The following is a 70163-nucleotide window of genomic DNA, read 5'->3' as shown; positions in this document are numbered from 1 at the left end:
GTTTGGTGGCAGGAAAATCATGGTCTGGGGTTCCATCCAGTATGGGGGTGTGTGAAACATTTGCAGGGTGGAAGGCAATATCAATAGCCTGAAATATCAAGAAGTGTTAGCTACCTCCTACATTCCCAACCAGAAAAGGGGTCAAATTCTGCAGCAGGACGGTGCTCCATGGTATACTTCCATCTCTACATCAAAGTTCCTCAAGGCCAAGAAGATCAAGGTGCTCCAGGACCGGCCAGCCCAGTCAGCAGACATGAACATCATTGAGCATGTCTGGGGTAGAATGAAAGAGGAAGCATGGGAGACCAAACCAAAGAGTCTTGATGAACTCTGGGAGGCATGGAAGACTGCTTTCTTTGCTATTCCTGATGATAATCATTGTCAAACCGCATGGATGCTGTCCTTCAAGCTCATGGAAGTCATACAAGATATTAAATATGGATCTCACAGTAGCACTACTTAATTCACTGATGTTATGCAACATGTTTTGGTTTTTGAAGTAAATTATTTGTTAAATTTTGTCATTACTCTCTGAAGGCGACAAAACTTTTGTCTTGCCTGAATGTGACCTTTGTTCCTTAAATGATCAATCTTTCTTCAGTGAAGCAATTTTATTTTAGTATATTGAACATAATTTGGGAGGGTTTTAGCTTTCATGAGACATTTCTAAAACCGATGGATTCATTAACAGTGAGGTTATACGCTTTAGTTTCTACAAAATGGATAAGCGACAAGACTTTAGTCAGGGACTGTACAGTCTCTGAAATGAAAATATTAAATATCTGCTTATTTTTAATTTCACTTTTCTTTGCTTGCATTTTTTTTTAAATATATCTTTTTGCTTCAAATATTTTGTTTGCAAAAAAAAAAACATTTTTTGCATGCGTTGTGTCATCTCTCTTTTTTCCTATCTTTGATTTTGCTGCCATAAGTTTCAGTTTAGCATGACAAAGCTGCCATCAAACAGCAGCTGATTGGTCCAGATCCTGACCAATCAGGTGTCTCTGTTTCATCTTGACGCTGCTTGGAGGCAGACATGGACTTTGGGTCGGTTCTGTTCGATCAGGGTTCTGCAGTCTTCAACCATTCTGGCTCGTTTCTCTGAGAGTAAAACCCAGAAGGAGCAGCAAAGCAGCTGAAATAAAAGCAAACAGGGTTTATTATTTATTCATGTCAGTGTAGCGACCGACGTGTTTAAAATGTCTGCAGCAGAAAAAACGTCTGAGCTCCGACTCCGTCCAGCTGGAAGTTTCACTTTATGACTGTAGCTGGTCTCCCAGGGTTCAGAGTCAGAGATGTGACTGAAATCATGGCGCTCAGACACACGTCTGTTCACTCCACAGGTCTCTTTATTAGAAGTGTTGCACAGAGGAACACAGGCCTACAGTCCCACTACCGTAAATACACAAACACAGAACACAGCACGGGCTGCTACATTATGACTAAGATTTGGATCTATTGTTTTATTTTCATCAATAAATGTTGAAATATATGAATTTTCAGAGCATCCTAAGCTAAATGTTGCTGTTAGCACGCATTAGCCTAATCTTTACCCTTCTTCCAGGTCCGTTCAAGCACCAATAAAGCTCTGGCCAACATATTTATGTTATGGAATAAACTCCCAGCTCATATAAGAGAGGCCGACTCAGTTTCTACATTCAAAGCTAGACTGAAAACATTCCTCTTTGGACAGGCTTATTGTCAGACTAGTTAGTATTCAGAGATTATTTAACTTAATGTTAGTTTGTTTAAATTAAACTTAATAATAACTATTTCTTTTAAAAGGCTGCTAGAAGTTGAAGCTGGGGTAACTATGGTGCTCTGGGGTTCTGTCCTCTTTCCTTTTTTACTTCTACCCTTCCTCTCCTCTATTCTTGATCATTATTCATCATTTAGTTCTCCATGCCTCTGTTTGGTGCAGTGATTCATGTATTGTCCCTCTTTTCCTCTCCCCTCCTGGGGAGTGGGAGTGCTTCCAGACTCCAGTTGGTTCATCCGTGCTCCAGTTCCTGACCGTTTACCTCGCCTTTGCTCCTGCTCCTACACCTGGCTGTGGTTCCTGTCTCCGGCTCGACTCGCGCCTTTGACTGTCCCCCCAACCACGGCTGGATGAAGCTCGTCTGCTGGACTTTTATATATGTAGTTGTAGATTTAGATAAGTTAATTCTTCTCTAAGAATTCTGGTAAATCGCCTGTCCGTCCTGGGGGAGGATCCCTCCTTCATGTGGGCACCCCTGAGGTTTCTTCGTTTTTTCCGGAATCCGGTTTTTTTGGGAGTTTTTCCTTACCGAGAAGGGGGGTCTAAGGGCAGGGATGCCAGTATAGCTTAGTCAGTTTGTTAGTTCATTTTAGTATTTTCCTATTGAACTCTTTGTATTCGTGATCCTTTTGATTTTATGTTTTACTTCGAAGCCCATCGAGACGACTGTTGTTGTGATTTTGGGCTATACAAATAAAATTGAATTGAATTGAAAAAATTGAAAATTGAATTTAGAAACTTGTGAGCAAACAGACACTTGCTAATAATCCTAGCAATAATGAAGCTAAAAGGACTCAGACTGACTCAGACTTTGGGTCTAGATGACCCCACTCCTAATGTTAAAGTGCCTAGGATAGCACAAGGGTTCCTTCTGCATTAAGGCCTATTCCAGTGAAAATGCTTTTTTAACAGAGGACTCAGGCATTTTGCTCATCACGGAGGGCGTCGCCTGGTCTGAGCGTTCCTGCCTTTAGCCCCCGGTATTTCTCATCAAGCCCCAAATGTTTGTTGCCCCAGAACCGTCCTACAGCCTTAATGATGACGGCAGATTTGTATTTTACCAGCTTTAGTGAATGCATCACATGTAGAGCGGTCTGACCAATCAGAGAGCAGTTGACTAGAGAGGGAAAATTCTCCATGTTTGATTCGCTGAGGGCCAGAAAGAAAAATTAGAGGGACAATTTTTCCTTTGTGGTGCTGCAACTCAATAAAATAGATTGGTGTCCACCCACCCATCCCTCCCTCCATGACCTCTCTCTCCTGATTGCTGAGGCCTCACCAGCCGTGGCTGCAGGTCTTTGAACCGTCCTGACCGTCTCTAGTTGAGGTGGACGGATGTGTCTTCTCACATGTCTGAGCGTTTCACCTTTGGTCTCAGTGAGCCCCGTCCCACTGAGAAGAATGTTGGTTGAGTCTATCTGTGGTCTGAACTGCTGCTTCAAAGCCTCCCTGTTTTACAGACCAAAGGTTTGGACTGGACACCTCCCCGTTCAAATTAATGGGAAGGTGTGGTCTGTACTGCAGATGAGGGTAAAAACCAAGGTTTCCAGGTAAATTCAGCTTTGGTTTTCCTCTCTAAATCATTCATGCGTCCTTCACTGGGACTTGTTCTGATGTTGGTGCAGAAGGTTTTAAATGCATTCATTCCTTTTCTTGCACGTTTTCACCTAACAAAGGTCAGCAGACACAAACCTTTAGAAACATTTTTATTGGAAGTCAGTAAAAAGCATTGAAGTAATCAAATACAAAGTTACTGCAGACTGTACACTTCATGTCCTCCTTTCTGTACCATACGTCTTTTGAGAAAACAGCAAATTCAGTTGAGTGAATTTATTAGAACTTCTAAGCACAAATATAGATATTTGTTCACTTTTTAATCTGTTCTTCCCTTTCTTAAACAAAAATATAAAATTATTCCTTTAAAAATCCATTCACTATCTGTTCTGGAATAGTTCATTTATAACTACTTCCTTTTATTTCCGACGCAGCAAAAGTGATTCCCTTTTTTGTTCTTTTTTCAAAACTCTTAATGTTGTGTCGTGACGCCACAGACCAGCCATTAAAAATGCCAAATGGGCGTCTGCAGCGGATTCCCTGCCACATTGGATTCATGTTGAGGTCAAAGTTGAAATAAGGCACATTTGATTCTGCTTTTGTTGCACAGGTGAGCAAGAGTTTCTACTGAAGCTAAAGCTAGATCACTGAAAACAAGAAAGATTCCTTAATTGACAGTAAAATATTCACACTTTACAAGAAAAGGAAGATTTAAAAAACAGAGATTAATAGTTACTTCAAAGATTCAGAGCAACAATGTCAGAATGGAGCCTTTCCAATGACCAGCAGGGGGCAGCTTCTGATGTTTTTACAAGAAACTGAAAGTCTGAGAAACGTTCCTGCTTCTGAATTATTGGTCTGAATCATAATTTCAATCATCCCTTACAATCCCTCGAAACCAGTGCATGATTTGAGAACACCACAGTTAGAGACACGCAGCTCTGACAAAGACAAAGGCTGAGGAACAGCAGTGGAAATATGGAAGCAAAATCCCTTACGTATTCATACCCGTTATCATTCAATAAAGCATGTGCAGCAGAAGGAAAACATTTCCAAGATTAACAAAATATTTCTGATTAATCAGTAATAATAAAAGAGCTGTAAAAAAGTAGTCTTCCGTTGGTTTCTACTTAGCCAGTACATAATTCTACATTTCAAATTAAAAGAATTTTGGGAAGAACATTTCATTGGAATTTATAAAAAACAACTTTTAACTATTTTAAGACAAAAGTTAAATCCCCTGGCTGCTTCGTGACATCAAGACTGAGTCAGTTTATGGAAATATTTAGTGTCTCCAGTCAGTTATTTAGCATTTCCACCCAACTGTGAGGCAAAACAAAGATTCCCATTTTTAATCGTGGGGGTTTGTTGTTGTTTTTTTTTAAATGAGCCTTTTAAACCCGTCTGTTCAGCCTCATTGGAAACCTGTTGGGCAAAAAATAACCTCAAGAAGAACAATTAGAAGAGGTTACCACAGGTTGTGTTATATTATCTTAGAACTTTCTTCTAGTGGTTTATTTGTATTAATATCTGAAGATGTAGATCTAAAAGCGATCCCCTGCCTTCTTGTTTAAGATAAAATGACATTTTTGGACCAAACAACCAGCAGACAATAACCTGAGGCTGGACTTTGGGGAGTAAAGTGCTCATGAGCTCATTAACTGCAATTCTTTAAATGGCACTTTTCAGTCTCTGTGGATGGGAGCTGGGGAAGAAAAAAAAACAGGACTAACGTGTGGGTTTGTAAAAATGTCCTCTTGGGGCTACGGTCAAGCTCAGAAAAGCCACAATAGGAGAGTAGGTATCTTCGTAAAACTCCGGCCCGCCGCCTCCTGCTTAAAGAGACTGGTAGCCTTCCGTCCTCCTTCTGCGACCCAGAAAGTACACAATTATCACCACCACAATGAGTATCAGCAGGGTCACGCCCACCGCGATGGCGACCCGATAGTCCGGCTGGTCGGCAGGGCAGGCGTCCGCTGGAAAAAGCAAGAAAACGCCAACAGTTCAGTGAAAGCTCGCTTAATGCAACACGGCCATGTTAAAACAAATGTTGAACAGGTCACAGAGATGAATAGTCTAATGTCGCTTCTGCTCAAGCTTTCATCACTGTGCAAACAGATAAAACCGTCAGGAAAGTAGGTTAGAGTTTCTTTCAAGCGAATGCAATCACAAACCTGCAGGTGCTTCCAGGCCGCTCTGGCCTGACCTGCAGAGGGCTTGGCTTCTCATCAAGTATCTTAACACAGCCGAGTTTATGCTAACTATGCAAAACTATTCTACTTATGAGCCAGAATGAAGAAACTTTACTGGAATGATAGCAGAGGTAAAACTCCGTGTACACAGGTGATTATATGATCAAAAGTAGTATCTGGCAGTTCGATGATGAGCAACAACCAAGAAGAGAACACTAGAAACTGGTTATCGTCATTATTGTGACCCACCCCCTTTCTCAAAGGGGTAGTTTAGGCTAAACGAGTGTCAAAAAACCCAAAAAGTATCTTATTTGCAGATGATACAACTTTTTTTGACGTTGGTGATAATTCAGAAGACATGAAGGAGGTGGTTCAAGCAGAGTTGCAAATCAGGAAAAAGTGGTTTGCTGTAAATAAATGATCACTGGACTGTGAAACAACATCCCTCATGGTATTAAGTAATAGGAACACAGATCTGAATATTTGGTTTCAATAGACTAAAATCAACAGAGAAAAGGAAATTACATTTTGACGTTGACGATTATCACTTCGTAGACCTCATATTATCAAAACGAAATTAGCAAAAGTGGTTGGAAGTCTCCATAAAGTCAACAGCAAAGCTTTGTATTTATTAGACAATTAATTGGTTGTTCCACACATGAACTACTGCATTGAAATGTGCAGCAGCAAGAATTATTTCTGTCTGTAACGATAAAGATCCATAATCAATTAATCAGCATGTTGAAAATATTAAAATGTAATGGATTAGTTAACCTAAGTATTCTAAAATGAATGGACCAAACTCATCAAAATTGTCTGCAAAATAAAATACAACAACAGTTTACAAAAAGATCTTGAACTACTACAAAATATAACCAAAATTATAGTTAATTAATTATAGTAGTGGTGAAGAAAAGTTAAAAAAAGAAGATGTCTGGAAATTCTCTTAGTTTTTGTGTTACTTTCAACTATGTTTTTGATGTTTATGTACTGTGGTTACTTTTTATACCTTTTGCTCCTTTATTGAATGTATGCATGTAACCGGGCAGAAAAATACACTTTTCTTCATTCGGCTCACTTTCATTTCCCCTGCAGAAGGTGTCCTGTATCGCTTTAATGTTTTCTTGTGGAAATGAAATAACTAAAAATAGGAGCAGCTCAGTACAACAGTGGTTTGCTATGGTCTAACTAACAGAAACTGATTCTTTGTTTGGGTTTTCATCCGTGATACTCACGTTTGCCAAAGTTGGCGTTCTGTAGACCAATGGCCTGCAGTCGAGTTTGAGTCACATCCAGATACAGTCCTTTGCCCATGTCAACAGACTGACTCTTGCAGGAGTACGAGTGTCCGGTCCGTGCAGAGAACAGATGCAAGGACTGGTTGGAGGCAGTGTATGGCAGTTTAGCTGCAACAGGGGAGCAGAGGATACTGCAGTCTTGTCAAAGGGAACACAGTTTTCAGTGAAAGAAAACAGGTTGCATAAGGTCACTAGTATGAAAAAACTAGTCACACTCCACTGTTGAAAAACAGGTTGATGCTACGCTGGAACCACATGCTCAGAAATAACCAAACAGGTTGGTTCTCTTTGTGGTTTTGTCGAGAAGAACAGCATTACGGAAGCATTTGTTTCTTTAAATAAAGGCTTCTCGTAAATGTTTGCTCAAAGCCAGTTCCTCAGCAGTGACCAGAATAACAAATCCAAACTAAGGTGACCTACCTCCTTTCTCGAAGGGGTAGTTGAGGCTGAAAGACAGAGTGTCAGCGTAGACCATGTCTTCACTCTGAGGAGAGTAGAGGGAGAAACAGTTAGTGACGTTGTCATTCTCAGAAAATCAAAAGCACGTTAAATCAATACCGGGTAATTCCCTTAACAAATAATTCCCTTCTCACAGCTGGTTTCTCCTCCAAGCTGGGGTCCTCTACCAGAGGCCTGGGAGCTTGAGGGTCCTGCAGTATCTTAGCTGTTCCTGTTCTTTTCTGGACTGAGAGGTCTGAGGTCTTTCCAGGTATCTCTTGGGGGTTACTGCCCCCAGTGCTCCAATTACCACAGGCACCACTGTCACCTTCACTTTCCAGGCTTTCTCCAGTTCTTCTCTGAGTCCCTGGTATTTCTCCAGTTTCTCATGTTCCTTCTTCCTGATGTTCCCATCGCTTGGCACTGCCACATCCACCACAACGGCTTTCCTCTGTTCTTTATCCACCACTACAATGTCTGGTTGGTTCTCCATCACCATCCTATCTCAAAGTCCCACAGGATATTTGCCGTCTCATTGTCATGTATACATACATTCATGTGTGTATGAGTGTAAGAAGAAGGCATCAGTGGAGCCCATGATCCGTAAACACTCAGAGATGGGAGTCCTGCATTGGGTGAATGGCTCCAGCAAGGATCAATATCCATGATCTCTGTCTAGATGAGTGCAGTCCCCAGAACAGCTGAGACGCTGAACTCGACTCCCAAATTCTCAGACCTCACACTTAAAAGGCCCATATCATGCAAAATCAACTTATATGAACTCTTAAGTGGATTAGAAAGTCCAACTTTGATCTGACTATTCCTCTAAAAACCTGCTCTCTGAGCACCAGCCCCTGCCAATCCACGAAAACCAGCGGGTCCTCACATTGTGACATCACAAAGTGAGGGACCGCCCCTTGCAGGAAAAATAATCTCTGCCAGCTCCGCCCCCAGGCTAACAGACTAGCCCACTTTCTCCATGGAGCTAGCAGTGATCGGCTAAACGCTTTTATTTTATATGAACATTATGAACATCCATCTTTGCAAAAGTTCAAATGTTTTTTGTTTTCATGGGAGAAACGCAGACACACTGCGGAGGATGATGTCGTGAAATGGGCGGCACCCACAAGGAGAGGAAGGCGGAGCCTCAGAGATTGAGTCGTCTTACTTTCGGGTAGTAAAATGAGCTGAAAATAACTCATATTTCATATAAAAATCTTTCTTTAGTGTGCCAAAGGTCATAAATTATAATATACATGGATATAGATTAGCCTGAAAGGCTTAAGAAAAGCAGGATATAGAACTTTTAAATGGTATTCCAACCCGTCATGTGACTGAGCTTTGTCTCCAAATAATTATCTATACATATGGTGTTAAGCAGGGCTCACAGACAGAAAACATTGAACATTTGTATCAAAACTAAACATAAAGCACCTTGTTAAAGTGGAAATATATGTAGCCTTCCTGGAAAGTGAGGGTTAATTTGGCATTCGTTTCCGCGCATTCACCAGTAGCTTTCGTCTTTGATGGCTGAACAATAAAAGTCCCGTTAGCCTGAAACAAAAAATAAGAAATACAATTAATACTTCTTTACAGAAACCCAAATTTAACTCAAAATAAATGCTGTTAAGCCAGCAGTAACTGCTGAAAGTCGTCAATATGTTGTCATTAAACCAGTCTTTGAAGGACAATCCTTCCAAGCATTCAGCCTAAACTGAGGTTTATGTTTTGTCCGACACAGAAACAGTCAAGAAATCTCACATGACAAGGAAAAGCAGTTCATGAAATCAGAAAGAAGATGAAAGTAATTTAAAATGTACCTGTTCAGTTGTGAGTCGGATCTGTAGAGTCATCAGGGCCATCAGACATATCTGTCCTTTGAGTGTCAGATTGTAGTTTCCAACTGTCAAGTTGGTTGAGGGAGTTGTTGAAGGAGGTGTGGTTGTGGTGGGTTTAGGTGTTGTGGTGGTGGGTTTAGGTGTGGTGGTGGTGGGTTTAGGTGTTGTGGTGGTGGTGTTGGGTTTAGGTGTTGGGGTGGTGGGTTTAAGTGTTGTGGTGGTGGTGTTGGGTTTAGGTGTTGGGGTGGTGGGTTTAGGTGTTGTGGTGGTGGTGTTGGGTTTAAGTGTTGTGGTGGTGGTGGTGGGTTTAAGTGTTGTGGTGGTGGTGGTGGGTTTAAGTGTTGTGGTGGTGGTGGTGGGTTTAAGTGTTGTGGTGGTGGTGTTGGCTGAAGGTGTTGGGGAAGTGGAACCAAACTGTTGGGCGGGGCCCACTGATGCAGAAGGTTTGGATCTCCTGATGCCTTCGACCCATGACGGTGCTTCATTCAAGAAAGACAGAAAACATGTTTTTTACAATGAGAAGAACATTTGCATCATCTAAAAACCCCAAACTTAAAGTGGCCTGAACTAAGTTTGATTTTTATTTCGTAATTATTGACTGATAAGACTAAGAAGTTGTTCCAGGGTAGCGTTGGTGGGTGGGACTAGGACCTACTCTAGAGCTTCAGCATTGCAGCAAAATGAGCTCTACCAGCCACAAAATTAGAAATAAGAAGTCAGACTTTAATGACGAACCGTTTTTGTGTATGCATAGATTACTTTAACCTATCTGTAAAATCCCCTGACATCAAAATGAATCGTATTCAGCCCTACAACCAATCACAGATGTACACTATGTCCTCAAATAGAAGGGTTTGGCAGCGTTGGAGTAATTTGATTACTTTAGATACTGGAGGAAATTGTATTTAAATTACTATACTGATTCCCCAAAGTAAAAAGTAATTCACTACTTAAAGTCTTATTTTCTCTGCTCACAGACAAAATCTCCAATGAATCGCACAAAAACAATCACTTCGTAAAATCTACAAAATAAAAGCACAGAGGCCACAGAAAGGCGATACACTTTTTTTAGCATCACCTCCTTCATGTCAACACATCAACGTGAGAAAATGTACACTGTACAGTACATAAAGTATAGAGAGGTTGCTCATGGACGCTACAGCAGGGAAAAGCCGTTCACCTCCAGAACATCACGTCCTCTTAAATGAAATATTTTTACCTTTGTTTTCGAGAAATTGGAAATAATTCCAACATGTCCTACCCACACGTCCATATTTCCCGTCTTATCCTCCGACTTTGACCAATCTCCAGCTCTGCCTCGGTGCGTCAGTAACTCTGTTTTCTACTTATTAATATCCGTTTCTGTCATTTCACAGAGACACAAATGTCAGAGCCGACTGTTCACACAAATTCATTTGTTGTAGTAGTCTCCTGTCATGGTTTCAGTGCACCAAAATGTCTGTCATGAAGTACTGAGGGCTTCGGCAGTCTAGTCATTGTAATGTCATTACTGAACTGTAATTCGCTTACTAGGAAAGGAAATTAAATTACAGTACTTTATTACTTTGTAATTCATTACCCCCAACACTGTGGATTGGTGGCCTAGAGGTAGAGTGTCTGCCTCGACTGGGAGGTTCAAATCTATGGCTGGGTGACCCCCCCAATGGGTTTCTGAACCCGCCGGGACAGTAACTCTCTGCTCCTTCAAGAAATGAGGGAAGCGAAGACGGCCAGTCTCACAATCAGGCGTGTCTCCGTTATTTCCATTCTCAAAAATATAATGTCAGGTCAGGTGGATTCTGTAGTCTTGTGACAGAAACAATCATCTCCATCCCTGATGCACTAAAAAAACACATCATTATATCCGAACACGTCCAGTTCTGGTTGACATCATTTGCATGTTCAAACAACATGGCTAGAAAATGAAAGTCTCTGTGCTGCTGCCATATACTTTGATTCCTCCGCTTCCTGGAGTGTCGGGTTTCTGGCGCCTGACTGTGACCTTGACTTAGTTTCTGGGGGAAGCGGGAGCTGTGGTTGTCACATTAGTGTTGCGGGGTTGACATGCAACTAAGGGTCACATGAGGGATGTCGCCCTTTGCTGACTCAGCCATCGCCACCGGACCTAAACATGACCGGAAATACTCCACCACTGTTGCAACAAAAGAGGGATAGTCTAGGAAATGTCGCTTTGACAGAAACGGTCCAACGAAGCAGGTTGTGAAACTAAATCTACACGGCTAGTCAGACCAAGTTTTTCACTAAGCAGCTTGGTCCCTCAAATAAACAATCTGACATAGTTTAGGATGTAAAAAACAATCTGGGGGTTGAACACGTTTCCTAAAAGATGCATCTATTTCAAAGGCAAACCATACCGTGCAGTGAATCTGGACAGGTGCCATGACCTCTCACTCAAAAACAGGATCTGTGGCCTACAAAAGCAACTCCTGCCTGCTGGCAGACATGTGACTCAGGCCTGAAATGGTTGACGGCGGAAATTTTTGTTCCTGAAACAATCCAGGAAGTTAAAGTGAGGCCTGGTCTGAACCTCACATGCCTCCTTTAGTCATCAGGAAACCAATTTACCGGCATAATCACTGAAAAAACACTCCAGCATCCACAGGTTTTCCATAAATCCTGCTCATTTATTTACATATGTAAAGTAGTCCTGGATTTAGAATATTCATTCTTCTGTAACTTTTTGGTTCCTCATCACAAGTTCTAAACTCTGTTGGCTTCTTTTTGGTGGACGCTGTGAAAAGCTCTTACCTGAAAGAGCACAGATAGTTATGAAGATCAGCGCCGCTGCTTTCTGCATGGTTCCTGTCAGACAGACTCTTCCCTCTGCACTATGAGCAGCAGGGCTCCAGCTCCACCTATAAGACATGCATAGCTCTGTCGGGAGCGGCAATGAGAGGGAAGTTCAACAGCTGACCTTTGAAAATAAGAGCTGCTGCTGATGCACCGGCACGGGGGGGGATTTCCAGACGCTTGTGGTGGGTTTGATGCCGCTTCAGGCCCCTGGCACTAAACAAGCAGGAGCCACTTACTGGGATTTCTGTTACTGGATGAGACAATCATATCTGAGCCTTCTGCCAAATGTATCTATCACTTCCAGTGGGCCCTGTGAAGGACTGGGAGACCCCAACTGTGGCCAGGATAGGCTCCAGCAACCCCATGACCGTTAAAGGGATTAAACGGATTTAGTGGAGGAATCTATCCAGCTGGGAATTCTAAATGTAAAACCATCAAAAACCAGCTGGTGGCTACAAGTCAATCCAGCTTTGTTGCTGTGCAATAAAACATGTATATTTGTTACATTTAACACGGGCTAATACAAGAAGATCTGTTCTCTTAGCTCAAATGCTGCCACCCCCTATAAGCAAAGAAATAAAAGAGTTTTAAAGGATCACATGGGGACACAAATCACCTCATTTTAGCAGGACCTCTGAGCTTAAGACAAAAGTTTTTCTTTAGGGGAAAGAAGGTGGATTAATATCACAAGTAATTTGGAATTCTTCAACTATTGACATAAAACATGAAAAATTTTAAACTAACAAAAAGCCTTACGAATAACATAAAACAGATGTACTTAATAGTTGAATTAGACCAATACTTTTTTACTGTCTAGTTGACACACTAAAAACCAGCGGGTGCTTGACATTTTATTTTGAAAGGACCCTAAGGAAGCAGTAGTGTAGTGGTGCAGCACCGACGAACATTACAGCTTTCCAACAGCCGCCAAATGTCAGGAAATGAAACCTATGAGAGAGCCTCCAGAGGCGGGTCACATGTCCTTGTTTGAGTCAGGAAAACGAAACGAAACTCTGAAGCAACCAGCTCACCTTTTTGGAGACTTTGTGGAATATCTGTGTCATTCGTTCAACAGTTTCACAGCCGGCTGTGAAAGCAGCTGCTCTGTAAATTAACCCTTGTGCTATCCTATGACCCCCCCTTCCATTGCCATGTTCTCCCTACCATGACAAAGGTGGATAAAGGTGGAAAGATTTCATGGAATCCATGGACACCAGTGAAGATCACAAATCATTGAAGAAAAAAGGTTCAGAGCACTGTTTAGTCCGGGGGGGGGCAAGCCTGGTCCTCAAGGGCCTCAACCCTGCCTGTTTCCAGCTCTCCATGGACTGCTTGATGCTGATAACCTGAATCAGGTGTGTTCAGTCAATCAGGATGTGAAATCACTTGAGTCAGCTAATCAACAGCAAGGTGGTGAGGGAGAGCTGGAAAACAGGCAGGGTTGAGGCTCTTGAGGACCAGGGTTGGCCACCCCTGGTCTAGTGGGTCTAGATGACCCCACTCCCAATGGTAAAGTGCCTAGGATAGCACTGGGGCTAGGATTGCATAATATTTCAGGACAGCCATTTATGGAAAACTTGTTGAGACTAATGCAGTTTCTGTTTTTTAAACGTCTCGTGGAAATCAAGATAAGAACTTTTCCTTTAGATACAGCAAAGCCAGCTTGTAATGACTAAACATATTTATTTTGTACGTATGTTAACTAACGAAGCAATACTCAAAGCCACAGACGCAAACGTCTGTCACATGTACAGCTTTGTTCAAAGCGCAGTTTATCAGTTCTCTAAATTATTTTAGATGATTGATAAACATGTTAGGGGTACTCTCTGTTAATTCTTTTAAAAGTCAATTAAAAACTTTTTATTGTTGCAAAGCATTTTAAACTAAACTGTTTTTATTGGGTTTGGGATGATTGTTCTACATGGCATATATTTTTTGTCTTTTATGTTTTTATGTTCTTACGTATATGTATTCTAACCTGTGAAGCACCTTGTGACCTCTGTCTGTGAAAGGTGCTACACAAATACATCATGGACCAATTCAATTCAATTGAATTTTATTTGTATAGACCAAATTCACAACAACAGTCGTCTCAATGGGTTTCGTACCGGTAATTGTAAAGTAAACATACAATCAAAACCATCATGAAGACATAGAATTAAACTAAACTAACTAAACAGACTAAACTAAACTGGTCATCTCTGCCTTTAGACCCTCCCTTTTAGGAAAAACTAAAAAAAAAAGAAGATTCCAGAAAAAAAGAAAAAACCTCAGGGGTGTCCACATGAAGGAGGGATCCTCCCCCAGGACAGACAGGCGATGAACCAGAACACTGAGAGAGAATTAGCTTCTCTAACTCTACAACTACATATTTAAATTGTCCAGCAAATGACCTTCATCCAGATGGAGTTCGGGGACGGCTGGGGGCGCCAGATGACCAGAGGCAGGATCAACGGTCAGGTAGAGGGGCAGAGAGGAGGTCTACGGTCAGGTACAGGAGCAGAGAGGAGGTCTACGGTCAGGTACAGGAGTAGAGAGGAGGTCTACCGTCAGGTACAGGAGAAGGAGCAGAGAGGAGGTCTACGGTCAGGTGTAGGAGTATGAGCAGAGAGGAGGTCTACGGTCAGGTACAGGAGTAGAGAGGAGGTCTATGGTCAGGTACAGGAGCAGGAGTAGAGAGGAGGTCTACGGTCAGGTGTAGGAGGAGGAGTAGAGAGAAAGTCTTTGGTCAGGTGTAGGAGGAGGAGCAGAGAGGAGGGTCTACAGTCTGGTACAGGAACAGGAGCAGAGAGGATGTCTACAGTCAGGTACAGGAGTAGAGAGGAGGTCTACGGTCAGGTACAGGAACAGGAGCAGAGAGGAGGTCTACGGTCAGGTACAGGAGTAGAGAGGACGTCTACGGTCAGGTGTTGGAGCATGAGCAGAGAGGAGGTCTACGGTCATGTACAGGAGCAGGAGCAGAGAGGAGGTCTACGGTCAGGTGTAGGAGCATGAGCAGAGAGGAGGTCTACGGTCAGGTACAGGAGCAGAGAGGAGGTCTACAGTCAGGTACAGGAGTAGAGAGGAGGTCTATGGTCAGGTGTAGGAGCATGAGCAGAGAGGAGGTCTACCGTCAGGTACAGGAGAAGGAGCAGAGAGGAGGTCTACGGTCAGGTGTAGGAGCATGAGCAGAGAGGAGGTCTACGGTCAGGTACAGGAGCAGAGAGGAGGTCTACAGTCAGGTACAGGAGTAGAGAGGAGGTCTATGGTCAGGTGTAGGAGCATGAGCAGAGAGGAGGTCTACGGTCAGGTGTAGGAGTATGAGCAGAGAGGAGGTCTACGGTCAGGTACAGGAGCAGGAGCAGGGAGGAGGTCTACGGTCAGGTACAGGAGTAGAGAGGAGGTCTATGGTCAGGTACAGGAGCAGGAGTAGAGAGGAAGTGTACGGTCTGGTACAGGAGAAGGAGCAGAGAGGAGGTCTACGGTCAGGTGTAGGAGCAGGAGCAGGGAGGAGGTCTACGGTCAGGTAGAGGAGTAGAGAGGAGGTCTATGGTCAGGTACAGGAGCAGGAGTAGAGAGGAGGTCTACGGTCAGGTGTAGGAGGAGGAGTAGAGAGGAGGTCTACGGTCAGGTACAGGAACAGGAGCAGAGAGGAGGGTCTACGGTCAGGTACAGGAGTAGAGAGGAGGTCTACGGTCAGGTACAGGAGCAGAGAGGACGTCTACGGTCAGGTGTTGGAGCATGAGCAGAGAGGAGGTCTACGGTCATGTACAGGAGCAGGAGCAGAGAGGAGGTCTACAGTCAGGTACAGGAGTAGAGAGGAGGTCTATGGTCAGGTGTAGGAGCATGAGCAGAGAGGAGGTCTACCGTCAGGTACAGGAGAAGGAGCAGAGAGGAGGTCTACGGTCAGGTGTAGGAGCATGAGCAGAGAGGAGGTCTACGGTCAGGTACAGGAGCAGAGAGGAGGTCTATGGTCAGGTACAGGAGCATGAGCAGAGAGGAGGTCTACGGTCAGGTACAGGAGCAGAGAGGAGGTCTACAGTCAGGTACAGGAGTAGAGAGGAGGTCTATGGTCAGGTGTAGGAGCATGAGCAGAGAGGAGGTCTACGGTCAGGTGTAGGAGTATGAGCAGAGAGGAGGTCTACGGTCAGGTACAGGAGCAGGAGCAGGGAGGAGGTCTACGGTCAGGTACAGGAGTAGAGAGGAGGTCTATGGTCAGGTACAGGAGCAGGAGTAGAGAGGAGGTGTACGGTCTGGTACAGGAGAAGGAGCAGAGAGGAGGTCTACGGTCAGGTGTAGGAGCAGGAGCAGGGAGGAGGTCTACGGTCAGGTACAGGAGTAGAGAGGAGGTCTATGGTCAGGTACAGGAGCAGGAGCAGGGAGGAGGTCTACGGTCAGGTACAGGAGTAGAGAGGAGGTCTACGGTCAGGTGTAGGAGCATGAGCAGAGAGGAGGTCTACGGTCAGGTACAGGAGCAGGAGCAGAAAGGAGGTCTACAGTCAGGTACAGGAGTAGAGAGGAGGTCTATGGTCAGGTGTAGGAGCATGAGCAGAGAGGAGGTCTACGGTCAGGTGTAGGAGTATGAGCAGAGAGGAGGTCTACGGTCAGGTACAGGAGCAGGAGCAGGGAGGAGGTCTACGGTCAGGTACAGGAGTAGAGAGGAGGTCTATGGTCAGGTACAGGAGCAGGAGTAGAGAGGAGGTCTACCGTCAGGTACAGGAGAAGGAGCAGAGAGGAGGTCTACGGTCAGGTCTAGGAGTAGAGAGGAGGTCTATGGTCAGGTACAGGAGCAGGAGTAGAGAGGAGGTCTACGGTCAGGTGTAGGAGGAGGAGTAGAGAGAAGGTCTTTGGTCAGGTGTAGGAGGAGGAGCAGAGAGGAGGGTCTACAGTCTGGTACAGGAACAGGAGCAGAAAGGATGTCTACAGTCAGGTACAGGAGTAGAGAGGAGGTCTACGGTCAGGTGTAGGAGGAGGAGTAGAGAGGAGGTCTACGGTCAGGTACAGGAACAGGAGCAGAGAGGAGGTCTACGGTCAGGTACAGGAGTAGAGAGGAGGTCTACGGTCAGGTACAGGAGCAGAGAGGACGTCTACGGTCAGGTGTTGGGGCATGAGCAGAGAGGAGGTCTACGGTCAGGTACAGGAGCAGGAGCAGAGAGGAGGTCTACAGTCAGGTACAGGAGTAGAGAGGAGGTCTATGGTCAGGTGTAGGAGCATGAGCAGAGAGGAGGTCTACCGTCAGGTACAGGAGAAGGAGCAGAGAGGAGGTCTACGGTCAGGTGTAGGAGCATGAGCAGAGAGGAGGTCTACGGTCAGGTACAGGAGCAGAGAGGAGGTCTACAGTCAGGTACAGGAGTAGAGAGGAGGTCTATGGTCAGGTGTAGGAGCATGAGCAGAGAGGAGGTCTACGGTCAGGTGTAGGAGTATGAGCAGAGAGGAGGTCTACGGTCAGGTACAGGAGCAGGAGCAGGGAGGAGGTCTACGGTCAGGTACAGGAGTAGAGAGGAGGTCTATGGTCAGGTACAGGAGCAGGAGTAGAGAGGAGGTATACGGTCTGGTACAGGAGAAGGAGCAGAGAGGAGGTCTACGGTCAGGTGTAGGAGCAGGAGCAGGGAGGAGGTCTACGGTCAGGTACAGGAGTAGAGAGGAGGTCTATGGTCAGGTACAGGAGCAGGAGCAGGGAGGAGGTCTACGGTCAGGTACAGGAGTAGAGAGGAGGTCTACGGTCAGGTGTAGGAGCATGAGCAGAGAGGAGGTCTACGGTCAGGTACAGGAGCAGGAGCAGAGAGGAGGTCTACAGTCAGGTACAGGAGTAGAGAGGAGGTCTATGGTCAGGTGTAGGAGTATGAGCAGAGAGGAGGTCTACGGTCAGGTACAGGAGCAGGAGCAGGGAGGAGGTCTACGGTCAGGTACAGGAGTAGAGAGGAGGTCTATGGTCAGGTACAGGAGCAGGAGTAGAGAGGAGGTCTACCGTCAGGTACAGGAGAAGGAGCAGAGAGGAGGTCTACCGTCAGGTGTAGGAGTATGAGCAGAGAGGAGGTCTACGGTCAGGTACAGGAGCAGGAGCAGGGAGGAGGTCTACGGTCAGGTACAGGAGTAGAGAGGAGGTCTATGGTCAGGTACAGGAGCAGGAGTAGAGAGGAGGTCTACGGTCAGGTGTAGGAGGAGGAGTAGAGAGGAGGTCTACGGTCAGGTACAGGAACAGGAGCAGAGAGGAGGTCTACGGTCAGGTACAGGAGTAGAGAGGAGGTCTACGGTCAGGTACAGGAGCAGAGAGGACGTCTACGGTCAGGTGTTGGAGCAGGAGCAGAGAGGAGGTCTACAGTCAGGTACAGGAGTAGAGAGGAGGTCTATGGTCAGGTGTAGGAGCATGAGCAGAGAGGAGGTCTACCGTCAGGTACAGGAGAAGGAGCAGAGAGGAGGTCTACGGTCAGGTGTAGGAGCATGAGCAGAGAGGAGGTCTACGGTCAGGTACAGGAGCATGAGCAGAGAGGAGGTCTACGGTCAGGTGTAGGAGTATGAGCAGAGAGGAGGTCTACGGTCAGGTGTAGGAGCATGAGCAGAGAGGAGGTCTACGGTCAGGTACAGGAGCAGGAGCAGGGAGGAGGTCTACGGTCAGGTACAGGAGTAGAGAGGAGGTCTATGGTCAGGTACAGGAGCAGGAGTAGAGAGGAGGTGTACGGTCTGGTACAGGAGAAGGAGCAGAGAGGAGGTCTACGGTCAGGTGTAGGAGTATGAGCAGAGAGGAGGTCTACGGTCAGGTACAGGAGCAGGAGCAGGGAGGAGGTCTACGGTCAGGTACAGGAGTAGAGAGGAGGTCTATGGTCAGGTACAGGAGCAGGAGCAGGGAGGAGGTCTACGGTCAGGTACAGGAGTAGAGAGGAGGTCTACGGTCAGGTGTAGGAGCATGAGCAGAGAGGAGGTCTACGGTCAGGTACAGGAGCAGGAGCAGAGAGGAGGTCTACAGTCAGGTACAGGAGTAGAGAGGAGGTCTATGGTCAGGTGTAGGAGCATGAGCAGAGAGGAGGTCTACGGTCAGGTACAGGAGCAGGAGCAGGGAGGAGGTCTACGGTCAGGTACAGGAGTAGAGAGGAGGTCTATGGTCAGGTACAGGAGCAGGAGTAGAGAGGAGGTCTACCGTCAGGTACAGGAGAAGGAGCAGAGAGGAGGTCTACGGTCAGGTGTAGGAGTATGAGCAGAGAGGAGGTCTACGGTCAGGTACAGGAGCAGGAGCAGGGAGGAGGTCTACGGTCAGGTACAGGAGTAGAGAGGAGGTCTATGGTCAGGTACAGGAGCAGGAGTAGAGAGGAGGTCTACCGTCAGGTACAGGAGAAGGAACAGAGAGGAGGTCTACGGTCAGGTGTAGGAGTATGAGCAGAGAGGAGGTCTACGGTCAGGTACAGGAGCAGGAGCAGGGAGGAGGTCTACGGTCAGGTACAGGAGTAGAGAGGAGGTCTATGGTCAGGTACAGGAGCAGGAGTAGAGAGGAGGTGTACGGTCCTGTGTAGGAGGAGGAGCAGAGAGGAGGTCTACGGTCAGGTACAGGAGCAGAGAGGAGGTCTACGGTCTGGTACAGGAGCAGAGAGGAGGTCTACGGTCAGGTACAGGAGCAGAGAGGAGGTCTACGGTCTGGTACAGGAGTAGAGGGGAGGTCTACGGTCAGGTACAGGAGCAGAAAGGAGGTCTACGGTCAGGTGTAGGAGCAGGAGCAGAGAGGAGGTCTACGGTCAGGTACAAGAGTAGAGAGGACGTCTACGGTCAGGTGTTGGGGCATGAGCAGAGAGGAGGTCTACGGTCAGGTACAGGAGCAGGAGCAGAGAGGAGGTCTACAGTCAGGTACAGGAGTAGAGAGGAGGTCTATGGTCAGGTGTAGGAGCATGAGCAGAGAGGAGGTCTACCGTCAGGTACAGGAGAAGGAGCAGAGAGGAGGTCTACGGTCAGGTGTAGGAGCATGAGCAGAGAGGAGGTCTACGGTCAGGTACAGGAGCAGAGAGGAGGTCTACAGTCAGGTACAGGAGTAGAGAGGAGGTCTATGGTCAGGTGTAGGAGCATGAGCAGAGAGGAGGTCTACGGTCAGGTGTAGGAGTATGAGCAGAGAGGAGGTCTACGGTCAGGTACAGGAGCAGGAGCAGGGAGGAGGTCTACGGTCAGGTACAGGAGTAGAGAGGAGGTCTATGGTCAGGTACAGGAGCAGGAGTAGAGAGGAGGTATACGGTCTGGTACAGGAGAAGGAGCAGAGAGGAGGTCTACGGTCAGGTGTAGGAGCAGGAGCAGGGAGGAGGTCTACGGTCAGGTACAGGAGTAGAGAGGAGGTCTATGGTCAGGTACAGGAGCAGGAGCAGGGAGGAGGTCTACGGTCAGGTACAGGAGTAGAGAGGAGGTCTACGGTCAGGTGTAGGAGCATGAGCAGAGAGGAGGTCTACGGTCAGGTACAGGAGCAGGAGCAGAGAGGAGGTCTACAGTCAGGTACAGGAGTAGAGAGGAGGTCTATGGTCAGGTGTAGGAGTATGAGCAGAGAGGAGGTCTACGGTCAGGTACAGGAGCAGGAGCAGGGAGGAGGTCTACGGTCAGGTACAGGAGTAGAGAGGAGGTCTATGGTCAGGTACAGGAGCAGGAGTAGAGAGGAGGTCTACCGTCAGGTACAGGAGAAGGAGCAGAGAGGAGGTCTACCGTCAGGTGTAGGAGTATGAGCAGAGAGGAGGTCTACGGTCAGGTACAGGAGCAGGAGCAGGGAGGAGGTCTACGGTCAGGTACAGGAGTAGAGAGGAGGTCTATGGTCAGGTACAGGAGCAGGAGTAGAGAGGAGGTCTACGGTCAGGTGTAGGAGGAGGAGTAGAGAGGAGGTCTACGGTCAGGTACAGGAACAGGAGCAGAGAGGAGGTCTACGGTCAGGTACAGGAGTAGAGAGGAGGTCTACGGTCAGGTACAGGAGCAGAGAGGACGTCTACGGTCAGGTGTTGGAGCAGGAGCAGAGAGGAGGTCTACAGTCAGGTACAGGAGTAGAGAGGAGGTCTATGGTCAGGTGTAGGAGCATGAGCAGAGAGGAGGTCTACCGTCAGGTACAGGAGAAGGAGCAGAGAGGAGGTCTACGGTCAGGTGTAGGAGCATGAGCAGAGAGGAGGTCTACGGTCAGGTACAGGAGCATGAGCAGAGAGGAGGTCTACGGTCAGGTGTAGGAGTATGAGCAGAGAGGAGGTCTACGGTCAGGTGTAGGAGCATGAGCAGAGAGGAGGTCTACGGTCAGGTACAGGAGCAGGAGCAGGGAGGAGGTCTACGGTCAGGTACAGGAGTAGAGAGGAGGTCTATGGTCAGGTACAGGAGCAGGAGTAGAGAGGAGGTGTACGGTCTGGTACAGGAGAAGGAGCAGAGAGGAGGTCTACGGTCAGGTACAGGAGCAGGAGCAGGGAGGAGGTCTACGGTCAGGTACAGGAGTAGAGAGGAGGTCTATGGTCAGGTACAGGAGCAGGAGCAGGGAGGAGGTCTACGGTCAGGTACAGGAGTAGAGAGGAGGTCTACGGTCAGGTGTAGGAGCATGAGCAGAGAGGAGGTCTACGGTCAGGTACAGGAGCAGGAGCAGAGAGGAGGTCTACAGTCAGGTACAGGAGTAGAGAGGAGGTCTATGGTCAGGTGTAGGAGCATGAGCAGAGAGGAGGTCTACGGTCAGGTACAGGAGCAGGAGCAGGGAGGAGGTCTACGGTCAGGTACAGGAGTAGAGAGGAGGTCTATGGTCAGGTACAGGAGCAGGAGTAGAGAGGAGGTCTACCGTCAGGTACAGGAGAAGGAGCAGAGAGGAGGTCTACGGTCAGGTGTAGGAGTATGAGCAGAGAGGAGGTCTACGGTCAGGTACAGGAGCAGGAGCAGGGAGGAGGTCTACGGTCAGGTACAGGAGTAGAGAGGAGGTCTATGGTCAGGTACAGGAGCAGGAGTAGAGAGGAGGTCTACCGTCAGGTACAGGAGAAGGAACAGAGAGGAGGTCTACGGTCAGGTGTAGGAGTATGAGCAGAGAGGAGGTCTACGGTCAGGTACAGGAGCAGGAGCAGGGAGGAGGTCTACGGTCAGGTACAGGAGTAGAGAGGAGGTCTATGGTCAGGTACAGGAGCAGGAGTAGAGAGGAGGTGTACGGTCCTGTGTAGGAGGAGGAGCAGAGAGGAGGTCTACGGTCAGGTACAGGAGCAGAGAGGAGGTCTACGGTCTGGTACAGGAGCAGAGAGGAGGTCTACGGTCAGGTACAGGAGCAGAGAGGAGGTCTACGGTCTGGTACAGGAGTAGAGGGGAGGTCTACGGTCAGGTACAGGAGCAGAAAGGAGGTCTACGGTCAGGTGTAGGAGCAGGAGCAGAGAGGAGGTCTACGGTCAGGTACAAGAGTAGAGAGGAGGTCTACGGTCAGGTACAAGAACAGGAGCAGAAAGGAGGTTTACGGTCAGGTGTAGGAACATGAGCAGAGAGGAGGTCTACGGTCAGGTACAGGAGTAGAGAGGAGGTCTACGGTCAGGTGTAGGAGGAGGAGTAGAGAGGAGGTCTACGGTCAAAAACAGAAGTGTTGCATTTCTAACTTTATTCAGTGTATATCTGCACACATGTAAGTTATGCTATTACAAGGAATTTTATCCAGATCCAGTAAGAATGTGTAAGCGGGGGACAAAAAATGTCCACATAATAGGACGTAATTTGAGCAACTACTTTTGACGATTAACATATAAATAAGAGGAAAAAATGTCACTGGAAAAAAACACGGCCAGAGCATAAAGCATAGATGCAAACTGAACTTTGTGGACATTTCATGACTCCGCGTGACACAGAATGAGGAAATATAAAGCCGTCGTAGCGGTGGGGGAGTGAATGGTTTCTGCAGCTCTGCCTCGTGACTTGACACAACACAAAAACATTAAAAATGACTGGCGTCAGTCAGAACAAGTGTCCCATGTGTTCACTTCCTGGTAGCTCTGAAAGGATCCATCCAACATCTACCTTTTCCATGAAAATGAGTCTGAAACACACCAAAGTGGGAAACCACGGGCCTATTTGACCCGCTTGGCAGGAAATCCTCATCAGGTGCAGACATGTTTCCTGTTGATGTGATCCAACAAAGGTGTTACATTTTTGTTATTGCTCTTAATTTGCCTTCATGTTTTACTATGGAATCTACGGTGGCTGACAGGGCTCACACTACATACAAAAGAAACAACGCAACGACATCACCCAAAGCACAACGACATAAACCGCAGCACAACAGAAATGACGGGAAAAGAGGACATGAGGACTTTTTTTCCTACCAGCGAAAAAAAAAAATTCAGTTTCAAACTATTCGGTATGACGGAGTTTTAGGGCCACAAAAAAAGTTAAATAACGAGATTATAAACTGTAATTTTACGAGATTAAAGTGGAAGTGAGCATCAGCAGCAGAGCAGACCGACTAAACTCAATGAACAGGTGAGATGAATGTTTATTGATGACGTTCCAAATGTTTGGAAGCTCATTTCTTTGATTTATGATTTATTAATGTTTTATTTATTGATGGGTGGTTTGCAGGATCTCCGCAGCCCGATGAAGACGTTGGTGTCCCTGCAGACGTCCACTTTAATCCTTTCTTCCTCCACCAAAGACCAGATCTCTACGTTTGTGTGACGCTTCCGTCTGAGGAGGAGGAGCACTTTCTGACATTTTCAACGTTCTAATGCTAATATAACAGACTATTTTCATTCCTCTTTATTGTTTTATGTTGAAACAGGACGATTCATCTGTAGGAGGGGGCGTATGTAACACTGTTTACTTCTACATTGGCGTTCGGATGACAGGTTCATGACGTAATGTGACAAATGAACTTCAGGGTGTGTGAATGAAAAGGAGAATGAAGGCAGCAGCGGTCCTCTACACCCAAACGTGTCTCTGAGCTCCTTATTTTACAGATGACACTCCGCTTTACCGACACCAAACCCCGGAAAGCCAAAAGGTTCAGAATCTCTTTGTTTTTTTAAACCTATCCGGAAATAAAGCTTCACAAAAGGCTCCACATATTTCAGCTTCAAGCTAGACTCCGATAAACGGAAAACTTTGGTGTTTTCACTCGTTAATCTTTTAAGTCGTAAATTTACGAGTAAAAAAACTCGTAAATTTACAAGTATTATCTCGTAAATCTCCGACTTTTTTCTTGTAAATTTACGACTAAAAGTCGTGATTTACAAAAAAAGTCAAATAACGTTAGACGCAGATGTCACTATGTGGAGAGCTGGGTAAATTTATATTTTTAGACAAACGTATATTTGTAAGAAATTACCTTATTTAGTAAGAAAACACCCTAATCTTGTCTAAATATCACGTAGCTCTCAGGAGCGCCGAATAGTTTGAAACTGAATCGTTTTTTTTTCCGCCAGGAGAAAATAAAGTCCTAATTTCCGTTGTGCTGCGGTTTATGCTTTTGCTGCGGTTATGTCGTTGTGTTGCAGGTAATTTCGTTGCATTGTTTCTGTTGTATGTAGTGTGAGCCCTGTCGGCCACCGTAGAAATCATTGAGTATTATCAAACACTTTAACATATACTTTACTTTAAAATCACAAATTGTTAACTATTTATTTATTAAAATCCAGGTTAGGTTCACAGAAAAAGACCCCACTTGTTCATGATCTTTTTTCACGCAAGACTTAAACTATAAAACACACAGATACTTTTATTATCTGTTATGGGTAAAACTGTATAATGCCGTGGTCCGGGTGAATACTCGATTCTGATAGGCTGTTGGGTGTGCATTAAAAAGTGATATACCACAGTGAGAACTGCACGCCTAAAAAGTAGTTCCGGTCACATTACTTAAAAGTTCTGTATCACTGCGCTGGCTTCTTTGAAAAAACCTTTATCTTCATCATCATAATCAGTCAGCAGGAGGTGAACTTTCTCTGAACTGATGCTTTTTTAACACATCGCGATCATCAGCATAGATATTGCTTTTCCTTTGCCGCTGCAGTCGAGGTCGGTGCCGGCTCAGCGCGTTGTCATGTTCTTGCGGCGGACGGTTCAGGCTTCCACGGATAACGTTAATCTCTGATAATGCACACTTTGTCTGCCATTGTTGTCAGAAGTCAGAGCTCTGTCTCCCCCTCTGGTCACCGTTGGTAACCATCTCCAGAATTCTAGCCCCACTTCCTGGATGCTGCACACCTGACTGTCATTCATTCATCACCCACATCAGACCGAAGCTCTGCATTGATCTCAGTGGGAAGTACTGTTTATATCACTCTGCCTTCCTTACTGAGTGTTATATCTGTTATATCTGTGTCCTGACCCTGTTTCTGACTCTGTTAGCCTGCCCTGACTCTCGTCTGGATCCTAACTATCCCGTCTCTCCTCTGATGATCTCATGCCTGTTATCGACTCCTGCCTGTCTGACCCTGATTTAGCTTTGTGGACTTTTAGCTGATCTAATAAACCTGCTGCACTTGGAACCAGCCGTCTTCGTGTTCATGTGACAATCATCCCTTTCATAATAGTTCAAGAATTCTGGACTTTCCAGTTTAACAACCAGAAAGCTCCATGTGGAAACTCAGAGTCAGCAGTGTTGGCAGCACTTGTGTAACTAAATAGAATTTCCCTGTTCTGGGTTTTTTATTTTACTTATGATTTATGAAAAAAAAATTGTAATCTGATGCAATTATTTTTTAATCCCAAATGAAAAACAACACTTGTTTTGGAATAAAAACACAGTTTCAGTTTCAGTTCCTTTTATACAGATGACACAATTATTTATTGCCTTGACCCATGTCCTACGGCGCACATTCCTTCAGCTAAAATGACTGTTTAATGCAGACAAAACCAAATGAATGTTGTTTTCAAACTCTAGAAAACCACCTCAAGTTTTCTCTCCAGTCTCCACTCTGGAGGGAAGTGAAATGATCTTGTGTGCAGATATCTGGGAATGTTGACTGACGATTCACTCTCATTTAAGCCCCACATGGAGAATCTTTTGAGGAACTGAAACTGTGTTTTTATTCCAAAACAAGTGTTGTTTTTCATTTGGGATTAAAAAATCTCTTGTCACAGCAGCTTTTTAATCCATTATAGATCATGGAGACCTTTTAAAAATAAATGCTACAGCTCAATTTCAGATTTATTCTGTTTATCACGCTGCTTTGAGGTTTGTGACAAACTGTGAGGCCTCACCTGATCATTGTGAACTGTACTCTGGAGTGGGACGGTCGTCTCTGTCCACCCGGAGGGTCACACACCGGTGCATTTTTATTTAAAAATCTCTTCTTGGACTTTTATCTCCCTACATTTGCAGCTGATCAAGCTGAGGACTGTAGAATCACATGGAACACTATAAAAACAAGCTGGAAATTAAAAGAACTCATTGGAGGAGAGAGTCAATTTTTACCTCTACCTGTTTTACATGAGCTGTTATTATGGCCCGCAGCACTCACAGAGTGCAAGGACCATATTGTAACTGCTACGAGGGTCGAACACTCAAAAAGGTCCAAAACGTCAAAAAAATGCGTCAAAACGCCAAAAAATGGGGTCAAAAGTCGCCCAAAGCACACAACAACACGACAATTGTGTAACGCAACAAAAATACACACACACACGCACAACACTAACGCAAAAACGTAAAAATTGTAGTCGCAAAAATGACGACAAAAACACAAAAAAGCCCCAAAAAGCCCTCAAAAGACAGGTTTAAAGCCAAACAGACATGCCCAGCCTATAGTAAAAGACAGGCCGCATTGAAATACATAGGAAATCCTAACCGCAAAAACTTCTATATTGTTTCTGCTTTGTTTCATTATTATTATTCCGCTTTCTTATCGCGCCTTTGAGCTCAAATTTGACCCCCGCCACATACCCGAAAACTCACCAAAATTGGCACACACCTGGGATAAATTAAAAATGAATTTTCGGCAAAGAGAACGTCACCTCCCCCACAACGATGACATCACGGCGAGCGTTCCCGTAAAAAAAATGAATGGGCCGAAAATCGCTTATGGGGCCAAAAAAAAATATTTTGAAATACAGTTACGAAACCAAAACACGCGGGTTGGATATATCCCAGAGAAGTTATGAAATCATTATGGGATGGCCACACGACCTACGGCTTGGCGGCCATTTTGTGGCGAACACAGAGAAATGGCGATTTTTGTGTTTTTTGACAAAATGGGAAAACGACCCTTTTGTTTAAGCGATTTTCACGAAATTGCACACACATGCCAAGACCATGATTCTACAACTACCAATGAAGTTTCGTTGACCTTTGACCTTGGGAAGGGGCGGCCATCTTGAATTTTCATAAAAAAGCACCTTTAGTAACGGATACAAACGAAAACTCGTCCTAGGGATTTTTATCGATCTTTTTGAAACTTCTCGGGCATCAATGGCAAGCTACTGTGGACAAAATGTTGGAATTAGAAGTTGTAGAATTTGAAACGCGTGCGCGTGGCGAATTCGCAACCGTCGCCATTTTAGCTAGCTCGCACATATTTTATCGGAATAGCCTGAAACTGAAATATGCGATTCCCTGACCCACACTGAACAAAACGATGTCACATACGACAAAATCGATAAAGGAATGTGGCCGTGGTAAACAAAAAACGATCGCAAAAAAAAGTGCTGACTCGGCAAAAAAATTTTTTTTCGGATTTTATTTTTAAGAATCGGCTAACGAAACCCAGATAACTTTGTGGGGTATATCCAAAGAAAGTTTTGAAATCATTACGTGATGGCGACACGACCTACGGTTTGGCGGCCATTTTGTGCCAAAATCTGCCATTTTGAGTTTTTCGCGTTTTTACACAATTTGGAAAAATGAACTTTTTTTCGAGCGATTTTCACGAAATTTGACGCGCATGTCCCTAGCGTAAGTCTACAATCACCTCTGGAGTTTCGTCGACCTTTGACCTCGGGAAAAGGCGGCCATCTTGAATTTTCTATAAAAAACACCTTTACCACCGGATTCAAACGTAAACTTGTCGTTGGAATTTTCATCGATCGTCTCGAAACTTTTTGGGCATCAATGGCAAGCTACTGTGGAAAAAATGTTGGAATTAGAAGTTGTAGATTTTGAATGGCGTGCGCGTGGCAAGCTAGCAAAGTGGCGCAGTGTTATAATTCCCATGCATTTCAATACAATACAGTGAAAATTGAATGCATGCATTAATGCCTGAAACTGAATACATTGAAAAACACTGGATCTGGACATATAAGGAATGTGGGCGTGGTTAGCATAAAACCACTGTTGCTAATGACAACAAAAAGTTTACTTTTATCGATTTGTCCGAAACTGACGTCAATCTGTTCGTCCTCCCGAGGGGACCGAAACATAAAATGGTTGCTATGGAGATAAAATTAACAGAAAAGCCACAATTTTGGAAAAAGTGGGTTTTTTATCAACTTATGACATATAGCTCTCACCAATGGAGGAATGTGTTTTTCTGAGTCAGTTTATGATGCTGATCGCTATGCTAGCACTTTAAGCTATGTTAGCATAACTAACATAGTTAGCATAATTAGCATTTTAAGTAATGTGTTTTTCTGAGAGAGTTGATGGTGATCGCTATGCTAGCACTTTTAGCCACATTAGCATAGCTAGCATAGTTAGCATAATTAGCATTTTAGGTAATGTGTTTTTCTGAGTCAGTTGAAGATGCTGATCGCAATGCTAGCACTTTTAGCCACATTAGCATAGCTAGCATAGTTAGCATAATTAGCATTTTTGGTAATGTGTTTTTCTGAGTCAGTTGATGATGCTGATCACTATGCTAGCACTTTTAGCCACATTAGCGTAGCTAGCATAGTTAGCATAATTAGCATTTTAGGTAATGTGTTTTTCTGAGTCAGTTGATGATGCTGATTGCAATGCTAGCACTTTTAGCCACATGAGCATATCTAGCATAGTTAGCATAATTAGCAAATGCCGTTTTGTCTAGCCTTTATCAAGATTGGGCAGTGAGGGCGGTGAAGGAGGCGGTGGTGCGTAGAGTTGGGCGTGGAAGGCGGGTTGCGTCTGCGGGCCATACAACGCCGCTTGCGGCTTTAATTTTTATTTATTTTATAGAAATATGTCTGAAACCCCCAATGATAAGACACACTCAACTAGAAGTAAAGGTGTTGATGGATTTGGGACACACCAAAGACCACGATGAGAGTCAGATGCAGGAGGGTCTTCCCTCAGCTCTACCCATTAACCCTAGTGCTATCTTAGATGACCCCCCCCCCCCCCCCTTCCATTGACGTGTTCTCCCTACCATGACAAAGGTGGATAAAGGTGGAAAGATTTCATGGAATCCATGGACACCAGTGAAGATCACAAATCATTGAAGAAAAAAGGTGCTGACCCACTAGACAGTTGGGTCATCTAGACCCACTGTCTAGTGGGTCTAGATGACCCAACTCCCAATGTTAAAGTGCCTAGAATAGCACAAGGGTTACACCGCATTTGTTCATCTCCCCCTGATTCACAACGATTTGAATGAAGAAATAATCAGCTTAATTTTCTTTTTGTGTCAGAAAAAGGTAATATTAAGGTCAATAACGTGTTAAAAACACTTTTTTCATCACACTTTAACTTTGATGTTTATGGAGTGATATTTATGTCACCACGTTGACCACATTTGTGTTGCAAATGCAAAAATATTTTATTGAGGGGGAAAAATTGACGGCAAAAAAAGGGGGAAAAAACGTTTTTTGAAGAAAAGAAATGTTGAAAGAAAAAAAAATTGAAAGCAAATATTTAACATTTTGATTTGCAACCCAGAAAGTTCAGAGAGCCACATGGCGGCGTAAATATCCCTCCACTGATGTTTTGTTTTTTAAATTGAAAAAAGCCTTTGAGGTTTACAGTATTGAGACATTTGTAAAAAGAATTCAACAAGTTACAATTACAACAGGTATACAAAAATGTAAACAACATTAAAAAGAGTTCAATAAAAATATATACATATATATACAATAATACAGAAAAATACAAACTTAAATAAAAAAGATTAAACTAAAATAAAGGGGTTACACAGGCTTTGTAATGATCAATAACTTAGGGGTTATCAAAAAGCTGCAAGTTACCGATGATATTTTGAAGTTCCATAATACGCTTATTTTCCGTGAAGTTTACGGATGGAAAAAAAAGAGTAAAGTTATTTATGAAATGTAAAAAAATATAGTTTGATTACAACATTTAAAATGAATTCTGTGTTTTTGTTTTGTAAAATAAACCCAACAATGATAAATATCCTTACTTCCCTCCACAGATGTTGTCACTGCTTGCAGGAGGTTGAACACTTTGAACCTGCAGTCTTTTTTTTTACTTTATTATTCAAAACAAATATGTATGACAAGAGAAATAGTCAACAATAAGAATGCCAAGGGATGGTACATGTATTACAAAATAAATGTTACAAAAACAGATTACTATGCATTGAAAATGTTCAAAAACAGACAGTTTTCATAAATAGTGTGCAAATGAGATTCTAATTCTTTAATTTTTACAGGGGAAATAGTTGTTATGAAGAAAATGTTGAATTGTGAATATGAAACTTACTAAATATTGTAATTAGATTAATTGCCAATTTTATGTCTGATTTTATCTTCGTGTAGGCCAAATATGATGTATTCAATCAGATTTCATCTGAAATTGTGAGTCTAATTTGTACTTTTAACCTGCAGTCATTCACAAAAAGACACGCGGAGAACTCAGACGCTCTCAGCCAATCAGGGAGCTCTGAGCCTAACAGCTCCCGCCCCGGAAGAAGACAACCCGAGAGGAAGTGCCATAGGAATTCTCACGCGCCTGCGCAGCAGGGCGAGTGTTGTTTGAAGTCAGTTGGAGCCTGGAAGTGCCCTCCGAGTCCCCGAACAGGGTAGTTTGTGGCAGCGGGCGGTGATGATGATGTTGGGCCCGCAGCACCTGAACATGGAGCGGTCGCAGCAGCTCGTCCGCTACGTGGAGGACTACCTGGAGTGCGTGGAGTCTCTGCCTCTGGACATACAGAGAAACGTCTCTGTGCTCCGGGAAATCGACTCCAAGTACCAAGGTAAGGTCCGCGCGGACGCCGTTCTGCGGTCCGGAACGAGTTCTGAGTTCCTCGTTTCTGTGGGCTGCAGCCAGAAGGAGCCGAGCCGAGCCGAGCTGAGCTGAGCCAGGCGGTAGCGAGTTGAGCTATTTACGGGAAAAGAGCACAGCAGCGTGAGGTTCCTTGTTCCGAGGCGGATCTGTGACTTGTTGTTGGTAGGAGTCAAAGCTGGGGGGCCTTGGGGGGGCTTTTGGGGCTTTTCCTCGGAGTTTGCCTCGCTGTCAGAGACGGGCTGCATGTGCACGCGCTCCCACGGAGACCTAAGTGGGCGGCGCATGACAGCAGGTCCCGTTCAGCCAAAAACATCAGAAAGTCACCGCGTGGCTACTGCAGCCGGTACCACCGTTTGGACCGGTTCTGGAGCTTTTCACGGGAGCCTCGTGACGTCACGGAGAGCAGCCTCCTCTACATCCGACGTCCGACCATCCCACTGCTCCTCTCCAGTGTTGGGCGCAGGGAGCAGCCCCTTCGGCTTCAGAGTGACGTCACTTCCTGTAGGCGGGACTACTTTTTTTGTGCTATCTACTATCTGCCTACTTTTATATACATGAAGCACATTGCGAGCTTACAGCCTTATTTACTGACTAATTACTTTTCAAAATGGTGCAAAAAACAATCAAAACACATAAAATGTGCTTACTTATGCTATAACAAAAGCCCAAATCTAAAACAATCTGAGATATTATGACAGAGAAATGTAACTTAAGTCAGTAGAGACGCAGAAACAAACTAAATTACGGCTTTTCGCAGAAACTCCTGCGTCGTGGCGACACCGCCGTAACTCGTCATGACGTGACGTCCTTTTCAACGTCCAATCTGTTGGGAAAAGTAACAGGTAGTTGAGATTTTTTCATTGTCTGTATTGGAGAACTGGACAAGTGGCTCCGCCCCCCCTGGTTTTCCAAACAGGAAGTCGCTCTAAGAGGCCAATATCCCATAGACTTCAATAAAGAAATAAGCAGCTGTTCCTCAGTCATTCTATTGGTCAGGAGAACCGCTCTGATGTTTTTGGAAACATTCTTGATAAACATTTTTTTTTTCTGTAGTGCAGGTTATAAACGGACCAATCAGACGCTTGGGTTAAAGTAGGGGGTCTCGTGTCCAACGTTCCAAACGTTTGACAGGTTTCTTTTGAAGTGGTTGGGAAGTGGGCCTCTAACCAACTCACTCCTGATTGGTGAGAGGGGTTGCCATAGCAACGGCTGGAACCATTCACTGCTTACGGGCGTCATGTGGCTCCAACATGGCAGCCTCCGTGTGGCAGAAAAAATCATGGAGGAATAAATGAATCTGAATCTAGATTGAAGTCTTTGAGGCGTGAAACTTCCTGTTCTGCTGCACTAATGCATTCTACTTTTGACCTTTAAGAGCCTAAGAATAATATTAACAAAAGGTAGCGGGACATCACTGTGAGTAATCAGGAGATGTCCCCTTAGTGCCCTACTCGCCAATTTTAACTGCACCCCCCTTAGTACACACACCCCTCCCCCTTCAATATATACATCCCAACATAAACACACACACATGCACACACACACCCTCTCTAACACACATACACGCACACACATTTTACAAGGAAGGTGGGACCTGGGTCCATCTGTCCCCTACCCCTTCCCTGGTGGGGGGTGCGGGCCCCTTGGCGATGGCGGCCGTGTCCCTTGGGTGCCGGCTCCCTGGGCCCGGCGGTGCTCTCTCCGCACGGTGGGGGGGTTCATATTACACCTGAGCCGGGGGTGTTCGTGTCCCTGGGGGGTGGGTTCTGGTCCTTGCTCCTGAGCGCTGGGCCCCGCCAAACTTCCAACATGGCCGAGCCTGGTCGGGCCATATTTATAACATCCCTTGTGGGCCGCCCTTTTTTCCCCGGGGTTCCCCCCTCCTGGGCGGGGGCGGCGGGCCCCTGCCTTGCTCCTACCTGGACCAACCGTGGGCCGGGTGGGTGGCTGCCTGGAGTGCGGAGCGGGTCTCCCTTGGGGGGTCCTGGCTCGTACCTGGGGTCGGGGCGGGGGGATGCCCGGAACTCCTGGGTGGTGGTGGGGTGCTCGTCTGGGGCTGTGGGCGTCCCTCTCCGGTGGGGCCCTGCGTTGGGCTCTTCCGGCGCGGCGGGGGGCTGCTTTCCTGGCTGGGCTGGGGCGGCGCTCTCTTTCCCTCTGCGCCTCCCTGCTCTCTGGCTCTGGGGGCCTCGCGGCGGTCCGGCTGGCCCTGGCCTGGGTGGCGGTCTTGGTCGCCCGGGGGGCGGTTGTTCCCTGCCTGTTCCCGTGTGGCGTTGGGGGAATTCCGGCTGCCGCTGCTGCTGCGGCGGGGGTATGGGTGTGGGGGTGGCTGGGCGCTCCTCCTCCTTCTTTTCACATTCCACCATCCATTTTAGAAGAACATAAACACTCACCTGAGCACAGGTGTTAGCTCACCTTTGCACTAATAGTTTGCATGATTGAATGAATGAAAGATTTCACACTAGTTGGTTTAAAGGCATAGGTATGCGTTCGTGAACACTATCTGTTTTGTGTGCATGTTGACATGTGGACATTTTTGCGGCTAGCAGGTGTGTTGATAATATTTGAGTGTGTGTGAACAGGCCCCGCCCTTTTTGTACTACATTTGAACCGTACCGTAACGATAAACAACCAGTAAACCTGTCTGCTCTATGCTGCTTCATGGTCTTACCCCCCTTCCCCTCCTATTATCACCCTCCTACCCCCCCCATCTCTCTAACGTCCCTTTCTCTTCTTCCCTTCTTTCCTTTTCCGTCCGGTCCAACACCAAAGATTTTCAAACATGATTGAAATTAATAAAGTTTGGCCTCAATTACAAAAGGGGTTTATTCAGACATACCTTTGGTTTGTCTGAAGATTAATAACCCCTCTTGTTAAAATAAAATATGTCCAACACAAGAGGCCCTCAGCTCTCATCTGTTTGCCTAGCTGTTGGACAGGACAAGTTAAAAAAAAAACAAAAAAAAAACAAACAAAAAAAAACAAAAGGTAGCGGGAGAAATGGGGAAGGAGAAGCTTCTGGGTTTGGAGGTCTGGATTTCAAACCAATGAGGAGAACTTCAGTTTAATCTTGTTAATTTGAAGAAAGTTAGAGGAGAAGTAGGATTTAACGGCTGCTAAATGTTGGGTGCATGGATATGTGAAGTGGCAGCACTTGGTGACTCTTTTCTTCTCCAGAGGTCCTCAAGGAGGTGGATGAAGTCTTTGAGAAGTACAAAGACGAGGAGGACGCGGCTCAGAGGAAGCGTCTGCAGATCCAGCTGCAGAGGGCCCTCATCAGCAGCCAGGAGCTGGGCGATGAGAAGATCCACGTGGTGACCCAGATGACCGAGCTGGTGGAGAACCGGTCTCGCCAAATGGATTCGCACTCCCTGTGCCTGCAAGAGTCCTGTGACGCCGAGCGGCTACCTGTAGAGCGCCGCTCTAGCGTCCAAGAGTCTCCTGCTCCAGAACGTGCCTCCAACCGCCGTCCCCGTCGCCAGCGCAACAGTGAGAGCCGGGATTCCAGCCTGCCGTCTGCCAACGGATCTCTGCTAGACGATCCCCTTGACGATCCGCCGCTCCCTGCACAGCGAGAAAAGAAGTCAAAGTCTTCCAAGAAGAAGAAGCGCAAGGCCAAACAGGAGCGGGACACGTCACCCGTGGACTTTGCCATCGACCCCAACGAGCCCACCTACTGCCTGTGCGAACAGGTTTCTTACGGCGAGATGATCGGCTGTGACAACGAGCAGTGCCCCATCGAGTGGTTCCACTTCTCCTGTGTAGGACTCACCTACAAGCCCAAGGGGAAGTGGTACTGCCCAAAATGTAGAGGAGACAACGAGAAGACCATGGACAAAAGTCTAGACAAGAACAGAAAAGACCGCAGGTCCAGGTAGTGGCTGGTCTGGAGACTTGAGACGTTCAGGAACGTTTGTCGCTGGAGCACAGCTGTACAGCCAGAGCCCATACTTTGAACCCTGGGTGGCTGCTGTGAGACACCCCCCACCCCCCCACTCCCATTTCTTTGTCATTTGAATAATGTGAACGTTTCCTTGAAGATGCTAACGAGAGCTGGGTTACGTTGTTCAGACACTGGAAGAGAATGTCGTGTTCAGACTTGAGTTTTTTTGCTTCTTTGGGTCACATTTCTGTTTTTGGTCATTAAAACCGATCACCTGTTTATGATTGGTGTGATTGTTTGTTTGTCTGTTGTTTTTATGAACCAATGCTGCATTCACACTTGTGTTTAATGTACCTGTGGTTACCTTCTCCGGATGGAGATGAGCAGTGCTCTTCATCGTTCTTTAAGGCTCCCACGCCGCAGCCCGGATAACCATGTTCTGCTTTTGTTGTGAAAGACTTTGACAGGTATCCATATTAACTTTTTCTTTTTTTCTAGTCTCTTGTAACCCTTGTGCTATCGTAGGCACTTTAACGTTGGGAGTGGGGTCATCTAGACCCACTAAACAGTGCTCTGAACCTTTTTTCTTCAATGATTTGTGATCTTCACTGGTGTCCATGGATTCCATGAAATCTTTCCACCTTTATCCACCTTTGTCATGGTAGGGAGAACACGTCAATGGAAGGGGGGGTCATCTGAACCCCATAGGATAGCACAAGGGTTAACAGACATTTCAAGTAGAGTTTTTGTTGCAGGTCTTTGTTTCCGTTTCAGTTTTGGTTGGTCTTCCTCACGACTGGCCAACCCTGGTCCTGAAGAACCCTTAACTGGTTTTCCAGCCCTCCCCAGACGCTTGATGCTGACTACCTGCATCAGGTGTGTTCAGTCAGTCACGACCACGGACACCAGCGGGTCAGGGAGCGCTGGTCAACAGGCGGCGTGGCATCGTCACAGACGCTCTTAGAAAGTGGAAACAGCTGCTTTGAAAAACGGAGAACTCTCAGCTCATTTGAAAAAGCTGCTTTCACCTTCATCTCTGGTTAAACACCTGTGGATGCAGGTCTCTTCATCAATTATTGATCCCTAATCCAAAAATAGGTGTTAAAATGAAAGTGTCGTCTGTACGGCTGCTGAAATTTTATTAAAAATGAGAGAAAAATGGCTTTAACCTAAAAGAAGCCATGGTGACATCAGTTTAAAAAAAAGGTGAAATGTGTTCTGTGCTCCACCCCACAGAATTTTAGTTTAAGGTAAGAAAAAGTGGAAGTCACTTTCACTGAGCTCTTATTTTGAAAGCTTAGAGTTTCCTTTATCAGGATTTCTGCGAAAATCCTCTTAACCCAGCAGCAGCTGGAAACAGATTTCGTGGTCCAGACTCCCATCCCAGCTCCAAGACCTCTGCATGAACAAATGTGTGCAGACGTTATTGAAACAGGAAACAGTGGGTCCCCACTTCCTGTATCATGGAGGTACTTGGTCCAAAGACAGACATTCGTTTCAATAACTGAGGCATAAACATCACTGAAAAATACCATTTAATGAAAGTTTTAGTTGAACAACGGTGCCAAAAACTCCCATCTTTATAAACAGACTTTCTGTAAATCAGCATAAAACGATGGGTAGAGAAACCGCTTCACGTAACAGAACTACACCACACTACAGTCCAGCAGAAGCAGCTGCTACAGTCCCAGCCAACCGCTCTGTGGTGTGTAGACGCTCACTGATTACGGGCTGAGCCCCCGCAAACCCGAACCGTGTCCATGGCTCCACCGGGCTGCACCGCCTGATGCGGGCGAGCTGCAGCAGCAGGACTTCGTGGGGCCAGATCCCCATGGGGCCAGCCCCCCGTCCTCAGGCCTGGTCATCGCTTCCACCCGTTTTGCTCAGCTGAAGCAGAGACGACAGTCAGAGGCTCCTTCTGTCACCTGAAAACCAAGAACTCTCTGTACTCACATGCTGAACAGCCGCCCAGAAAAGCAAGCAGAGAAAGAGATGGCGGTTAGTAAAGAGACAAGAACAACAAGTCCACCATCTACTGGAAGAGAGGCAGAACAGCTACCTTGATCACATCCACCCAGTTCCATCCTCTGGGCAGTTCCCCCTTATGATCTGAAAGAACAAGGGAATCTTGAGAGGCCCACTCTGAGGAAAAAGATGTTTTTAACTTCTTCTTGAAGCATTTTCCCATGATGACGGACATGGGTTAAGAAAATTGGAGCTGCAATTACATCCTGAGAAGTTCTGTAAAACCAGGTGCAGATGAAAAAACCAAAAAAAACTACAATGGGTGGAGCTACAAACTCCTAGGGGCTGTATGCTAGTGGGAGAGGGTAAATAAAGAGATGATGGGAAATGGGGACGGGCTTACTCCACAGCAACAGTCTCCCCCTCACAACTCAGAGGTGAATTTCTGATGAACTCCTGCTGCCCTGCAGAAACTATGTCCCAGAAAATGACCTGTTGAGTGTTTTTTTATGGTGGCCCTGAAGGTCAAATCACATCAACAAATCACTCAACGCAAAACATTTGAAAGATCACAACAACAGTTCAAAAAGCTAAACAACATTTTAGAGAACAAAACAAAAACGTTTGGAAAACTAAATTAATCTCCAGGGCGGAAAAAAAAAAGAAATGTTAAGAAATAAAACAATGAGAAAGCATAAACGGTAGGTATTATGGGATAGCGCTGACAGGATGATGACATTTGTCCATCACTTTTTACATGAAGCGATACAGGATATCTTTCTCCAATCAGCGATGTCCCACAGTGGACCAACCTTTTCTGGTTCTTTTGTTCTTCTAAAATTTTATTTTGTTTTCTGAAATCCTCTTTTGGTTTTTATATATATTTGTTTCTGGAATATATTTGTTTTCTGTTGCTTTCTTGGCTTTGCTTTTGTAATAGTTGTTGTGATCTTTAAAAGTATCTTGTGTCCAGTGATTGTTGATGCCATCTGTACTTTGGGCCAAAACAGCATCGTCACAATTTAAAGACCACTGGGGATCATGACGGGAGCGGGACTTAAAACTCGATAAACGTAACAAGAATGAAGAATTAGGCAGGAAAGAAGCATTTCCCAAACTGGTGCAAGCAGGCACTTCCTAACTTTTCCAGGTATGGTCCGTAAATACACAGGTATGCCGTCTACAGGACAGGCCCTTGAATCCCTCCTTCGTGTGACACTGCAGACTAAACTCCATCCTGTGTGATCCTGCAGACTAAATTTCTTCCTGTGTGACACTGCAGACTAAACTCCTTCCTGTGCGACACTGCAGACTAAACTCCTTCCTGTGTGACACTGCAGACTAAACTCCTTCCTGTGCGACACTGCAGACTAAACTCCTTCCTGTGTGACACTGCAGACTAAACTCCTTCCTGTGTGACACTGCAGACTAAATTCCTCCCTGTGCGACACTGCAGACTAAACTCCTTCCTGTGCGACACTGCAGACTAAACTCCTTCCTGTGTGACACTGCAGACTAAACTCCTTCCTGTGTGACACTGCAGACTAAATTCCTTCCTGTGTGACAATGCAGACTAAATTCCTCCCTGCAGACTAAACTCCTTCCTGCAGACTAAACTCCTTCCTGTGTGACACTGCAGACTAAACTCCTTCTTGTGCGACCGTGCAGACTAAACTCCTTCCTGTGTGACACTGCAGACTAAATTCCTTCCTGTGTGACACTGCAGACTAAACTCCTTCCTGTGTGACCCTGCAGACTAAACTCCTTCCTGTGTGACCCTGCAGACTAAACTCCTTCCTGTGCGACACTGCAAACTAAATTCCTTCCTGTGTGACACTGCAGACTAAACTCCTTCCTGTGTGACACTGCAGACTAAACTCCTTCCTGTGTGACACTGCAGACTAAACTCCTTCCTGTGTGACACTGCAGACTAAACTCCTTCTTGTGCGACCGTGCAGACTAAATTCCTTCCTGTGCGACACTGCAGACTAAACTCCTTCCTGTGCGACACTGCAGACTAAACTCCTTCCTGTGTGACACTGCAGACTAAATTCCTTCCTGTGTGACACTGCAGACTAAATTCCTTCCTGTGTGACACTGCAGACTAAACTCCTTCCTGTGTGACACTGCAGACTAAACTCCTTCCTGTGTGACCCTGCAGACTAAACTCCTTCCTGTGCGACACTGCAGACTAAACTCCTTCCTGTGCGACACTGCAGACTAAACTCCTTCCTGTGCGACACTGCAGACTAAACTCCTTCCTGTGTGACACTGCAGACTAAATTCCTTCCTGTGTGACACTGCAGACTAAATTCCTTCCTGTGTGACACTGCAGACTAAACTCCTTCCTGTGTGACCCTGCAGACTAAACTCCTTCCTGTGCGACACTGCAAACTAAATTCCTTCCTGTGTGACACTGCAGACTAAACTCCTTCCTGTGTGACACTGCAGACTAAACTCCTTCCTGTGTGACACTGCAGACTAAACTCCTTCCTGTGTGACCCTGCAGACTAAATTCCTTCCTGTGCGACACTGCAGACTAAACTCCTTCCTGTGCGACACTGCAGACTAAACTCCTTCCTGTGTGACACTGCAGACTAAATTCCTTCCTGTGTGACACTGCAGACTAAATTCCTTCCTGTGTGACACTGCAGACTAAATTCCTCCCTGTGCAACACTGCAGACTAAACTCCTTCCTGTGCGACACTGCAGACTAAACTCCTTCCTGTGTGACACTGCAGACTAAATTCCTTCCTGTGTGACAATGCAGACTAAATTCCTCCCTGCATACTAAACTCCTTCCTGCAGACTAAACTCCTTCCTGTGTGACACTGCAGACTAAACTCCTTCCTGTGCGACCGTGCAGACTAAACTCCTTCCTGTGTGACACTGCAGACTAAATTCCTTCCTGTGTGACACTGCAGACTAAATTCCTCCCTGCAGACTAAACTCCTTCCTGTGTGACACTGCAGACTAAACTCCTTCCTGTGCGACCGTGCAGACTAAACTCCTTCCTGTGTGATCCTGCAGACTAAATTCCTTCCTGTGTGACACTGCAGACTAAATTCCTCCCTGCAGACTAAACTCCTTCCTGTGTGACACTGCAGACTAAATTCCTCCCTGTGCGACACTGCAGACTAAACTCCTTCCTTTGTGACACTGCAGACTAAACTCCTTCCTTTGTGACACTGCAGACTAAACTCCATCCTGTGTGACACTGCAGACTAAATTCCTCCCTGTGCGTCACTGCAGACTAAACTCCTTCCTTTGTGACACTGCAGACTAAACTCCTTCCTGTGTGACACTGCAGACTAAACTCCTTCCTGTGTGACACTGCAGACTAAATTCCTCCCTGTGCGACACTGCAGACTAAACTCCTTCCTGTGTGACACTGCAGACTTAACTCCTTCCTGTGTGACACTGCAGACTAAATTCCTTCCTGTGCGACACTGTAGACTAAACTCCTTCCTGTGTGACACTGCAGACTAAACTCCTTCCTGTGTGACACTGCAGACTAAACTCCTTCCTGTGTGACACTGCAGACTAAATTCCTTCCTGTGCGACACTGTAGACTAAACTCCTTCCTGTGTGACACTGCAGACTAAACTCCTTCCTGTGCGACACTGCAGACTAAATTCCTTCCTGTGCGACACTGCAGACTAAACTCCTTCCTTTGTGACACTGCAGACTAAATTCCTTCCTGTGAGACACTGCAGATTAAACTCCTTCCTGTGTAACACTGCAGACTAAACTCCTTCCTGTGCGACACTGCAGACTAAACTCCTTCCTGTGTGACACTGCAGACTAAACTCCTTCCTGTGTGACACTGCAGACTAAACTCTTTCCTGTGTAACACTACAGACTAAACTCCTTCCTATGTGACACTGCAGACTAAAGTCCTTCCTGTGTGACACTGCAGACTAAAGTCCTTCCTGTGTGACACTGCAGACTAAACTCCTTCCTGTGTGACACTGCAGACTAAACTCCTTCCTGTGTGACACTGCAGACTAGCGCTCAGACCTGTTCTGCTAATTATTCTCCTCTTCTGAGCTTTGGTCAGCTGCTCCCTCTTCTCCTTCTTCTTCATCGCTGAGGGGGCAGAGATCAGGTTGCAGTTTGATGTCAGGGTCTGAAACACGACAACGTTTCTGATGGGAAACACTAGATAAACTTAGGTTGTTAAAAACTGAAAATCTTCAATCAAGATGGTAAAATGTTGTCAGCTGTGGTGGAGTCACATCCGTAGTACTAACCACAGCTGAGACCACGGGTCTGTGGTTCTCCATCAGAGCCTCCTGGTTCTCCTTGGCCCACTCGAACAGAGTGTACGTCATAGCGGTGCCCATGTTGGCCTCCGCCTGCTCCTGAAGCTTCAACAGGATGGTATGTTTGGTTTCTGCGGAGCTGCAGGTTAAACCACATGGTGGAAGATAAAGGATGAGGGAAAAGCATCAGGTTTATCCGGCACGGTCTTCAGCACACAGTCATTCCGGACTTCTGGATCCTTCCTGTTCAGACACACCTCAGTAATACCCGGCTTACCTGTCTGAAACGGAGCTATTACAGCTAAATGTGATGAAGACTCTTTAAAACACAGTAAAGTCTTCCTCCCCCTCCTGGGAGCAGTCTGAACTTCAAGCCCATCTGGAGATTTTGTCTTGAAACTGTCCTCTGCACTGTTCACACAGGAATTACACCATTGACTGTATGAGAGCTGGACAGAGTGGCCCCCCCCTCTAGGCGTTCCAAACAGGAAGTACCTGCTGGCTCCAAGAAGCCAAAATCCCACAGACTTCTATAGACATAAACAGCTATCCCAGGGGTCGGGAACCTATGGCTCGCGAGCCATATATGGCTCTTTTGATGGTCACATGTGGCTCGCAGACAAATCTTTAATTATAGTTTTTTTTTTCATTAGACCAGTCCTTCTCGGGCGCGATGCGATGCCAGAGGCGCGCAGTAGTAGCAGTTCTTAGAGAGAGAAATCTGCGCCAGCGCTATCAGTTACTATTATCTATTATTTCACAGAGTTTGTACCAGCCGGAAACCTGTGAATTGCCGTGCCTAAAACTGCGCGCTCCCGTCTCTGAGAAAGAGCGCGCAGATGCGGGGACGGGATGTGTGAGGGAGAAAGCAGAGGGTGGGGTGTTGTGGGGACAGGCAGCAGGTGAATCGCGCAGGGATTGTAAAAACGTAAAACCAGCTGCCTGTCACTCACTGTGGCGTGTGAGTGTGTGTTTGGCTCCCCGTCTGCATGTGAGCAGTCTTTGTCACATCTACAAAACATTCAGACCTACGATCACGTTTAAAGTCTCAACGCCTGAACGAAGCAGAAACTCACCACGTATCAACCAGACTAGACCATCAGCAAAACTACCACGAGAAATACTCATCATTTATTAGCAACAGAATAACAATGTTATTAAAAAGAATCCACAGACTTATTGTACTTTAAAAATGTTGAAATTAAATCAAATGCACACATTCATTTGTATATTTAGTTTTAAACATATTGTCGCGGACTGAGTTTAACTTGGCTGTTGGGCCGCGTTAAAAGTTCTGGAGTTCATTGAACGCGTCAAGCAGAGATCTGATTGGCTCTCAGTTCTGTCGCTCAGCCTGTTGTTAGGTAGTTTGGACCAATGGGGTTCAGCTATGGGCCGAATAAGGGAAATGGGAGGACTGGAGCGGGAGCAGGGGAATATAAAGTTGGGAGAAGCGCTCTCGTGTCGGCGGGAGAGATTCAGGAGTTGCTGAATTAATTGAACGGCGTTTGTTGCGGTCTGCAGTAACCAGAATAAAGAACCTTAAAAGAGGTTAAGTCTCCGTGCCTCACTGTGGGGAAGGGACACTACATTATTGTATGGCTCTTTCGAAATTACATTTCAAAATATGTGGCATTTATGGCTCTCTTGGCCAAAAAGGTTCCCGACCCCTGAGCTATCCTAAGGTTTTTTCATATTTGATTCAAGTTATAACCAGACCAATCGGATGCCTCAATAAAAGGAGGCGGTCCCATGTCAAACGTTCAAAACGTCGGATTCCAACAAGCTCACTCCTGATTGGCCAGAGGGCTTGGCATAGAAACATTGACTTGGACTGACTCGGACCAATCACAGCTCACTAACAACATCTGGTTCTGACATGGCGATGTCCGTACTTCATTTGGTTGGAGCTTGAAGCAACCATTCTCTGAGGGTGACGTCCCAATAACTCAGTCCAGGTCCCTCATGCAGTCGATGGATTCCACTGAAAACGCTGTTTGTCCCTCATCAAGGCTGCTTTTATACCTTTAACACAGCTGGAACTCACCAGCTTGATCTGGACAGAATTGGAACGTACCATTTGAATAAATAAGTTCACTACGTCTGTATTTTACTGTTTTTAGACAACCTCAGCTGTAAAATGACGCTGGAATGTCAGAAAACTCCTGCAGAATATCATCTTAAGGACGTGTTTCGACTGGTTAACAGTTTACAGAAAATAAGTCTGTTCCGATTATTAAAACACAATCAAACAACAACATCCTACAACCGTACATCTCTGAATGCAACAATGAGGAAAAAATCCTGAAGTCCCGTCTCATCAACCAGCCCGACAGCTTGACTGACGGATGGAGCAGCGTTGTCTGAGGCGGTGGCTGCAGGCTCCATTCCTCAGTCGCTCGTGGAAAACTGGTCCTGGAGGTGAGTCGGGTGAACTCTGAGTTTCTGTTCCACGCACCCCCTTCTGGAGCTCCAGCTGTAGAAGGTGCTCAGCCTAACAGACGAGCTCTGTCCCCGCCAGACAGGTGACCTTCCCATCCCAAAAGCAGGTTTTGGTTCCTGAGATGGAAACATCTTGGCCACGCCTTCGGCTGTACCGTTCTGTGCTTCCAGCACCACGGCAGGGGTTGACATAGCCCAGAAATTTGCACTGGCCCACAGGGCCAGTAGTTTTTGAAAGTTACTGGCCCTGCCTGAAAGTTACTGGCCCGACACCGCGCATAGCGGGACCCGCCGCTCCGCAGGTGCTTGCAACTTTTGGGGGGTCCGGGGGCATGCCCCCCCGGAAACTTTTAATATGGTGCAATTTGGTGCATTCTGGTGACATCACTTATTTCTACACTTTTCAATGACTGAAAATAGACCATATCAAACTTAAATCTGCTCTAGTCTGTTTCAGATGTTTTGAAGAGAGCACTGCAGTGTAGTAGGAAACACTAGTTCAGAAGTTTTCATGGTGCTTCTAACGGCAAATATCGCAATAAATCATAAACCTTAAATGTGTTAAAACAATCTAATGGCAGCTTGAACCATTTAACGAATCAAATAAATCCCTTAATGCATTTGACCAATCGGATGGACGCCTTCACATTGTTGACCAATCAGATGGAGCCCTGTTATGTTAGATGTTTGTAACCTATGTCAACGTGGGTCATTTGGAGTATAATTTTTAAACTGGGAATGATTATTTGGTTATTTTGCTGTTTGTTTATATACCGCAAATTATATCGTTATCGCAATTTTAATCTCTGATATCGCATATCGCGAGTTTTCCTCATATTGTGCAGGTCTAACTGAGATCATTCAGCTAACTAGAAATACTTACTGCTTACAGTGTTGTAAAGAAAAACAAAATTAAGTAGTTTAACATTCTACTGCATTTGAGTCTGAGATTCAGGTATTTGGAGTTGCCTTTGATTCTTTGACATTCAGCTTAAAGCTTAGTGCATACAGTTTCATCTTCAATGCATTCATTAAATATCTTGCTGTCCATACTACTAATTATACCCACTACTCCATCCAACATATTCCTATCTATTCCTGCCATGTCTTCCACATCTCTGACATGCTTCAGTCTCTCTTCAGTGACGTTGTCGGATTTATAATCAAATGTAATCATAACCCACTGGCTTGTGCCTTCGTTGTTGCTGTTTAACATTGTTTAGTATTGAATTGTTACATTCAATAAAGTTTGAAAAAAAAAAAGTAGTGAGCGCGTGCCGCGTGGTGCTCGGCAGTGAAAGCCGAGCGCGAGCAGGCGGGAGAGAAGGAGAAGTGATCAAAGGTTTCCCATAGAAACCCTTGAAGTCTGAACACAGGACTAGCAGAAAAACTAAATTATGAAGACGAGGTAAATCTACACGTTTTCGCAAAATTTACTTTATTGAAAAAGGTGAAGAATATATAAACCGTTAGATATTTTAGTGGCCCGAGCGGACAAGTGAAAAGTAAAGTCTTGTGGTCCGCACTGCTCGAAAAACAGGACCGGGCCAGCGGACAAATGGCTATGTCGAGCCCTGCACGGCGTCTTCTGCAGCTGCTCAGCCCACAGGAGAGCAAACTCTTCTGAGGCCGCCCACTTCTGGCTCATGGAATGGGCTCCAGTAACCCTCACCTGGGTCAACTTTGCCCTTTGTCTAGAGGTGGGCGGGGGGAGTGGGATCGTAAACCCGTAACCTTGGAGTCTGGAGTTTCTTGTGGTGGATGAGTGTAGATTCTTTGCACTGCAGAAGCAGCCCGTGAGCTGATGTGTCAGTGAAGGGGCTGCTGAAGGTCTGGAGGGTCAATCACCTTCACCTTTGGCCATGAGCTACCGCCTTTCCATATAGGAGGACAACAGCTCAATCATTTGGGAGGAGGTTGGAGTAGAGATGCTAAATGATTCCCACTTAAGAATGTCAGGCAAACAGCAGGGATCCTCCAGAGCTCAGTGTCCCTGTGACAGAGCTGGAAGGAGGAGGCTTGGTCGTCCACATGAAGGCGGATGTGGGCAATAATGGATGTAAAGGCCACAGGTTATTGTATTAAATCAGGGTTGTTTCTATGGATGTTCTGAGAAAACCAAAGCCAGTACACGACAGCACAGGACTTTAACCCCAACGCTACCGGTTCTGCTCACAACTTACATTCTGTTGTTGAAGAAAGCATCGAGGGAAATGTTTGGCGCCGTATCAGGGTAGGACTCTGGCCATGTGATGTCAAGGATGAAGGATTTGACGTCTTCAAGGTCTCCTATCTGTGAGCAAATGAAAAGAAAGTTTTCACAACCACACCGTATATTTGAATGGACGCGCCGAACATGCTAATGACCATGGTGATGTTCACGCCGGGACTCACCCTGAACTGGAAGGAAACTGGACTGATCTCCTTGAAGCATTCGTCGTCCCCGTAAATGGACTGAAGAGCCTCCAGCTCCATCTGGGAACACAGGAGGCACAAAGACCGTCACCGCCTGCCGCCTGTGCACGATCACTTCGCCGTTGAAGAACTTGGTTTCCGCATTGGAACGTTGACGGTGCTAAAATACGCCGTGGCGGCGCTCACTGGGATGGTTTAAGGCCCGTTCACACCGGGACGAATTTAGCCGCCGATTTTCGGCGACGTTTAACGCCTCGTGACTAAACAAAGGGCACCAACGAGAGTGTGCACACCGACGCGAAAAACGCCACGCTTCAAAGCGTCAAAAAAAAAAAAAAAAACGCCTCGAGTTCGTTTTTTTTTTTCGACGCATCGCGTCGAAATCTACTCGACCAATGAGAATGGCGCTTTTGCTCACGTGTCTGGAGCTTCTGAAGTTACAGTAAAACACAACTTGGGGGCGCTCAAACACAAAACTGCCTTGCTGAGCACACATACCAGCGAAGAAGTTAGACGCCAAGTAGCGTCTACACTGCCGCGAAGAAATAATGACGGACATTCTAAAATATCCCCGAACCAAGCAGCAGTTGGAGCTACTGGTGCTTGAAATATTCACGTTTTCTTTGTATGATTCTGACAAGCGCGTAAATACTTGCTCTCTTCTTCTGAGTGAAAAGCGACTTTAAGAAGCGTAAAGTTGCGCAGCGCCACCTTGTGTACAGGAGTATTTCTGTTTACATTAAGCGCCATCTAATGTCAGGGAATGAAATTGCATGTTCACTCCACTCATCGTCAGCGAAAATCGCCTGGGTGTGAACACAAAAAACGTGGCGAAAAACGCTGGCGAATAACGGCTGGCGAATATTCGTCCCGGTGTGTACGGACCTTTAGACTTTAATTTCGATTCAGAAAAAGGTGAGGGGGACTTGGCGGACATTTGGGAGCCAACTGCAGCTTTCTCATGACTTTGGTTCCATTTCACAGCTTTGAGAAAGATACCAGATAAATCAGGTCCCCAAAACCCCCTAAACATGGAGGAAACACGCGACGTTCGCCGCCGCAGACCCGAGTCTCACACGTCACATCATGACGAGCAATGTAAATGAGCGGTTCAGGTTCAAGCCCTCAATACTACATAATAAACAGCACTTGGAGGACGTAAAGCATGTAATGACATAACACGAACAATCTTGTAAAAATATGAAACATTCTCGCATCACTTGAATGTCGTGTGATAAACTGATGGTGTTTAGAGCACAGATGGGGAAGATGTGGCATCGAAAAAGACAAAGACTTGATGCATCTACCTGTGATTACCAACGTTGCTTTCTGACTGCAAAACAAAGGCGATCAGCACGCTTAAAATATTAATAACTTGCTTGATTTCAGGTCTATTTTATGTATTTCTGTGTTGGGAATTGGAAACTATCGTTTGTGGTCACCAACCTTTCTGTCTGGACTTAGAAATGTGTGTCTTATGGTCTCTATGAGGTCACGTTCAGGAGTTACCAACCTTCTCAAAGAGATTATGTCCACCAGAACCATGAGACGCCCAGGTTCACCTCTTTAGCCACGTCACGAGTTTTACATGTCACATCTTTTACATGCTTATATTTCTGTCCTAATAGGAACTTTTTTGTGTTTTGTTACTTGGAGAAGTAAAATACTTTTTTAAAACCTGCGTTTTAAAAAGTCCTCCTGTTTTTATACAGAGCTTTTGGAAAGACTTCTTCTTTATTCATTAAAACAATGATTTTGATGAAGATCTGACTTCACTAAAGCCAGCAGGATTCAGTGATTTCAGAACCCTGGAGCTGAGTCATGATGATGTTTTTCAGAAGATCTGTCCGCTTCCACGTTGACCCCGGGCCTTCAGCGTGACCCCTCGGTGCTGTGACCGTAACAGGCCGCGTGCTGCTCTGACCACAAACACATCTGCGCGAACCGGAACCGGAGCGGACCGGCTAGCATGCTAGCTGCTAGCAGCAGATGCTAACAGCTAGCATGTGGCTGCTAGCCGCGGCGTCATCCTACCTCCTGATCCTCGTTCGCTGTCATCGTGTCCCTCAGTTTCCTCTATTAACCTCCTGTTTGACAGAAGCCTGATAAATACTTAATAACCCATTTCCCCAGCTAAACCAAAGTCACAGCCTCTGACTGAACCTTTAGTGCAGCGTGCAGCAGCAGAGCTTCTAACGGGACACTTCGAGCATGCGCAACAGGCGAGGATCACGTGGTTCTTACGTGATGTCACGTGACATGAATCCTGTGTCCAGGTTTTGCATTCATTTGTTTTAATTTAAGAATATAATATGTATGCCGTTTATTTTAAATAATTTATAACTAGAAACATGAAAAATAACTGAAAAACGTTTGGTGACGTCACACATCTGAAAGATTCGTTTACGCTTGTTCACGTTGCACACAAAACGTTCTCAGTTGCAAATGAATATATTAAATATTTGCTTTCAATTATTTTTTTTTTGCTTTCAAAATATATTTTTTGGTGTCTTTATCGCGCTCTTGTGGCTTTTTATCATGATGGAGGACTTGTATAAAATAATTTAGAGCAGAGACTGAGAGCCAGGCCTTCTCCACCAGCATCAGTGTGTGACCTCACCAATGACCTTCTGGAAGAAAGGTCAGAAATTCCTAGAAACACTCCTGAACCTTGTGGACAGCCTTCCCAGAAGAGTTGTAGCTGGAACAGCAACAAAAGTTGGAGCCACGTCAGACTGAACTCTATGGCTCAGGGATGGGACAGACCTTCAGTTCATGTGTGAGTCACGGCAGCTCAGACATCCTACAGTTTTAAGGGGGGATTGGATCCCAATCACAAACCTGCATCAATAAAGCATCTGTTCTTGCTTTTGTTCAACGCCAGTCAGTGGAATACTCACAGCATCTCATTCCACTAAAGTCTTCAACCACACTTTCACTGAAAGGTCTGTACTGTGCAGCAGGGACTCCTGGGACTTTTTAGAAGGCCTCTGTGTGTGACAGACAGAGCTGTGGGTGGTAGTTTGTCCCTCATGGTGTTCCATAGATGAACATTCATGGCCAGCACCTGTCTGTTGAGCTGTGATTGGCTCACAAGGCTGATAAATAGCAGCAGTGGGAGTTCCATCTAGGTGCTGGTTTCCTGGTTTGGCCTTGGTGGGTGAGCTTGACATGACCTTTTTTACTAAAGCTTTTAATCATTTGAGTCCTTTTAAAGTTTTTAAGCATTTGAGTTTGCAAGATTTTAAACTCTATTCATATTAACAGGTGGTGGCATGAGTTCTGACCCTGGGGCATGAGAGGTAAAATAAGGGTTTGCAAAACATGTGTTTGTCCCAGGGGAGAACTAACTTATTTTTCTTTTTCCAGCAGAGTTGCCACTGCTGTTTTGCTTAGTGTTTTTAGTCATTGTTTTAATCAAGCTTGACACCCTTGCTTTTATCCATTTTTTTAAACTGTTTTGTGCTCACTTTTAGTATCTTGGTGTCTGGACCTGGCTGAAGGTGGCTGCCTCCTCTTATCCTTATGGTAGCTGGTGGGTGCCATATTTAGTATTGTGTAAGGGGGACCCCCCCTGTTTTCAGCCCATAAATTAGTGGTGACCTGCTCAGGTGCACCTCTTCTGTTTTGTATTTTCTTTTAATCACTGTTTGGGTTGTGGTGTATTTTGTGTGCATTTGGGCCCTGAGCAGGTACTCCTGGTGAGAGTTGGATCAGAGATCTCCCTTGGTGGTGTTTGTGGCTACCCGCCAGTGCAGTGGGGCTGAGGCAATCCAGGAGGCAGCCGGCCCTCATGCAGTGTTGGAGTGCGGTCCAACTGTCCGAGTCTATTTTAACTTTCTCTTTCATGGAATTTGTGTCAAGTTTTTAATAAATTGTATATTCTTAACCTTTATGAAATCCAGTCTCCATTTGGGGTGCACATGTAAGAGGGCGTACGGTCACACGTGCAATAAAACATTGTAGAAACCAGGTTGATACATCTGTCAGCAAAAGTTTATGTTTTTTGTGGTAAACAGTGGCGGTTCTACCCTGAATTACTCCCCGGGCGAGACCCTCCTCTGCCCCCCCCCCAATAGAGTCACTTTGTCCATTTATTGTTACTGAAAATACAGTTAGGAAATATTTAATAAACACAAATAATCTGAAATAAATATTATAAACTACAAATCACACTAAACACACTAGAATAAATGTAACTGCAGCACTAAGAACAGAAAACACTAAATAAAACCTAACCTTTGTGGCCTTCCTGATGCAACCTTGTCAATAACGTCATCATATGAAATCTGCTCCCCCCCTGAATGATACTAACAGCAGGTTAGTGAGTTGCTCCTGAGACATTGGTGATCTCAGGTATGACTTGATCAACTGGAGTTTTGAAAAGGCAGCAGCAGCAGCAGCAGCAGCAGCAGCAGCAGCATGCTACCATCACAGCTTATTTAACATTATGAACTAATATACAACAAAACACAACAAAAACTGTGTTACAGCAGAGCAGACAGACACACGAATCATAACTAATGTTACAAGTTAAGGCAGAGCAAACATTTAAGAATAAATATCTTAAAAAGGACGTTATTTGCAATATTTGGGCCTACTTCAGTTTTGGTCATGATAGACCAAACAAGAGATTTTTCCTCTGCAACGTTGTTGTTGTTGTAGGGCAGGTAGCATTCGAATATAGAAAACGTGCATCTAGCTATGCGATAATACCCTTTTCTTTGTCTCTTTTCTCCTCTTCTTCTCTTTTCTTTCTAAATTGGGCACCAGCTTTGACCTTTTTTCTCCATATTTCAGATGTTTCTGCATTTAGCATAAATGTCCTGACATAGGTATCAAGTCTGACTAAACCAACTGTCATCTAAGTGAAGAATTTTTTTTTGTTTTCCCATTTTTTATTTGAAATAACCAAAAAAGCATGATTTTTTTATACCTTTTTTATACCCGCAGCCCCCCCCCCCCCGTTCGTCAAACATTTCCAGCAGGAGCGCGTGCAGCCAGGGGCGCCAATTCGCTACATGGCGGCGCAATTTTTATTTTTCATCAAGCACTGAGCTGCCGCCCGCGACCGTTGCCCCCCTGGAAGAAGATCCAGCCAGGTTTGCGCATGCGTTTTGCGCTCCGTGCTCACCTCTCAGTCTGCACCCTTCACCCCGCGCCCCCTCCCTTCTCCTTCTTCACCCCGCGCCCCCTCCCTTCTCCTTCTCACACACATTTGCGTCTACTTCTCAAAGACAGGAGGGAGCTCAGCTGCGGGGCGGGGGCGCCGCCAGGTTTCAGGCTGTTACAAACTCTGTGATATAAGTAAACCAATAGTGATGCATAAAGTATTTTACAAGAGCTGAGCCGCTGGCGCCGCCCCTCCGTCATTTTTCCGCCCCGGGCGATCGCCCGTATGGCCCGTGCCTAAAACCGCTACTGGTGGTAAAGGTTGTGCTCGTCTGTGCACAGCTTTACCTCGCCTTCAAACTGTGTATGGAAGATTTTCTGCAGCAAAATTGGAGCCATCAGAAGGAAAAAGACCAAACGTCACAGGACATCTGTCCTTTTCTTGACCCATTTCGTCCTGTTCAGGACAGTGCGGTCCCCTGCCCCGGTCTTATGTTTGGGAAGAGTCAGTTTAACAAAAGTGTGAGAAAAAAAAATAAACATTCACAGTATTTAATGAGGGACCGAACACAAACTTACAATTAGTTTAGCTTCAGTGCGTTGGACCAAACCAATGTCTGACGTGGGGAACAGACACAGAGGATACAAACGTTTCCTCTTCTTTCCAATGGCTAACTCCACAGGACGTCCCGCTCTGGGGACCAGCTGTCAGTGGGTTTGGTTTGTCACACTCCCACACCACCGGGACAGAGAAGCTAACTCCAGATTTTCTGATGGGGATTTATGTACAGAGAACTGGACTGAGTGACTCCTCCCCCTTCAGCGTTCCAAACTTTTACTGAAAAAAGAAGCAGCTGTTGCTCCGTCATTCTATTGGTCAGAAGAACCATTCTGGACCTGATGCCTTTTGAAGGTTTTCTTTTATTTGCTTGTAGTTCAAGTCCAAGTTATAAATTGACCAGACGCCTCAGTAAAAGTAGGAGGTGCCCGCTGGCCCCCACCTCGAACGTTTGACAGATTCTTCTGAGCTGCTTTCAGTCGTAAGCGGTGTGGACTTCCTACAAGCTCACTCCTGATTGGCCACAGTAGTTCCCATAGAAACGTTGACTCAGACCAACTTGGTGGCGTCCGTTTCGCCGGAAAATGGCGACTGAACTGGCTTAATTTGGTTGGAGCCGGGCGTAAACTGTTTTCTGTGGGTGACGTCGAGCCGCTCAGTCCAGTTCTCTGTACAGTCAACGGTTCTAAGCTAAAGCAGAGGAATGCTTTGTGATACTTTCAATTGGTGTCAGATCCACGCTAAAAAAACACCACTCAGATTGTTTGCTTGTCCCCTGATTTGATTTATCTCCACGTTGGCTTGGATTGAGCTTTTGGACCTGGCAGCTTGTTTTTGAAAATGTTTCGGCGCCATCACATGACAAAATGAATCTGACTAAACCCTCATCTATAGACGTCCAGGAGCAACAAAGACTGCTTGAACAGAGGGCAGAACGTTTTAGCAAAACAAGTCCGACTTTCTGAGCTGGAGACGTTACAAGAAGGAAACAGCTGCTGATGAGGAGGAGAAGACGAGCTTTAGGAGTAGCTTTTCAGTCAAAACCCACACTTGCATGAGGCTGGATCTAACAAAGACGCTTTTACAATATTTCCATGAAGTTGGACCGAATCTGCCTCTAATGAGCATCACGGTGAAAAAGCAAATTAGCTTTGAAGTAGAAAACAACTGGCCCATTCCTAATGAGAGTGTAATGTTAAAGGCCTGAAGGCCCTCCACGTGTGGGGGAGGACATGATCATTTCCTCTGAGAAGATGCTGCTGGAGTTTGATTATGCTGATGCTTTGAATTGATGCCCTCCGGGGACAGAGGGGAATCATGAGGGAGGAGGGCCCTGAACGGCGAGGAGGAGGCGTCGCCGTGGCGTTCCTTATCTCCAACCAGCTCAGAATCCTGCCAGAGCGATGGCGTCTGCTCTTCACCTTCATCTTCAGCTTCAGGGTGAAACGGCTTTTTTGGTTTCTGACATTAAATGTAAACGTCAGATTTTGCTGAAGTGCTGAAGTATATCCTCCATGTCTACGCTGATCTTTTCTGTGTTTTATTTTAAACATTTTACTTCACTTCTGGTCATTTTTAGCATCATTGTGACTGTCATCCAAGCAAAAATCCTAACACATTTGTAAGAAATATGCACCCTTCAACTAAAACTCTTAGTTTCCTAAACCAAATAATAAGAACAGAGATTTAATACAAAAGAGTTGAATCTTCTGCTAAAAAAGTGAAACAAACTAGATTAGAAATCTGCTTCTCTCTCTACTTCTTTGGTTTTGGACTTGTCTGCCAAGGTTTTTGTTTTTCTCTCTCAGATTCTTCCAGGTATCCTTTACTCATGTTTTTCTTCACATATTTATGTATTTTAGATAAAATTAAAAACTGCTGCCACTGTGGCAAACAGAACATTCTAAGGACCTCTGGGAGACATTGGGGTAAAATGTGTCGTGAAAAGGGGGTATTAGAGCTGAGAAGATGAACTAGGAGCAACTATTCCGGCTTTGTCCCCACAGTTTTGGGTGGAAAATGATGTTGATAGTTTCACCAAAAAGGGGAGAACATGTATTTCCTCCAAACTTCCTTCTGTAGCAGCGCAGAATCTGAATAGTTTACCTGGAATTTAGTAAGAAGAGTCCAACATACTGGAGGGATGAGTAACACTCAGATGGGGAAAAGATATCAAATCAAATCAAATGTTATTTGATTACAAAAAACAAAAAACAAAATAAACAATATAAACACAAGCACGAAAATCAAAACAGAACCCCCTCACCATACCTACATATACAACCCAGCCCCACCACAGCAAGGCGGGGATGCAGGCCCCCTTCTGGAGCTGCAGCTGAACAGCAGGCAAACCAGAGGGAGAGGTTCCAGCTGAGGAAGCATCAGAAATAAAAATGAAAATAAAATTAAGAATATAAATGAGAATGAAAAACTAAACATACTGATAAAAGCAATAAACACTGAAATAAGGTAAATTAAAATGAATCATTGATAACCTAAAATTCAGAAAACAAGATAAAATGGATAAATAAATAAAAGAAAATTAAAAATGAAATAAAATAATAAAAGTAGTCAAATTTACGATGGAGTATTATGGCCACAAAAAAAAGTAAAATTATGAGATTTTTTCTCGTAAATTTAGGAGATAAAAACGCATAAATTTACGCGTTTTTATCTCATAAATTTGCTAGAAAAAAGTTATAGATTAACAAAGACAAAAAAAACGAAGTTGTCTGTTTATCGGAGCCTAGCTTGAAGATGAAATATGTGGAGCTTTCTGTGAAGCTTTATTTCCGGATTATTATAGGTTTAAAACCAAGATATTCTGTACCTTTTGGTGACTCAAAATCATATTATTGTCATTGGAGCTTGCTTTCCGGGGTTCAGTGTCAGTAAAGCCGAGTGTCATCTGTAAAATAAGAAGCTCAGAGGCATGTTTGGGTGTAGAGGACCGCTGGAGCCTTTATTTTCCTATTCGTTCACATTCCCTGAAGTTCATCTGTCACCTTACGTCATGAACCTGTCATCCGAACGCCAAAGTGGAAGTAAACAGTGTTACATACGCCCCCTCCTTCAACAACAAAGATGAATGAAAATGTTATATTAGCATTACAACGTTGACATACCTAGAAAGTGCTCCTCCTCCTCAGACGGAAGCATCACACAGACGTAGAGATCTGGTCTCTGGTGGAAGGAAGGATTGAAGTGAACATCTGCAGGGACACCAATGTCTTCATCAACGGCTGCAGAGATCCTGCAAACCACCCATTAATAAATAAAACTTTAATAAATTGTAAATCAAACAAAGGAGCTTCCAGACATTTGGAACGTTATCAATAAACATTCAGCTCACCTGTTCAACTAAGTTTAGTCGGTCTGCTCTGCGGCGTTCACCTGCTGCTCTTTATACTCAGTTTGCTCAGTTTTTTTCTCATAAAATTACGAGATAAAATCGTGTAATTTTAATTTTATTTTTTGGTGGCCCTAAAACTCCGTCGTACAAATTAGCTACAAGCCTGATTTAAAAAATGGGTCTGGAGCCTTTTCTTAAAAGCATTAATGCTCTCTGCGGCTCTCAGGTTCTCTGGCAGACTGTTCCATAAACGGGGGCCATAGGGCTGGAAAGATGCTTCTCCGTAGGTTTTTTGGTCACCACAGGAATGGTTAGCAGACCAGAGGATCTCAGGGTCTAAAAGATCTGATAAATAAGAAGGCAGAAGACCGTCAAGACGTTTAAAAATCAATCCTGAAGCAAATGGGGAGCCAATGCAGGGATTTTAAAATTGGAGGGATGTGAGCCCCCCTCCTGGTCTTTGTGAGAACTCATACAGCAGAGTTCTGACGGTTCTTAATGTTAGTTTTTGGACAACCAGCAAGCAGGGCGTTATAATATTAATTTTATTGATAAGAAAAGCATGCGTCAGTATCTCCATATTAGCATGAGAGAGAAGTGGGCGGACCCTCACCAGATATCTAAGATAATAAAAACCAGTTTTAACCTCATGTTTTATATTATGTGGGATAAAAGTCAGCTTAGAGTGGAAGATAACACCCAGGTTCCTGACTGTTTCTGATCGACTAAATGAAAGTTCCTGTAGCTTCAGAAACATTTCTCTCTCTTGGCTTCAGGACCGATAACCATAATCATTGCATGTTGGATGACCTGCTGTTGTTCTGTGGCTGAAGCGTCTCATGAAGCTGAAGCTGGGGCCCGTTTCCATGCAGGCGTAGAGAAGGTCCACTTTCCTCTGCATGCTGGCGTCTAACCAACACCAGAGGGCACTTTAAGCCTGATCACAGAAAATCCTGATCCTTTCTGTTTTTCTGCCATGGAACCACCAACACATTGTTTTTGCATTTTAAACCAATTTATTTGATTACCATTTGTACACTCATATAGAAGCCTTTTTGGTTGTGTGTTACCTTTAGCGTCTGCTGTGTGTGTGATGAGAATAATTCAAAAAAAGTTCATAGAAGCAGGTTGTTGCTGGAAAAAAGGCCCAGATCCTTCCGTTTACACCGACTGATGGCTGCTGTTTTGGTTTGTGCCCTTCAGGATAAAAGTGACATTTTGCTAACATCCATCGATCTTCTACAACTGCTTGATCCCGTGCACGGCTGCAGGGATGCTGGAGCCTATCCCAGCCACTGAGGGGGAAGGCGGGGTCACCTGAACAACGTCACACAAAAATAGACAACCGCACACCTTGAAAGGTTAATTTTGGAGTCATCCATTCATTAAAAAAATGGTTTGGGACGGTTTTGGAAAACACACACACACACACATGCACTGTGCCCTCTGTCGCCATCTTCTGGTCATTTCTGCCGGATGCGGTTTTGTCTCCACAGATGAGAAGAATTACAGGTGGGGACTTCTGGCTCACCACAGTCCACAGTCCTTCCAGTCTTGAGCGGTGCAGCTCCCGTACCTCACCGTAGCACTCAGACAGAGGATGCTCACTATGGTGGCTCTGTAGAAGAAGTTGAGATGAGACTCCAGTCCTTTTAAGCTCTCTGAGGAAGAAGAGTCTCTGTTGAGCCTTCTTCACCAGGTGGGATGTGTGCAATAGCAGTGGCTGGGATAGGCTCCAGCAACCCCAAGACTCCATAAAGGGATTCAGGGGTTCCAGCTGAGTCCGGGTTCAGAACATGGATGGATGGCCAGAATCGTTGTAATAAATCTATTATGATTTAAGCTTTGGATGTTCATGTTGCTCATTAACACGTCACGTTCTGCAGAAAAGGCAGACGGGAACAACGACACAGGAAGATCCAAAGGAAATGTTTGCTGTTTTCACCAACGCACACGTTTGAGCAGTGGAGCAGAAAGGCGAACACACAAACGAGGGTAAACTGAGCGGTGCGGTCGATGACATCACTGAGAGGAATGGCAGCATTACAGGTCACATCTGGCTGCAGTTTTCTGGTTTCTAGTTCCTTCCCTTTATCACATGAAGCTTCTGTCACTCAGTGTTTCCTTCCTGCTGACAACATCAACCACGAGATCGTTTAAAGTACAAAAGATCCTCCCTGAATCCTTGCTGACGGACAGACTCCCTGTTTGATGAAACTCAACACTCCAGATGGGCTGCAGGCGCAAAGACAGCACCTCTGAGCCCCCAGGACCCAGGGTCCAGAAAAAACATGGAAACTCCAGGAACTATTGTGGAGTAGACAACCGTACGGATGCCCAACACTTCTGACAGGTTTGCATCCATGTGCAGCCGTTCTGTTATCAAGCACAGTTTGAAATACTCTTTTTAAAATTCTACTTCACACTTTTCCCACACTGTGTGCTGATCTTTTGGGAAGACATTTTAAAGTCTCTCTTTGTTGTGGTTCTGGATTCACAGCTGCTGACCTGATTGTGGGATTCAAGGGTTTGTAAAAATCCAGAATCAGGGTCATCTGTCACGGTTCACTGTTTCGTTAAAACAACCCCTCCCCATAAACACACCCATGGCTGATTTCAGCGCGCACACATGACGGGAGGCGTAACCGCACCAGTGGAGTGGGTGCTGTTCAGTGAGCTGGTCGGGACGAATTTCTTTGTCTGGATCTTCTGACAGACTCGGCTGCAGAGAGGGAGAATACAGAAAAGTGATGCTGCAGTTTTACCGGCAAGTCTGTGGCAAACACAGCAGACGTGCAGAAACAATCGTGCTTGTAGTAGAAAGGACAGCAGAGACTAAAGCTGGACGCCACCTTCCATTCTTTGTAGGGTTGCTAAAGTCCGTGTCCCACAGCCACTACGTATGTTTAGTGCATATTCCACGGATGTAAGCTGGTCAGACGTGAATTTACGTGGAAAAAGTGAGAAAGTTGTGGTCTTTAGGTGAAATGTTCACAGATGGATCAGGAATGAACCACGTTAAAACCACAGAAGAAGTAGGAATAAACACGCTAAGAACACGTAAACCAACGTAGAACATGAAGCGTGTGATTATTGTGATGTTTCTCTGTAATTCATCAGTGATTCATGCATCAATGATGTCATCTGAACGTGATCTGTGCGCCGTATACGTGATCTAAAAGTTACACATCAGTGGTTCATGCATGAAAAGTCTGTTAGACAAACGTGGAACGCTCCAGGAAAGACACACATTTCTGGATGGATCTCACAAAAATCACACACAATTGTTTAATATTTACGTAATAATTGCGCGTAAACTGCATAAATCTCAACCAACCAAACATTTTGAACAGCCCTGTCAGCTGAACGCTCGACGGACATCTGTGTTAGGGATATATCACGATAGTTCATCTGATAATACTCTGTATTGATCCAAATTGCCTTCAGGACAATATTTATTGAATTATTACTGAGCGTCCACATTAAAGCTCTTCATCCTGTCATGTTGCCTCATTATCATCACTTTGTTTATTTCTGAAGCACCGTTCAGACTCCTGAACCGTTTAAAAGTTCTGGAGAATCTACATTAATGTTGGAAATAAACAGAACTTTATTTCCTCAATCAGACTATCAGAACCTTTGTGGTTGAGAAACATTCAGTTTATTTATACTGAAAAATATTTTGTTGAGGAAATCAGACAATGTTGACTGTTCCCTTTCTATATTTAGGTTACCAAAATAAAAGCACTATGGATTTGTTTGGGTAAAAGCAGTGTATTTATGAGATACAGTTGCAGTGCTTCACATTAAATAAAAAAATTACTTTTTTTTTGCAATAAAAGACGTATTAATATTGAGGCACAGTTTCATTCAAGTCATAGTTTTTCAAAAAGAAATAAAATGTGTCTTGGTACAATATCGGTTAACGTGAGACTCTTGCCAAAGCACACCCATAATCTGTGCACAGCGATGAACGCAAGAAACACCTAAGAGTGACGTGGATCACACATGGACCATGAAAGACCGACATTTCATACGTGGGAAACGTGATAAATGTACCACGTGGCTGTGTGACACAGCCTTAAATCTAAGGAAGCGATTCTGTAGCATCATTAAAAATAAAAGTCAATACCAGAAATGCTTTTTCATTTTCAAAATGTAACTGCATCAAATGACTCAAAAATAAAATTTAATATCAAATGCATTTTCATTTTCTACGTAAAAGCCGCGTATTCTGTGTCATAATTAAAACGAAAATGCATTTTCACATCCACCCTGTGGAAACTGTTGCATATTCAATTCGACTTAGCATTTCCAGAGGGGAGGCGGGGCGACGATTTTTATTTTAATTTATGCTACACAAATGCTTCCATAAAACATCTTCAAACGGATGTTGCTGCTTCACTCTACAGATTTCCTAACAGCAACAGGAAAATCCATTCAAGAGGTTTTTATGTTAACGCTCATCACTGCACACTTTCAAATCTTTGTTCCAGTTCTGGACTGAATGTTTTCTGTCATTCCAGTCATGTCCTGTACCCCGCAGGCTCCATGACTTTGTTACTGAAAAATCCTCCTGAAAGGTTAAATCCAGCAGGAATCCTGCAACCCCTTCACTCTCCAAACTAGAAATAAAGGCTTTCAGAGGTTTGCAAAGACATGCATAGAACAGCATTTCCATTTTGATTCTGTCTGCAAATGCTCCATCTATTAAAAGTTAACAGCAATCATGACCAGATAAGATGCAGAGCTTTTTTTTATTTAAACTGCATTTTTCCTCAAACGTGAAAGTTGACTTGATGAAATTCCATTTCTTATTATTGTTACACTGGCAGAAGGCCTTCAAACCTCCACAGATTAAAGCGGAGCAGAATCTCTTTACCGCTGCAGAGCAGAAGCTTGTTTGGGCGTAGAAAGCCTCGCTCACATCTATAAAGCACCTCATTGCTGGAGGAGATGCAGAGCTGGAGGAGCGGGGGCTGTTTTCCCCCTTCAACTCTCACCTCAGAGCAGCTTAAAGCCCGGTATGGAGGACAAAAGAACAGCAGAACTCGCTGTACACTTCTTTAAAAGCTTGCTTACATCATCTGAAAGCAAGGAAAGAAAAGCTCCTCATCAAGAGTATCTAAGCTAGCGATGGATAAACTGAAGGTATTGCTGAGAAGACACCTGAGAAGCAGAAGAACGAGAACTGAAGCAAAGTCATACGGTGTTAGATCCAACCCTTGTCCAACATTTCTCAATTAAATGTATGCCGAAAGAAAGGATGCGGACTCGAGGAATTCCCTTCACGTGGAGAGCAAAGTAAAGCTTGTACTCAGACAACGCACTAGTTTGCTCTGAGTTTTTCAAGGCTCTGCTGCCACCTTTATTAGAATCTGGGTGTTTCCTAACATGTGACATTTATGTCTAAAGGGTAAGGGATAAAAACATCCACACACACACACATATGGTTTACAGAAGTTAGGAAACCAAGCTGAACATTTCTTGACATGGTCAGGAAGCTAATCAAAACATCCCCTGTGATCGTTTGTTCACCGCTGTAGATTAGGCTGATTTATTGCACATTTAAGGTGAACAGCTGCCGCCGGGTCAATACAAAATCATTTACTGCATTCCCCGGATCACGTTCCTTGCAGAAAAACAATAAACACACTTCATCTATGGATAACACAACAATACAAAAGTTCTGAGAACATAACGTATGTACAAATTTATTCTAACATACGGGCATGTGGGGGCCACGCCCACTCCTGCGCCTCATTCTGACTCGTTTCAAAAACGTTACATCCAAGTTGGATCATGCTGTAGTGAGTTTTTTCCCTTTGAGAATGATTCCACATCCACACCTCCACAGGCCAATACATTTAATATGCACTGATCCTGTTGTGTGGTTGTGTTGTGTGGTTGTGTTGTGTGGTTGTGTTGTGTGGTTGTGTTGTGTGGTTGTGTTGTGTGGTTGTGTTGTCAGCACATGCAGGTCTGTAAAGAATGAAGCATTCATAAAGAATATTTCATCAGATTCAGGACCTGTTTGCTGGTGTTCCCTTCAGTGTTGTGAGCCGTGCTTGTATGTTTCCCTGCTCAGCCCCCCTCATCAAGCTGCTGCTGAAACTCTGAACCCTGAAACCGAGAAGCAAAAACTGACAGAACAAAAGCAGACAGCAGTACTGTGATGATGAAGTTAAAAGCAGCTCAACCAGAAGTGATGGTATTCTTGTTAAGGTGATTTTCATTTGTTTTTCAGTGAAATCCGTGAAAGCTGATTGGCTGTGGCGACCCCTAACAGCAACAACAAATGTTGCTTTTCAATAAACACCATCTATAGAAAGTTGAAGCACTCTGCAGAATAAATAGACTTGCTGTAGCCAGTTTTTGGGTAAATGACCAAAAGCCCAAGGCGTTTTACAGACACATTCACCCATCACACACGGCGGCTCCGCTGCCAAACACTGGCGCCAACCTTCCACCAGGTGGGGTTCAGTGTCTTGGCCCAAGGACACTTTGACACATGGGCAGGCGAGAACCGCACCTGTAATTATCCAATCAGAGGTTAACCGCCCTACCACTGCACCACGGCAGTAATTCATTTTTGTTGTACAACATAAAAATCTTATTTATGTCTTTTTGCTCCGATAAATTGTCAACAGTTATCACCAGAACAGTTTTTGTACAGTTTCAGGGTCATTGTGGAGTTATTGTGTTATACAATCAAATCATATCTCTAAAAGAAAATAAATATCAGGGGTTGTACTAAAAAATGGAAGTGGGGGCAGGCTTACTCAGTCCCATCACATTGGATTCATTTTCATATTCCCTTTAGGTAGTGATGGCAGGAATGAAGCGACTGGAAGATCCAAATGATTTGATCCGGGGTAACACTACCAGGTAACATTTCACCACAGCCACATGTAGCGTCTCAAAATGGTTTCAAACGGCTGAACTTAAACAGGAATGTCCTGTGAAAATTGCCTTTAAAAAAACCTCCATGTGTTGGTTTGTATAGTGAGTTTTGTGTGAAAGCACATTTTATCCTGCAGAAGCTTTGAGTGAGGTGGATTCCTGCTGACCTGCCTTCTAAACACTGTCTAGTGAATAGGACTGTTATAGAATATTGTATATGAATGGCTATGAACACATGTTAAAGTAGCTCATCAAACATTTGTTTTGTTACAGAGGACGGGTAAAATAACAGTGAATTTGGGTACGGTAATGTGTAGAAACCTTTCTTCAGTGGGTTAAGCTCAGACTGAATAAAAACATCAGGAGGTTTTGTTCTCAGGTGTTTTATGACAAAAGGTGTTGTTAGGCTACAAAATGCCTCCTCAAATGATCCCAAACAGATGTTTAAGGCAGTAAAACTCACTGCACTTTTGATTTTCTTTGAGCTCTCAAACTTCAATCCTTCCTAGAAAAATAAATCCCGTTTAAAAGAAAGAAAAACCAAACTTTATTGTCACAGTAGAGGAGACGTGCATGGATTTAAACGGTCAAAGGCAAATCAGGACACTACACAGTGTGCCGTGGGGAAAAAACACTCAAAACAACACAAAAAGTCTGTGAACTGCATTATACAAGGGCAGAGATTCAAAAGAACACGTTAGCTGAATTTGACCCAAAAAAGGGCTTTTTTTTGTTTTTGTTGAAATAATAGATCTTTATAGTTTTAGCCACATCAGAATTTACACTTCAGCAGTTTTGACCACACGACAGTTTAAATTTAAAGTAGAATAAACTGTAATTTAAGGTTTTTAAACAAGAACTTTTTCTGGACAGTCAGCAGCGTGGCGGCACGCGCTGCACGCGCGCGCGCGGGACGTCGCCCTCCATCCACGTTCCTATGACAGACCGAACCGGAACCGTACAACAAACATGTAAGTCTTTGCCCGTCATTGGTGGTCCGGAAAGTTCGGAACCCGCGCAGAGACTGTTGTAAAGTCCTTTCCGAGCTTCGGTTCAGCTCCAAACTTTATTTTAAACGACTGCTGCTAGCTAAACTGTTATGATGCTAGCTTAAACAGCCCGCCTCGTTTGTTCCGGTTCACCTTTGGGTGAATCATTTAAAACTCGGTTTTGTTGACTCGGTGTGGCATTAAAATGAAATAAGTAGCGTGTGGTCGTTGTTTAACTTCTGGACTCCTTCCATCTGGACAGGAACTCAGAGCTAAAGCGATTTCAGTCCAAATCATTGCTGTTCACATCCCACCACAAGCTAACGCTAAGCTAGCACTGCACAGCCTGTTGAGCAGCCAGCTAAATGCCCACACGGAGGGAGTAGCTATTGTGGAGGGAGACTTTAATCACGTGGAGCTATAGGCAGATTTCCAAAGCTCCGCAAATATATAAACTTCCTCACAGGAGACGGCGATATTCTAGACCAGGTGTACACAAGCATCAAGGGAGCCTAAAGCTGCAGCAGCCCCCCACCTGGGTCTATCAGACCACATATCTCTGCTAATGTCTGACCCCATCCTCCAGACCGGTGGGGTCCAGAGGCAGACCCACCAAAAAGACTGTACAGGTGTGGAGTGGGGGGCCACCGCATCTCCGAACTGGGATGTGTTTGCTGAGGGATCTGACCTGGAAGGCTATACGGCTGCTGTACTGGACTGCATCAAGCTCTGTGCAGAGGAAACGGTACCCATCAGAACATTCCCCAACCAGAAGCCATGGCTTCATGGAACAGTACGGGCACTGCTAAAGGCCAGGACCACCGCCTACAGGTCAGGAACCCAGCTGGGAGACAGCACAGCCCGGAGGAATCTGATAAATGGAATGAAGGAAGCCAAAGACAACTACAGACAACAGATAGAGGGACACTTTCGGAACAACGACCCCATGTGGACTACAACAGAACCACCACACAGGTCAGTCAGGACAGGGATCTCCCAGACTCACCGAACCTCTTCTTTGCTCGCTTGGACAAGCAGCAGGGAAGACCCCAGCCTGCTGGCAGGAAGCAGCCTGTAGGGGGAGCCAGCACTCGCGTTTGAGCAGCACCAGGTGAGATCCACCCTGAAAAAGATCAACGCTGCAAAAGCAGCTGGACCGGATGGGGTGTATTGAAGTCCTGCGCTCACCGGCTGGCGTGTTCACAGATATTTTCAGCCTCTCCTGTCCTTACTGCTGTCCACAGCCCCCACCATTGATCCTGTCCCCAAAAAACCTGCTGTCACAACACTCAATGACTACCGTCCAGTTGGCCTCACCCAGGTGATAATGAAACGTTTTGAGAGGATCGTCTTAGAACAAAGACAAGATCCTCGCTAACTTTGATTTGCTTACCGGGCAAATAGATCTACAGAGGACGCCATTTCTACCACACAGCCGTGACCCACCTGGAGCAGCCAAACACCTACGTCAGGATGCTCTTTGTGGACTTCAGCAGCACTTTGATCCCCCACAATCTGGTCCACAAGCTCTCCAATCTCTGCCTCTCATCCACGCTCTGTTCATGGATTATGGACTTCCTGGCCAACAGGCCCCAGAATGTCAGGATGGGGAGCCTGACATCTGACACCATAATCCTGAGCACAGGCACACCACAGGGCTGTGTGCTCAGTCCAGCCCTCTTCACACTCTTCACTCAGGACTGTGCTCCCATGCACTCTTCCAACACTATAGTGAAATTTGCGGATGTCACTACAGACAATAACGAGAACTGGTACAGGCAGGAGATCCAACATTTGGAGGAGTGGTGTTCAGCCAACGGTCTGGTCCTCAATCCCACCAAAACCAAGGAGGGCATTATGGACATCAGGAGGACCAGGAGAACAGCTCAACCCCCACTCCACATCAGAGGTGAGGAGGTGGAACAGACCGACTCTGTCAGGTTTCTTGGCACGTACATCTCCAAGAACCTGACATGGACACTGAACACCTCCAAACTGGTGAAAAGGGCCCATCAGAGGATGTTCTTCCTGATGAAGCTGAGGAAGGCGGGTCTGGCTCCGGGACTTCTCAGACAGTTCTACAGGAGCAACGTGGAGAGCCTCCTCTACCAGGGCTGTACAGTGTGGTTCAGCAGAGGGGAGGAGAGACCTGTCCCGGGGGGTGAAGACAGTGCAGAGGATTGTGGGAGCTGAGCTCCTGGACCTGGACACAGTCTACAGAGAAAAGCACGGGTCATCAGCATGGACAGCAGCCACCTGGACATTCCCTGTTTGAACAAGCGGTAACAGGTTTTGAAAAAAAGGACAAATAGACAGAGAAAGAGCTTTTTTCCCAGAGCTGTAGTCTCCATCACCCCCCGCTTTCTACCTCCCCCTGACTCAAAAATGATTCATCTCAGACGTCCCTCAGAATAACACACCACTGAATGTGCTACAACACTGTTCATTATGATGTTTTTACTTCAACTTCTTGATGTACTTTGTGATCTTTTTATATTTTTATTTTGGTTTTTATTCTTTTTATGTCTGTTTCTTTTTCAACGGCCTGCAGAATAGATTTCGATTTATCGTCATCGCAATATCAAGCTGTGCAAATTGCATATCGCAAAAGTTGGCGAAAAATTGCAAGAAATGGTTACGTTAAATGTGCTAAAAAAATCTTATGGCAGCTTGAAGTATTTAACAAATCAAATGAATCCCTTGATGCATTTGACCAATGGCATGGAGCCCTTTGATGTTAGATGTAGAGGGTTGACTCTTATTTAAATGAAACTGTTGCAGTGAAATGGAAATTATGTTTTTGGTTGTTTTATCGTCATCGCAATATTGATCACTAATATCGCGAGTTGTCCGCATATCGTGCGTCCAAAACGACAATAAGAATCTTTGAGTCTTCTGGTCCCAAACGCCTCACTGTTTTCAGACGGAAATTCATGGACTTGTTCTTTCGGGCCGCACTTTTGCCACAAAGTCAATCATCTAAAACTCAAATATCAGACAAATAATCGATCAAAATAAAAGTGTTTTTACTCTGACGCGCATTTTAACAATGTCTTTAATTTCATCCCGCTTGTTTCTTCATAAAGGAGAGAAATGCATAAAAACTAGACGGAGCAGCATTTCCAGAAGAAAATGCTGGATTGATGCTTTATTGCTGAACGAAAATGAAACCTTAAAGGGTAGGAATTGGTATATAAATAAAGAAATGATCAAAGTTGACCATAAATAAAGTGAAAACAGCACAAAAACAAATATGTTTGTGAAAAAGGCCAGAGCCGGGTATCGAACCAGCGAGCTTCTGCACCAAGGAGTCCCAGATGGATTACAATGGAGGCAGAAATCCTGGAATATCTGGAAAAGTTCAAGGAGTTGAAGAAGCAAAAGTCATAGCTGGAAAAAGATGAAAGAGCTGAACATTTGAATAGTTGGATGGTTGAAATAGATGAAACACTGTAGGAGGAGTTTAGCAGCAAAACATAGCGGAAGATACTAGAATAAAGAAAGAGAAACAGGAAAACTATGAGTTGAAGGATTTAAAATGTGTGTAAAAAGGGACTCATTGAAGATGTTCACTATTTTGCACAAGAGGAAGAGGGTTATTACACTGACTAACAGTCGTCTGTTCTTTGACAGGAGTGATGAAGAGGGTCTCAACGTCTTCGTTCAGTCACTGGCTGTGACATTTGAGTATCACAGGTAGGACCACCTCTCAGAAATCCCCAACGACTGTCAGAAAGGCCAAACTGTGTCAGCAGTTCATTGTACCCCAAGTCTTAGAGATTCCACAATTCCGGGTTTAAAACTGAACCGTGTGCTGCACCGTTGAACCAGATCACGAGGAACACGGTACTGCATAGCAGCGTGTTTACATCAAAGATGTCAAACATGTGCTAAACCTAAGAAGGATTTAGAATCGGTTGTTTTGTCACATGACATCAGACCAACTGCTTATTCTAAACAGGGTTTTTTCTATTTCTTTATTGTTTAATACACACAAATCATAACCAAAATAGATCTGTGACCTAAAAAGTGGAGCTTTGAGCCGAATCGCTGCGTCCCTGTTAAACGTATACAGCCTGTCTGTTTGTGTTGGGCCTTCAGGTCAGTGGAGTACCGCTTTAAAAGGAGACCCGCGCCTCCCCAGTGCACCTCCAAACGGCCGAAGAGCTCCAAACAGACCACTCCGGGTGGTCGCCTGCCAGAGGGGGGAGCTGTGAATCAGCCGCTGGGAAGTTCTAAACCTGGCACGCCCATCACCCAAGCTGAAGCTGACTCAGACCATTGGCAAGAGTGGGACCTGATAGATCTCATTGACAGCACGTCTGACGCCGAGGGGGCCGCGGAGACGGCAGGTTGTCACGCCGCAGGTCGGTCACGGGAAGTCTGTGGCTCAGCGGGCTGCGGCGGAGCGTCTGGGTCGGTCTTCCATCCTCCAGACGCCGCTCAGAAAGCTAAACCTGTCCAGAATCTGTGCCCAGCGTGTTGTCGGCGTTATCGGACCGTAAGGAGACGCCGAGCGCCCATCAAGGACAAACTCCTGGACAACGGTGAGGACGTGCAGGCAGCTGGAAATAAGCATCTGAATGTTTGATATGTCCATGAATGTGTGATATATGTTTGATGCTGATGAATATTTACCATGAAATGTGGACGTGCATTAAAGAGGCAGCTTTTAGCAGAGGAAATTACTTTTATTTTCTAAACGTACCAAATGGTTTTTATCTGATTCTTCTTTTCATAATGACAGTTAAAATGTAAACACAGTTTATTCAGCCATGACTAAAAACACAGAATAAACCAAAGTTACAGCAGAGGCTGAACCTCAACAGGTTTTCACCAAAGAAACTGTTCAGGTGTCCCGGCTTGACGTTTTCCCTCCTAGGACAGCGAGCTGGTGGAAAAAAAAAAGGGGGGGGGGTATTTGGCTGCTTTTCTGTTATTGAACAGTTGACCAAAACCCTCACAAACTGCAGTCGATCAGAGGAAGAAACCTCCTCCTAACGGGGCTTCATGTTTCTTTCTGCAGATCCCACTTCCCTGACATGTGACCAGTGGCTGCTGATCAAAAAACGGCGGCCCGGAAAGCCGACCCCCTTCAGGTTGGTCATGTGTGAGCAGAGCCCTGCTGCAGCCGGAGATGTATTCCTAACTCTGCGTGTGTCGTAGTCTGAGGCGTGAGCGTGGAGACGCACGGCTCGTCCCGCCGGGCAGAGAGCGCCGCGCGGGCGCAGCCGAACACGTGACCTGCTCAAGGCCGCACGTCTTCCTGCAGAGGTGAGGCCGCAGGCTGCAGGTTTCTGGGATGGTGTGTTCAGAACGGCTGACGTGGGTTTTGGTGTCAGGAACCTCAGACGGTGCTCCAGACTGTTAGCAAAGAGGGGAGGGGCTTCCCCAGCGGTTGTTGCTCGTCAGCACCAGATGGACCGCCAGAGCCTGAACGTCTGGTAGGACACGCTCTGGAAAAGGCTCTACATGTTCTTCAGATTGTTCTGCTCCTGCAGCTCCACATTGTTTTTAATGTCATCTGTTGACTTCATACATTTCATTTAAATTATTAACATATGAAAAATATATGAATTCAAATGTTGTTGGCTGTATTTCAGTTCCATATAAAGTTTGTTAATAACTGCTACTTTGGGTTTTGTCATTTGAAGGTAGTGAAACTTGAAGTCTTTTCCAGATTTCAGGATTATTGGATTTTCCGGATGGAAGAGCTTTAAAACAAAACTTTCAGCAGTATTTAAAGATCCATTACGATGAACTTTGGCACATTTTTCACACGATGGAGGGAAACTACGCTTAAAATTCCTTTTCTGAGTATTTTCTGAGTATTCAAACCGTGAATCAGGAGCAGATAAAAAATGTTGATGGAAACAGATGCTGGGCGGGGCCACAGTCTCCAAGCTCCGCCTCTTTCTGATCAGATCTATGAACGTCTTTGTTTTCCTGGTCTGAGCTGGAATCTGGATCAGAACTGGACGGATGGATGGATCTGTAAACATCTAAAACATTGGTTACAGGAAGTGAGGGCGGGCTTACTTTGCGGCAACAGCCCCGCCCATAACTCGGGTGAATTGCTAATAGACTCCTGCGGCTCTGCAGAAACTATGTCCTAGAAAACGGCAGGTTTTGTGATTTTGGCAAAAAGCAGCAAAAACCTTAGTTAAAAGACCACTGAGAACACTTTGACCATAGATTAAGAGATGATCCATTCTGACCATGTTGTTTACGCTTTCTCCTGCTAGCTTACAGCCCCCCCCTTCCCCCCATGACCTAATATTAGCAGTGCAACAAAAACAGCAGCAACATCAGATCCAACCATCCATCCAGTTCTGATCCAGATTCCAGCTCAGACCAGGAAAACAAAGACGTTCATGGATCTGTTGGTCTGCAGGTGGATGATCAGAAAGGGGCGGAGCTTGGAGACTTTGGCCTGACGGGTTGTTTGTACATAAAAACTACAAGTTTTTTCAAACTTCTTTTTTGTCTGCTCTTGATTCACAGAAATAATCAGAAATTCTATTTTAGGATTAATTTATACATCCTCCATCATCAGAAAAATGCTACAAGAACGTTTTTAAAAACAGTTTTTCTTCAGCATCAGAACCAAAGCTGGAGCTGGGATAGAAAGTGTGGAGTGTAATGAGACAGCACCAATCAAATGTGTTCATAGCCAAATGCTGTTTCTGAAAATTAGGATATAAAGTCATTATACTTTAATAACTATAAGTTATTCCAGCTGGAGCATGGGGGTGGAGCTTGTTTGAGAGTAGTAAGGGTTCCGTCTGTCCGTCCGTCCGTGCATCCATCCATCTTCCTCCACTTATCCGAGACCGGGTCTCGGGGGCAGCAGTCTAAGTAAAGATGGCCAGACTTCCCTCTCCCGGGCCACTTCCTCCAGCTCCTTTGGGGGGCCCCTGTGGCGTTCCCAGGCCAGTCCAGAGACGTAGTCTCCCCAGCGTATCCTGGGTCTTCCCCTGGGCCGCCGAGGCACCCGCCTTGCCATCCAAGCCACGTTGCGCCGGCCCCTTTTGAGGTCTCCTACGGGTGGTGGGCCCATGGGACAGTGGTCCCATGTCGTTCTGTGGGGAGAGTCCCGCTCACCAGGCCTATGAGCCCCAACCCCTGGCCTGGCTCCAAAGTGGGGCCCCGGTGACGCCAATCCGGGCGACATAGTTGGATCCTTGATTGTTCTTCTCATCAGGTGGTTCTGAACCGCTCTTTGTTTGACTCTTCACCCAGGACCAGTCTGCCATGGAAGACCCCACCAGGGGCCTATGCCCCAGAGAGCTTAGCTCCTGGGATCACTCCAGCTCTCAGACTCCCCCACCACGTTAAGGTGGCGGTTCATGGGGGACAGTACAGGTTTCAGT

At 45.3% G+C, this 70163-nt stretch overlaps 4 protein-coding genes and 1 long non-coding RNA gene across 5 annotated transcripts; 3 read left to right on the top strand and 2 right to left on the bottom strand.

The window, feature by feature from the left end:
- Nucleotides 1–3450: 3450 nt before the first annotated feature.
- On the bottom strand, nt 3451–11979 carry LOC101170982 (macrosialin). Its single transcript, XM_020700759.2, has 6 exons — nt 11849–11979; nt 9062–9558; nt 8676–8795; nt 7224–7287; nt 6741–6911; nt 3451–5289 (listed from the first exon to the last, which is right to left on the bottom strand). The coding sequence occupies exons 1-6, from the start codon at nt 11964–11966 to the stop codon at nt 5150–5152; spliced, it is 1110 nt and encodes a 369-aa protein (XP_020556418.2). The 5' UTR covers nt 11967–11979; the 3' UTR covers nt 3451–5149.
- An 18094-nt stretch (nt 11980–30073) lies between these two features.
- On the top strand, nt 30074–35069 carry ing2 (inhibitor of growth family member 2). The gene is made up of 2 exons (XM_023966120.1): nt 30074–30876; nt 34083–35069. Exons 1-2 carry the CDS (start codon nt 30726–30728, stop codon nt 34781–34783), a joined length of 852 nt encoding a protein of 283 aa, XP_023821888.1. The 5' UTR covers nt 30074–30725; the 3' UTR covers nt 34784–35069.
- A 1237-nt stretch (nt 35070–36306) lies between these two features.
- rwdd4 (RWD domain containing 4) lies at nt 36307–48106 on the bottom strand. The gene is made up of 8 exons (XM_004080075.4): nt 47910–48106; nt 45855–45935; nt 45644–45753; nt 41007–41157; nt 40774–40882; nt 36848–36897; nt 36742–36744; nt 36307–36675 (listed from the first exon to the last, which is right to left on the bottom strand). Exons 1-8 carry the CDS (start codon nt 47931–47933, stop codon nt 36640–36642), a joined length of 564 nt encoding a protein of 187 aa, XP_004080123.1. The 5' UTR covers nt 47934–48106; the 3' UTR covers nt 36307–36639.
- A 251-nt stretch (nt 48107–48357) lies between these two features.
- On the top strand, nt 48358–49674 carry LOC105356499. The gene is made up of 4 exons (XR_910623.3): nt 48358–49031; nt 49143–49177; nt 49352–49410; nt 49568–49674. It is a non-coding gene; the product is annotated as an uncharacterized LOC105356499 (long non-coding RNA).
- A 12051-nt stretch (nt 49675–61725) lies between these two features.
- Nucleotides 61726–68422, top strand: LOC101173177. Its single transcript, XM_023965862.1, has 6 exons — nt 61726–61786; nt 66424–66486; nt 66892–67337; nt 67817–67889; nt 67957–68064; nt 68133–68422. The coding sequence occupies exons 1-6, from the start codon at nt 61728–61730 to the stop codon at nt 68236–68238; spliced, it is 855 nt and encodes a 284-aa protein (XP_023821630.1). The 5' UTR covers nt 61726–61727; the 3' UTR covers nt 68239–68422.
- The last annotated feature ends 1741 nt before the right edge of the window (nt 68423–70163 follow it).

The sequence above is a fragment of the Oryzias latipes genome, chromosome 18 (assembly GCF_002234675.1).
Source record: "Oryzias latipes chromosome 18, ASM223467v1".
NCBI lineage: Eukaryota > Metazoa > Chordata > Actinopteri > Beloniformes > Adrianichthyidae > Oryzias > Oryzias latipes.
This window is presented reverse-complemented; position numbering and strand designations above follow the sequence as displayed.

Coding starts and splice junctions, on each gene's coding strand:
- LOC101170982 (XM_020700759.2), bottom strand. CDS start 11,966: ATGTCTTATAGGTGGAGCTGGAGCCCTGCTGCTCATAGTGCAGAGGGA. Junction 9,559..11,848: donor AACTATCTGTGCTCTTTCAG/GTAAGAGCTTTT, acceptor TCTTGAATGAAG/CACCGTCATGGGTCGAAGGC. Junction 7,288..8,675: donor TATATTTCCACTTTAACAAG/GTGCTTTATGTT, acceptor TACTCTCCTCAG/AGTGAAGACATGGTCTACGC.
- ing2 (XM_023966120.1), top strand. CDS start 30,726: ATGATGATGTTGGGCCCGCAGCACCTGAACATGGAGCGGTCGCAGCAG. Junction 30,877..34,082: donor AATCGACTCCAAGTACCAAG/GTAAGGTCCGCG, acceptor TTTCTTCTCCAG/AGGTCCTCAAGGAGGTGGAT.
- rwdd4 (XM_004080075.4), bottom strand. CDS start 47,933: ATGACAGCGAACGAGGATCAGGAG. Junction 45,754..45,854: donor CAGTTTCCTTCCAGTTCAGG/GTGAGTCCCGGC, acceptor ATTTGCTCACAG/ATAGGAGACCTTGAAGACGT. Junction 36,898..40,773: donor GAGAATAATTAGCAGAACAG/GTCTGAGCGCTA, acceptor TTGTTCTTTCAG/ATCATAAGGGGGAACTGCCC.
- LOC101173177 (XM_023965862.1), top strand. CDS start 61,728: ATGGCAGGAATGAAGCGACTGGAAGATCCAAATGATTTGATCCGGGGT. Junction 61,787..66,423: donor ATCCGGGGTAACACTACCAG/GTAACATTTCAC, acceptor GTTCTTTGACAG/GAGTGATGAAGAGGGTCTCA. Junction 67,890..67,956: donor GGAAAGCCGACCCCCTTCAG/GTTGGTCATGTG, acceptor CGTGTGTCGTAG/TCTGAGGCGTGAGCGTGGAG.